The sequence below is a fragment of the Anastrepha obliqua genome, chromosome 1 (genome assembly GCF_027943255.1).
Source record: "Anastrepha obliqua isolate idAnaObli1 chromosome 1, idAnaObli1_1.0, whole genome shotgun sequence".
Classification (NCBI taxonomy): Eukaryota; Metazoa; Arthropoda; class Insecta; order Diptera; family Tephritidae; genus Anastrepha; species Anastrepha obliqua.
In genome coordinates, this window is record NC_072892.1 from 73,333,308 (window position 1) to 73,405,396 (window position 72,089).

The 72,089-nt window shown below is 35.6% G+C and overlaps 2 protein-coding genes across 2 annotated transcripts; both read left to right on the forward strand.

Moving 5' to 3' along the window:
* Positions 1–10,175: 10,175 nt before the first annotated feature.
* On the forward strand, positions 10,176–59,844 carry LOC129236381 (dystrophin-like). The gene is made up of 13 exons (XM_054870738.1): positions 10,176–11,758; positions 41,984–42,243; positions 43,191–43,391; positions 43,990–44,123; positions 44,263–44,492; positions 44,602–44,730; positions 44,826–44,922; positions 45,159–45,289; positions 45,890–46,045; positions 47,005–47,125; positions 47,203–47,639; positions 47,706–47,982; positions 57,860–59,844. The coding sequence occupies exons 1-13, from the start codon at positions 10,529–10,531 to the stop codon at positions 58,099–58,101; spliced, it is 3,645 nt and encodes a 1,214-aa protein (XP_054726713.1). The 5' UTR covers positions 10,176–10,528; the 3' UTR covers positions 58,102–59,844.
* LOC129236382 (uncharacterized) lies at positions 51,146–51,920 on the forward strand. The gene has a single exon (XM_054870739.1). The coding sequence runs from the start codon at positions 51,491–51,493 to the stop codon at positions 51,848–51,850; it is 360 nt and encodes a 119-aa protein (XP_054726714.1). The 5' UTR covers positions 51,146–51,490; the 3' UTR covers positions 51,851–51,920.
* Positions 59,845–72,089: the final 12,245 nt, after the last annotated feature.

Below are 72,089 nucleotides of genomic sequence, written 5' to 3' on the forward strand. Positions count from 1 at the left end.
AATTTTACATTACAATTTTGTAATGCCTCGCTGCGTTCGTTTTGCTGATGTACCAGTTGAACTCATCAGCTCTATCATAGTTCACTTCGACCGAGTGCACTCTTAGTGCTTTGTACTATTTAAATAGGGCTTTGTATTTTTGCTTTTTGTTTGTTCTTTTTACTGACTTTGGCTCTTTGCTACACCTATTACTTCCATCACATTCTGATACATGTATACAACGCCTAAATACAGGGTAAGTTAGGTTGGGTGACTGCTCCAAAAATGGTGAGACGTCCTTGCTGTAAAGTATATTAGTAATACCTCGTCTACTGAGGTATTATTAAACACATAAAGGGAGAAAAATTAAAGAGCGAAAAGGGAAATATTGGAGTGAAGGAAATTAAGAAAGTTTCATAGGCGAATAAGGTCCAATGGATTCACAAGTGCAGATAAAAACGCCATGCATCGTAACGCCATAAAAACATAACAATGACCACAGTGTTGTTCAGCTTATCAGCCTTCACTTCACATATGGGACTTAAAGCTATTTTCAGCCCTGTCAAAGTTCACCTGTAGTCCACCTGTTTAAGAGCAGACCACAGTAAGGCCAAAAAAACACTGCTCAGCAATATTTTCTCTTTTTGGATACTGGCTTCATTAGCGATCTGCTTTTGTTGTTCGCCACACACCCCCAATTTTTTAAATTAAAATGCTTCAATAAATTTCTGACCAACTATTCACCACTCTTTACGACTCTACTAAATATTATTAATTTTCAAATTTATTCAAACCAAAGTGGTAGTCAAACAAAATCGACTTAAAATATAAAAAATGCCCTGTATTTGCATTTACATGTCTGCTATACTTCTTTTGCCTTCAATTTGTCTCTTCCGCTCCGCTGATTGTTGATTGCCACTGTCATTGTTTACTATTTGACTTTTGTTGCACAGTGGCGGCAACAAGCATAGAAATTACAGCTGACGTTAATAACTTACCCCTCCTTATTTGTAGTATTAACATCCACATAAAGGCCGGGTGAGCACTTGAAATGTCAATTTGACATGTGTAAAGCGCGTTACTTCCTTTTGATAGGAGATCTCTGTGAGAGACAATTACTGCTTGCATACTCGTATATGCTTGGCAGCGACAAAATTGAGATGGAAGTATATGAGAAAGCTATTAATGATAGTTGTATAAATGTCAAGATAATAAAAATGGCATCTGGTAGATTGTTGTCTATATGCAGTGGTTTATAAAGATAAGCTTAGTATAAACAAAGGTGAAGGTCGTAGAGTTCAACTTTAACTGTCAGTCATGAAACAAGCAAAAAATAGTGCTCTTAACTAAAACCTGCCGATAAGCAATCTAGTAAAATTTTTCCACTCAAGAAGTAACACAAAATGATCACTGCCTTCCCTTAATAAAGCTTCGTCGCTAATAGCCAGGAATACCAGGCAGATTCTTACGAATTGGACAAGTTCACAATTTTAAAACTATGTATCTTTTTCTCAGCTAGAGACTACAAACCGAATTATTTCTAACTTTAAAGTGGGCTTTTTACCTAACTCGTGTTCTCAAATGCCGGCAAAGAAGAGTTTATTAATTCCAAGATTACGACAAGACTCAGGCACTCGCAATTTTTTTGAATTATTTTCATATATCAGCCGGTCTTTTTTTGCATCGGCTGAATTTATTTCACTGCACTGTAAACCTAACAAAATTTTATAAGGCACTTGAAATAATCTTTGAATATATCAGCTGAAGTATTAAAAAAACGTTTGCGATAAGAAAACAACAGGAACAGGATAAAGGGTGATTTATCTTAAACGGTTGCACTGTGGGCCAGAAGGCCAAAAAATTTGGCCAAAAGTCATTGAAAGGTTTTTCAAAATGCAATATAGTATCATCATATAGATAAGTGAAAGTAGTTATTTTGTAAATGTTATAAGTTTTAATGAAATATTTAAGCTTGTATAATAAGTTAATATAAGTGTAAGGCTTAAATGATCACCATATAGCTATTGTTCTAAACTGTCACTGTTTTACTGAAATGTAGTATTTGTCATTAATTATATTGCATTTTCTCATTAGTTGCAATCATGTAGTATGTGAAAATAGTCAATAGCTGAAAAAATAAATCTGATGTTAGAAATATTGAGAATAATTGTGAAAAATTTTGTTTTTTTTTACTACTTGTTAATACGCCGATTGAGCCTTGCGCAAAACTCCAGAAGCTATTAACAATTTCTTTACATTAACGTCTTCAGTAGTTCATGTGTAACAAGCTAAAGGTGCGGTTTGCTGCGGTTTTTCATTTTCTTTTTCAAAAAAATGAAGTTTTACTGATCTATGCGCGTGTTGACTGTATATCAATCATTTGCCAATAGGGTGTAAAAAGTTAACCAAGTATTAATAGTCACACAATTTTAACTTATTTAATTCATAATGACTTCATTGAAGAAAAAAGAGGTTCTTCAAATTATGTTAGGTAATAATGACATGAATATAACCGTTGATTCAATTTTAACTAAAATTGGTATCAATAAATCAGATGTAGGTTGTAAAGGATTGGAACGCTTGAAAAATGCTTTAAGTATTTAGTTTAAAGTCAAAAAGTATGCAAAATATCAGCATTGCAATAGGAAAATAGCTGTCTTTGAGTCCCAAAACTCAGAGTGGTTAGATTCTGAATTTACTATTCCTGACTTAGACCTCACAGCTAAAATAAGTAAGACTGAAATACTTAAAAGAGGTCGTCCATCGCTCGATTTTGCAGAAAAATCTACTAGATCGAAAAGACGAGAAGTGTCTAAAATCAGTGAAGAACATGATAATGATCGTCAGAAACTATTAATGGCTACTAGTCATGCGGCACGAGTTTCAGGGGAAGCAGATTTGCGATCGGTACTTAACGAACTTTCAAAAAACGAGGAACAGGCTAAGAAAATTAGAAAAATAATGACAACACCTTTTCCTACAATAGAAAAGAAAAGCCCAGAAGTGGCTTTAGCATTTCTTTTCGATAATTCTATGCCTAAACAAGTCTATCAGAATAAGCGATTAGCGACCAAATCTAGTGGAGCAGACATTTGGCCTGCGTATAATAGGATTAGAGAAGCCAAAGAAAAGTTAAGACGGTCGAAAGAGTCAATTAAAATTTCTGAAACGTTAGCTTCACGTCAAGAACTTTTAAACCACACGGTGAATAGAATAATAGAACTACAAAGAGAAGTTTTACACTGCCTTATTCAAAAAAATAAAATTACTGAGCTCAAAACTGTTCTGATGTGTTCTTGGGGATTTGATGGGAGTAGTGGGCATTCGCCTTACAAACAAGGTTATGATAGTGTCAATGAGAAACAGACTCCTACAGATGAAAATCCTCCTCCACTGTAACCTCCTCGTGGTAGATTCCGGAAACTACAACTTATTATGTAGGCTAACTGCAGGCGTGTCTCTTTATCTGACATATTGGATCCACCATTTTCAATTGTTTAAATCTAATTGCAGATTTGTCAACAGCGATACAAAAAAGCCCGAGTAACAAGTTTAAAATTAATCAGATAAAATTTAAAACAAAGGTCCGCATAAGGGATTCGACATTTTTAATTTCTAAAATCTGGCAGCAGATTCGTAATCAGCGCCCCCAAAAACCCCTAAATACTAAGTTTGGTAAAAAATAATTAATTTTAAAAAATTTATGTCTGCCATATTGGATCCGCCATTTTGAATTGTTGAAATCTGACTTCATATTCGTAATCAGAGACCATCAAAACCCCTAAGTACCAAATTTGGTGAAAAAAATCCAATTTTTTAAATTTCATGTCCGCCATATTGGATCCGCCATTTTGAATTGTTGAAATCTGACTTCATATTCGTAATCAGAGACCCCAAAATCTGTACATAGCGGTATTAAAAGTTATAAATTGTGGTGTTTTGGGAATTATGAATTTTGGCCACTTATAAGGGTCTCCTGGCCCATAGTGGGTTGTCAATAATATTATATATCCCTAGGTTTACATCTCCCTATACCCAAGGGAAGTAAACCTAGGAATATAGGTGCACATAACGTTTGTATGGAACAGCATCAGGGAGTCGAGATAAATATAGACTTATATACCAAGATGCTCGCAATGATGAGAAGAGCCGCCGGGCGCACCATAGCTCAAGCAAAAATTAATATACTTTCATGAAACTTGGAACACATTATTCTTTCGGGGCAATTAAGTACTGAAAATTGGCGAAATCGATCAATAACCACACCCACTTCCATATAACGGTAAAATTCAAATAAGCAAAAAGCGTGATGTCTCGGTTATAATGCATTTATGGGTGACTGCGTGTATTCCGTTAATAAAACCCATCCAGACTTGATACACGTTTTGCTCCTCACCTCTGTTAGAAATATTATTTGGACTGGACCAAAACCGTACCTTTTTTGTATATTTTAAGACTAAGTTCTTGCCTGTCCGTCTGATGTTCCAAGCTATAACTCCCGTTGTCCATGAGTTATCTTGATTCCAAAAATTAACAGCCAACCCTATTAAATTAAATTTTGATAAAATATTTACGGGTATATAAAGTGATTCTGCCCAGATCGCACTTGGCACTTCCTCACTGGTTTTTATTTCATCTTTTTTAATTTTTACCACCTTATTTACAATTATTCCTACTTACCTACTTCCTATTTAGCTCACAGCTATTCTCATACGCAATCACTCAAATTAGCGCCAGTGTTTCTAATCTTCATTTTAATCTCCTTTTTAATATCCACATTTTCCCAAGTACGTCTTGAGGGAACGAATAGCTGCAAATACTTTAGAGTTTGCTTAACTTTTTAAAAAGTTATTTGTACATCGTGGCAAAAAATACTTCAGCATCAGATCTAATTCAGGTGATGATACCTACATATATACGTATGTATATATTTATAAGTACGCAGCCACTCCACTTGAGTGGTAAAGTCTGATATGGCTGTATCAGCTAGCTAAGAGACTACACACAATTTATCAAAGCATTATCGGAGTTGAAATGCCTTAAATATTTTAATGAAGAACAACTTACATTTTTAGAAATTTTATTCGAACGGATTCGAGCATATTTTCAATAGCTAAATACTTTGAAATGAAAGCCGTGGTCAGTCAAGCCACGGAGAGCGGTTTTTCAACTCATTATGCTTTAAAAGTTTTTACTTCTCCATCTCAACCCTCGAAAAGTAGTTTGAGCAAGTTTTTACATTTCGATTTTCAGGAAAATATTGTCCAGTAATGAAAATTATAGATTTTTCCGCAGATGTGATGGATACTCACATCAGTTTTGACGATGTATAAGTTTAATTGCGCAAATATGAGCGAACTCTCCAATAGCTTTTTTACGAGTAGAACAGAAAGGGATTACAGAATGCTGAAAGTACGTGATGAGTAGTTTTGTAGAACAAAGTAGTTATATTTAGTATATTCTAACATTTGTCAGTTTGTGTTTTGCAGTGGGTCAACGTTTCCGAATTTGTGTCCCAGAAATATTTACACACAAATATTTTGTGTAAAAAGTGTAAGCTGATTTGTGATAGAAATATTATGGTCTTCAAGCAGGCGTTAATAAAGCTCATTAGCAAAATTAGCTCATATTTAGAAGAACGTGCATTTTTATGACTCTAAAATTCCACAGATTACTTAAACTACTAATCATAGAAACCGCACGTTAATTCATAAAAAAACACAAATCTAAAATTTGCATAAAAGAATTCAAACAAAAAATTAAAAAAGAACTTGCATTTTATATGGATGTCAGACCGGGGTGATGGTCGCTACGCAAAGCGCCTCTCATGAGCACACACAGGCACACCAATCAACTAAATCTATAAGCAAACTTTCACAAAAATTATAAACGTAAAATACTGGAAATAACCAAAATAGAATATTAATTTGTGCAGCTGGCAGTGATATACAATTTTGTTAATTTATGCGAATATACCACACATGCATACGTACGAGTATATATGAATGCACATACACACCTATGAAAAGTTAGTTGGGCAAATAAAAGCGAATGGTTGTGTGTACTCCAGACGACGGCGCTGGCCAAACAAACATCAATTTGATGGTAAAAGACGCACACCCACTCTCATACATTTATATGCATGATAACTAAATACATACATATGTACATATTGAAATATGCATTTAAATTCAAATAACTTCGCTTAGAAGAGCTTTTGCCGCTGCTTTTGCTGCTGTTGCACTTATCCACTACTTTTAGTTGAGTCAAATCAGTTGCGACCGTACGACAGACAATAATTTCAACTCAAGCTGTCAAACAATGAAATTTGCAATTCGCACGTGCGGAAAATCGTCAAACAGCAGCAAGCAATTATGAAACGAACCGAACGAATAAGAGGGGGAGAGAGATAGAGATAGAGAAGCAAAGTTGGTTAAATAAGTTTTGATTCGAAAACAATGCTTTAAGAGTGCAAAGACAGACGCAGCCACTGAGGGGAGAGCTTAGATAGTGAGTGGTGCTGAGAGCTGCCCGTGTCGTCTGCCAAAAGCGTGACACTCAGCAGACAGCAAGTTTTCACTTTTAACGACAAACATGCGTGCCAAGTGCGTTGGCGCGGTGAATGAAGTTACATAGTTGATGGGGGAAAATGATTTGTTGATGAGCTTATGAATTCGCATTGATTTTGTTTTTTTTTTTGGTTTTGCGAAAAGTATGGCATTAGTCGCTGACTTAGGTAAATAGCAAACTGCACGTTTATTGGCATTTAAAAATTAAATTTTATATTTTTCCCAAATTTTTAATTTTGGGCAAATGTGAACGGATAGACGAAGTATGCCAGAAAATTTTGTTCAAGATGCTTTCCATTTCAATTCAACCGGTCTATTCGGGTCATGTTCTTTGATTTCGATGTAACTCAAATATGTTGCTCTCTGGTCAAAATAATGAGACACGTATTTTTTTTTCGCCCGAAACAAATTTTTTTCAAGATTTATCGGCAATTTTGTTTTTTGGCTGAAAATCGATTTTTTTAATTATATAAGAAAATCTTTTTTACATGCTCATAACTTAGTCAAAAATGAACTGAGTTTAATAATTTTGGGTTCAATATGATCGTCATTACTTGCACGAGCGAATTCATGTAGAAACAATTGCAAAAAAGTAGTTGAATATTTTTTATTTTGCAAAAAAACAAAAAATGCGAAACAGGTTTTTTACTCAAAAATTCATTACTCAAAAATTCATTACTCAAAAACAACTCATTTTAGCTACTGCGCATTCAGCAAGTTAAAAAAAAAAAATACACCTTTTGAAATATTGAATTTCGAAAAAATCTCGTATTTTTTTGTTTTTTTGCAAAATACAAAATTTTTAACTACTTCTTTCCAATTGTTTTTATATGAAATCGCTCGTGCAAGTAAGGACGATCATTTTGAATCCAGAATTATTAAAATCGGTTCATTTTTGATTAAGTTATGAGCATTTAAAAAAACAAATTTCTTATTTAATTAAAAAAAATCGATTTTCAGCCGAAAAACAAAATTGAGGATAAATCTTGAAAAAAAATTTTCGGGCGAACAAAAAAATACGTGTCTCATTATTTTGACCAGAGAGTAACATATTTGAGTTACATCGAAATCGAAGAACCTGACTTGAATAGCCCGGTTGAATTGAAATGGAAAGCACCTCAACGGTATACCCTCTATTCCAATTAAACTTCTTTTCTACTAGATAACTATTTGTACCTTTAACATTTGAGTATGACTTCAAGCATGTGCTGGCCGCAAGTCCGTAAAAATACCTAGGGCAAATGTCATAAGCACATGAAACTATAGATTTTGTATAGTAATGCTGCATACTCAGTTGTTAATATTCTCATCAACTCAATTTTCTAAAGAATTTTGAAATTTCAAAGGCTAAGTATTTAAAAAACTGTTTTCAATGGTGACACTAGCTCTATGATATAAACATGGATATCAAACGAGACAGAATCTATGACGCTATTCCGAAAATATTTTGTGCACTTTTCGGCAGGCAAATAGAGTACAAGGATGTCCTTCGGAAAATGTATGCTTAAATAATCTTAAAATAAAAAAAAAATAAATAATTGGCGCGTACACCTCTGTTAGGTGTTTGGCCGAGCTCCTCCTCCTATTTGTGGTGTGCGTCTTGATGTTGTTCCACAAATGGAGGAACCTACAGTTTCAAGCCAACTCCGAACGGCAGATATTTTTATGAGGAGCTTTTTCATGGCAGAAATATACTCGGAGATTTGCTATTGCCTGCCGAGGGGCGACCGCTATTAGAAAAATGTTTTTATTAATTTTGCTTTCACCGAGATTCGAACCAACGATCTCTCTGTGAGTTCCGAATGGTAATCACGCACAACCCATTCGGCTACGGCGGCCGCCAATCTTGAAATAGCTTAGTGAAATAATCTTAAAGAAAAATATGCTTGAAGTTTTATAAAAATGTAGAAATAATAAATAATATATTAAAATCTGTTCCCTTGAAATAAAGTATACGCAATGTACACCTCTTACCGCTTACGATTTCCCTTGCAAAGTCCTTTAGAAACAAATGGGTGAGAAAATGTATAATTTCATCTATATATCAAATTATTCCTGGATAACAAAAAAGTTGGTTTTTTTTGCTCGGAGTAGCATAATAAATAAACTTATCATTATGTCAAAGATAAACATTTGGTAAATATTTTGAGAATTTTTAATTTCGGAAGAACTCAGGATGTATTTATGTGAATTTAGAAAACCAAATTATGTCTATATTTGTTATATATGTATATATATATATATATATATATATCTACTAATCCTGTATTGCTATTAGAAAAAACTTTTTCTATGACTTGGTGTTTCATGAACGGACTTTCGAACCTGTGCACTTCCGAATAGTAGTAACCCACTAAGCCATTCGACTACGGCGATATGACGCAGGAAAATAAAAATATTACAATTGGAGTTTTTGACAGAGTTGTACTATCTTTTCTATAATTTTTACCACGTTTTACCGCACATGCTCCGGGATATACCCTAAAATTCTTTGCGCTTCCTCCTTAAACAACGTCCTTCATCCCGCTTTCGTAATAAGCTTTAGTATGGACCCTAAGTATTGGTTTTTTTAAATTTGTACATCAGGGCACAACAATGGTGAAGTATGTGTATCAGTTTTATTTTCTACTTAACATAATCTCCAGATTTCACAAAATCTCCAGAATGAGATCCCGGTTTAGTCAGTTCAGTCGGGTTCCTTTGATAAGTCCACGCATCTTTCAAAACATTTTCGGCGGTAAGATCTCTTCAAATTGTATCAGTATGGTTCCCCAAATGCTTCCTACTTTCTTTTGTCAGGTTTTACAAGGCCTTTTTGCTCAACCCGCAGAAGTTGTCTGGACTTTTAAAGGGAACTTATGCTCTCTTCTTTGCGAATTTGTCTCAAACTCAATGCAAGTAAAACCGAACTTGATTGGTCACACCAAGTGTGGTTAATCGGCATGTCTTAATTAGGGAAACTTCCCAAGGTTGTATCTTCTAAACTTGTATGCTAATTGACTTAAAGCTGTGGGAGAATCTTTTAGACATATTTTACTACACATTCGATAAGTTAGTCTGAAAAAGTCCCTTTCCGCATATTCAAACTCTTGTAACCAATTAGAGATTACAATACACGAGCGCCCTTCTTAAACTCCAAGCCCATTCGCTGAAGTTTTTTAACGAAGGCGAGTATAAAAAATTGTTTTATTTAGGTATTCTAAGTATATATAGAAGTAATTTATTACAAAATATTTGTATATATTGCTCGAGTTGAGAATCTGAAAGTTCAAAATTGATTTTTGACCACTTTGGGGTGTCTTCGGTTATTTATTCTATATAGCAATTTTCGTCTTTTGTGAAATCGTTAAGTAGAGTTTTTCCATACGGAAAGTTGTAAAAAGTTATATTTTGTAAATATCAATTAAACTTACACAGATACGTCAGAATAAATCTATAGATTCACAAGGTTAGATATATAAGATATTCGATGTTTATTTTTAATCATTCACAAACACATTAAAATAATGAACTTGAAATACACGTGCCCACAGACGTTTTGGTTTTACTCATAAATTAAAGTACAAACACGCAGGAACATTTAAATTAAATCTGCAGAATACCTAGAAACATGTAATTAAATTGTGCCACAAATTATAGGGCAACAAGAAGAAAACCCACTATAAAGTACGTTTTAAATGAAATAAAAAAATATAAAAAAATAACTGCTACAAAAAATTTCAACTACAGCAGTGTAAAAAACAAAAATAAATGTGAAAAAATCGCCAACACCAAAGCGCGCGCACAGCAACATAATTAGAGAGCGGGACCAGCCAGCGGCTCCTGTGAGCTCATTAAAAATTATAGAAAGCATAAAAGGAGAAGAAAAAGTTTTAAGTGAAAAATAGCAAACTGTGCAGCATTCAACTTAAAAAAAAGCATTTAAACCCAAAGGCAAATATAAACAGTCGCGCGCCAAGCAGCCAGCCCACCAGCTAGCAATGCGCCTCTTAAAAGTGCCACTAACGGCAGACAATGCTGCTGTGGCAGGCGCGCAGTTGGCACATGACATCATTATTGCGAATCCAATAGAGCCCTTGCCGCCACAGTCACAGGCGCAGCCACATCACCACCAACAACAGTACTATCAACATATCAGCGCCATGCATGTAGTGAATGTGCAACAACTAAAAATGGCTAAGAGCGCGGCAAGCGACAAAAGCAATGCAGGAACAGCGAGCAGCAATCGCCGGCGCAAACAGCAGAAAACAAAAGCTGCTCAGCAATTGCACATTGGTAGCAGGGAGGTCAACAATTACAACTGCAACAATAATGATCAGCATACACATACCGCGCCAACGGCAGCAGTAAAATCAAGGTCGCTGGAACGCTATGCTAAGCCGCCTCATGCAACACTGCTTGCACTGGAACAAGAAAGCGCGATCACACCTAATCTCGACGCCTCACCACGCCGACGCTTTCTCTCACCATTCAAGGCGCTCAAACGACGCAGCCGTAGCAGCAGCAGCAGCGGTGGTGGCAGTAGTCGCTGTGATTCGCGAGACGTTGCGGTGGCCGCTATGTTGGAAATGCAATGTGAGCAACAACGGCAGCCCAACGAAAAACAAAGGGAGCCGCGTGTGGAGCAACTCACCACAGCACAAACATTGCTGCAGCAACATGTTGCTAAGCGCGCGCAACATTTGCATTCATCAAGTTCACAGAGCGGCGATAGTGGGACTGGTGGCACCGAACTCGAAATGGAGTTGCAAGACTGCAGTCGCACGTCTGCTGCGGCGAGTAGTCAACTCAGTCTTAGTTTCTCTCAGCTGAGTAGTGGTGGTGATGCCGGTGACGGTGACGATGATAGCAGCAGCGATGCAGTAGTTGTGGATGTTGAAAAGGTTCGTCACGAGTGTGTTATCGACAGAAATACAATTGAGAGCCATCCTGTGGAGCGAAATGCTGCTGCATCGTCGCCCCAAGCTGAGCAATATGGTGGTAAGGAGACGACGGCTATTACAGTAGTTGAAAACGATGCGCCGGATGATGATGAGACACACAACTTCTCCGTCAGTGTGGACGATTTGGATGCTCCATTTGCTGAGGAGTCGCTCTACACGATCGGCAATATAACGTTGGTCGACGACACATACTCCAATTATGATCCGAACAATGATGCAGAGCGTATGTTCCTGCAGGTGGTGGGCATATTGCGCGATGAAAATGAGGTGCGTTATTTTGTAAACAATTTATTTTATAAGAATTTATATGTATGTACCTAGTAAGCAAAATTTCAATTGCTTTTTAAATAGACATGGTGTCACTGAGAAAAACAGCTGAAAAATAGCTGCCAGATTTACAGTGAAGCTTACATTGCAGTAGAATTTCATTATTATGCCTTTTATTCATAGCCATTGGTATTCAGTTTATCTTGAAATTATTTCAAACTCATCTACATACATACTATACATGTGCAAATGTACTATATATTTGTAAGTGGTTTTAGTCAAACCTATACAAACGACTGAAACATACACGCGCTTCAATAACTACCCTTTGAGGTCATATGGGGATGAAACACTGCGACATATTCCAGTTGTGATTTATTTTCTCATATTGTGCTTGTCATGCGTAATTAACATCAAACGCGATTAATGACCTCTAGATATGTAGTTAAACGTCCCACTATTATAATATATTAAGCAAACTCTGCAAACACCTTTATTTTATATTTGAGTAAAATCAATTAAACATTTACAATCGGGTAAACCGGTTATGAAAAGGAGTTTGAATGCATGTGCAAAACTCCCCAAACGAAGCGAAATACAAACCAATCCATCTACAATTAAAGAGTGGAAAACTGGAAATTATTTGTTTAAAAATTTCAAATCATTTAGAAAAAAATGTTAGGACCTCTTATGACACCTCGGAGCAGAAAATGAATTTGTATTGAAAGCTTTTTCATGGCAGAAGTACCCTCAGAGGTTTGCCATTGTCTATGTTATTCGAAAATCTTTTTTTATCATTTGGTGATTCATGCCCGGTGATTCGAGTCTGGGCACTACCGAATGGTAGTTTAGTTTACTTAGTATAAGGAAGAAAAAGGGGACATTTTGTGAGGAGCTCCAACCTTGATCCGTTAAAGATAGATTTTACTAAATTAGATTACTCAGATTAGAGAGAAATGAGTTTCTTAGTTAGTAAAAATTTTAATAGTTAAATATTTGATAATAAAAAAATTATTTTCATTAAAAATTTTTTTTTTCTACAAAATCTATTTAACGGTACAAATTAGTCGAAATTGGTAATAAACATTTACTACATTTTAAACTCACTGAAATTTTAAGAGATTTTACGATTTTTCTTAAAATTTCATTAAAAACAAAAAAGTATATATTTAAAATGTTATTAAATGCAATTTAAGGAAAGCCGTTTTGAATCGGTTCGAAGCAGGTAGATTGAAATTCAATGGGAATCGACGTGGCCTACATTGAAACCCGGAAAACCGCTTGGAAATTTTAAAATTTTAAGTATTAGGCAACTTTATTTCTTCTGTTTAATTTATGCCTATGATTAATATATGGTAATGACGAGCGACATAGTGCGGGTAAAAAAAGTAATAAGTTTGTATGTGCTCAGTGGGCATCACAACTAGCATACATCGAGTGGTAGTCACGCACAAACCACTCGACCACCGCGGGGACATCTATGGTTTGTATCCACTAAAATAAATAAAGGGCCTAACCAACACTAGTAGAGTTTACTGAAATGTACGGATTCAATAAAAAATTCCAAAGTGAAAAACTACGCATTTCATACTTATTACTAAAATTACAAATAAAAGCTTAATTGGCTTCTGTAAAACTTTTAAATGTGTTTCAAAAACAAAACTAAAAAATTGCAAGCTTTGTTAATTTCGCCAGGACGAATACTTCATCTTTGCTTTCTCCCAAACGGCCTTGAAATTTTTGCTGTTGTAATATTTAGTAATATCATAAAATATTTTACTTTTCATGCAGAAAAATTTTCGGTCAATTATGAGCTAATTAGAATATTTAACAGAAATCCCAAATACACTTTTTGAATTCAAACCAGTTAAACCACCTAAAATCGGTTGAAACGGCTATGAGGCAAACTGTGTAGTTTTCCATCTCCCATCTCCTGTGAATAATCTAACAATTTAAAAATTATTTTTGCAGTATTTAAAAATGCAAATTGTATTTCAGAATAATATACTCGTGCATACCTACTACAGAATTCAAAGCATCCTCCTTCCCACATTGTCGCCACATAAACTGTCAATTGCAAGCAGAAAGCGTGAGACTGAAAAAAACGATGTCGTAAAAGAATCATAAAGTTGTTTTATAGTTACACCAAATACTCCTCCTCATCCCCTTTAGGTATTTATTAAAGTGCATAAATTTCCCATGTACTCACACACACACAGGGAAAATTACAACAAAAAATTCGCTGCGTGAAAGTTGCCACGTTAAAAATTAAGAAGAATACGCGCATATTTTCTGCAAGCTCTGGCAGTAATTAGAAAAAAGAAAAGAAAAAATTATACTTCCCATTAAATTCTTGCATTAAGTTCTTTTTGCGCGCGAAAGTATGGGCATGTATCTGGTATATACTTACTACAGTATACAGGGCCGTCGAGGTAAATCCGGAAAACATTTCATTTTTCATTTCATTTATTGCCCAAAATCATTTTAACATAGGAGTTTACAAAGTTATGTTAAAATTAGATTATTTAGCATTATCCTAACATACATTTGTATTTATCTAGGAGTTTAAAACGTATTTTTCTTTTGATTATACAATAGGTTATCATTATTATTTGAAATGTCTTTGGCATAATTTTAAAACTTATTTATATTCTCCCAAAAAGGGCTTAAAAAGGAGATAACGTATATTAAACTTCTATAATTTATTTGGCTATAAATTGATGAATGTTATAAACTAAATTTTCATCGTTGAAGTTGTAAGTATTATATCGCCTATGATAATATATTGCTTTACTATTTTTATGTAACATATTATTATTTTTTAGTATTTTTAAATATATTGGTGATAAATGTTTTTCAGTTCATTTTCTATGAATGTCAGTTTATCAACAAATCTTACTGACGATTTCATTAAGAAAAAGTCTATGCGTGATATTTTACATTTTTTATATAAACTTTTATTAGAAACTCTTTTCCGAAAAGTACCACTTCTGTAAGGTTGGCGGTTAAGACCGCTACAAATTCTTAAAACATATCGTTCAAATCGTCTGAGTCTCTCCATTTGGCTCGACGAAATGTTGAACCATATCGGATGAGCATAAGATATGATTGGTCTAATTATTTGTTTGTAAATATTTATTTTAATACAGTTCGATAGTCCACTCTGCCTTCTTAATAAATTACAATAGCTAAAGAACATTTTTTTTGCTTTTGTCAAAATGAAATCTATATGCCTTACAAAGGTGAATTTGCTATCCAAAATTATGCCCAAGTATTTGATTTGTTCTTTGTATTTTATGTTGAATCCATTTATTTTAATTTGAGGCTCATATTTAGGAGCATTTGGATATAAATTTTTACGTATTCCTTTAACAATAGTTGTTTCGCTTTTATTGAAGTTTATTTTTAGCTTCCATTTGTGAAAGTATGTATTTAATTCATTTAGGTATGAGTTAACGGCTTCATTAGCTTTGGTTATGCGTTGGTGAGATCCCAATATAATTATATCATCTGCGTATATGAGCACTTTAATATCGCAATTATTAATTTCGGAACTTAATGGTGGGTCAGGGAAATCAGCTAAGAAGATTTTATAGAGAATTGGCCCCAATAAAGAACCTTGTGGCACACCTGAGCTAACGTCTCTTGTCAAAGAATTAAATATACCTTCATTAACATAAAATGATCGCTCTTTTAAATAACTATACAACATTATGCAAAGATTTTTTTCGAAGTTGAACTTCCTGTACATTTTAAATAAGATTCCTTCCACCCAAGCAGTATCGAATGCTTTTTCCAAATCTAGACTGACTAATATCGTCGCCTGTCGTCGATTTAAATTACTACAAATAAATAGTCAGAGAGTAAAGTTAGTGCGTGGCATGTTGAATGATATGGCCGGAACCCAAATTGATAGTCTTTTAAGACATGTCGCTCTTCAATATGTTGTTTTATTTTTTCAAGCAAAAAATCTTCCAATAATTTACTAATATTTGAAAGAAGAGATATTGGGCAGTAATTAACAAGAGAACTAAGGTCAGTGTTTGGTTTCGGAATGCATTTTATTTTTGGAAATCATTTCGATAGCTCTGGAGCAGTAGCGTTAAGTCTAAAACCGCTGATAAAGAGACATATTTTTAGTGTATTGTTTCCTGATTGACATTGGAATGCCGGAGTAAGTGCTAGTGAAATGATGAGTCGAGATCAGGACAGAAGAGCTGCGATACTAGAGTCACTTCGCGCCGGAAAAAGACCTAAAGGGATAAATGAGTTGCAAAAGTTTTTCGTGAAGCCGACTGCAAGGATGATGTCTTTTCGAGCAAGTCATACAAAGACTCAGGCTTGGCTCCAGAATAACTTACCCTACCACTGGTCACCAGATTTTTGGCCACCTTCAAGCCCAGACTGTAATCCTCTTGATTATTACGTGTGGGGCACAGTTGAAGCAAAAGTTAACGCGAAGCCTCATAACACTAAGGACGCTCTGAAGACAACCATCGAGGAAGTGATGACCACAATGGACAAAGAGGAAAAGAGAAAAAGAAGTAGCTCGCGCATGTGGGCGCTTCAGGTCCCGGCTGGAGCAGGTAATTGCACGAGATGGAGGTTACATTGAATAATTTTCAACTATGATATGTGCACTCACATTATATGTACAAAGTTAAGTGCAAATAAAATTATTTTCGAGTAAATATCCAATAGTTTTGTTTTTAAGTTCAACATTCCGGATTTACCTCGGCGGCCCTGTATATTGTGGAGCCAACCGTCAATGCAAGGCTTCATTCTGCAGTGCCTAAAAAATCTATATCAATTCTCGGCAGTCGCTGCACTGCTTTCATGCTAATCCCTTCTGCGCTTGATGCAACTGACACACTGTCCCTTTCAGATAGTCTTTTCCCGAACTGCCTTTTCGTAACATCATAGCTTTGCTTTTACTTTTGTTCTTCACGAAATTTTTGTCATTTTCAATTTAAGTTAATTATGAAAAATGATTGCAAAGTTTTGCGTTGCCAAGGAGCAGTCAGCCTCCCTCTGCATGAGCCAACCCCCAAGGAATTCGCGCTTTTCATGGCAATGCTTTTCGATACATAGTACCTACATATCTAATATATTTATTTCAGTAAGTATGCACATATTCTTTCAGGGTTGTTTAAACGAGCCCGCAAGTATGCAGTGCCAATGTGGCAGACGCCTTTTTTAGTTTTCACTGTGTCACAATGATGTGATAGTAATGATATTTGCGTTTTTTTTTATTTTTCAGTCAGTCTTTCGTGTAAATGGTGATTATGCTCCAGTATATACTTGTACGAGTATTCACCTGTGCTAATACTTACTCTCAAGTCAATTTGATATCCATTAAGGGGTACGTTTAATTAATTGAATAGTGACATTTTTTAAACTGTGTGGCTCACAAAGTAGTGATTAGCCGCGTTTTGTAGTTTATTTAACTTCAAAATTCTACTCAAAATGATGCAGTAATACCTTTTACTTGAGAAATGGCAATACAAAGTCGTGTTGAAAAAAATTTATAAAATCGAAGCGAAGCCTGACTCAGATGAAACTTCCAACATTTTTTTAGATTACCATGAACCACAATTGAAGTTTTAGCCACTATGGCCACCTGATTTGGCTCAATCGCAATTTACACCCGTGGTCAAAATAATAGATAGGCGACACATTGAACAGTTTTTACTACTTTTCTCTTGTTTTTTTCACACGTTTTTTTATAAAACCTTAGTTCATTTTAAGAAAATTATCATGTATATAAAACAAAGTTTCCTACACCAGATTTAGAAAAATTCTAAAATTTTTATCGAAATTTCAAACTTTTTAATCAAATTGAAAAAAATGATGTAACTAATACTCGAAACTTTCAAAAATCAGCGAGAACTTTAAGCCACTGCAAACTTGCACGAAAATTTACTAAAATTTAATGAGCGTTAAAACTGCGTACCTACATTTTTTTGCATATTGGCTAAACTAATATTTTTATTTCATTTCTTCGTCACGTCGTTGTCCATTTGGTAACTGGGTACAACCCGTTGATATTTTCAAAATTGTATGTTTGTACGTAGAGGTTTCCCTGCGTATTAAGTTTTCTATTCAACTTATTGAAATCTTGTATACAGAATTAAAAATAATTTATTTGTTGCGATTACCGATAACAGCTGAATATGCATAAAAATGTGTGTAAAAGTGTAAACATACTTAAAGTATGTACATACAAAGAAAATCTTCGTGAGAAGTGAGAAGTTTAACTACTCAGAATACATTCTTTGTTCATAAACTGATATTTGAGGTAAGAAGTCAAACTAGTTCGAGAGTAACTAGAATCATACCAATTGCAAAATTACCAATTAGAAGTTTCGCCAATTTTTTAGTGAAGTGAGCAGAGCAGAGAGCTAGCGAGCAGAGTGAAGAATCGATGAGGTCTTATTTCTCATGGGTATATATCGCTTTTTCTAATCTCGTACCGCACCAAAATCAGTAAGTAAGATAGACAATGTTGTTTAATTTTAGTGCCTCTACGATTCTACTTTTGGCTTCCGAAACATATGTAGGTTGGCGTCTCATTAAATTCAGCTGATTTCTGTTGATATGAGTTTTGAAAAGTTTGTAAGAACATTGGATAAATTGATTTATAATGCCTAGAAGAGGACCTTGATTGCTTCGACTGAGCGAAACGTAAAGCGCTAGACGAAATTATACAAACCAGAAAAGGGAAGATTAGTTTGAGCGTATAACTCGAGAAACATGAAGTTCTATTGTAAGTGGAAATTCATTTATCAATAAAAAATGAATAAGCGTTAGCCTCGACTCTAGCTGAGTTTTATTTTGTTGTCATACCACTTCTAACGCTAAGGATGCACGCAAGGCATCGATTGATGGAGACTGCTTTATAAATTAGTTCGTTAACTGGTATAACTCTAATGCAGAAGCTGACTAGTTCTTAAATAGTATGATGCTAATGAGGTGGCGTGGCGGGTATATGTCGAATTCGCAAAAGTGCATGCGTGCGTAGTCTTTTAGACAAATATTTAGTGATCCAGGGTTAAATGAAAATTTTTAATCAATTTTAAAGTACAAGGTGGCACCAAATTAATCATTCCATTTTGTTTTTGAGTAATTTTTTTAGTAAATAAAAGAAATGATTCTTTAATTTCACCTTTACGCGCTTTATTGCCTACAGATGTATGCATACCGCGACTGTTCATTTGCAAAAATTATAAATCTTCCGTTAGGGTGATTAATTTTGTGCCACCTTATACTACATATGCATAACTGACCAACTATATGAAATTTTCTTCGGAACTCAAAAGGACATAAATTCGTAAGAATAATCAAGTTATGATAAAAAGCCATTTCGGCGGTTTTTAAAAGGATCAAAAATTACATTTTCTGGTGCAGAAAGACTCTCTACATAAGCTTTAAATACAGGGTCGGCCATATAGCGTTTGCTTTTTGAACCACCTATTTTTTTGAGAATTTCAAATGTGTTCATAATTTACTTAAAGGTTTGACATTTACGAAATAGGACGCTATACGCTTGAACAAAATTGGGAAATATTGAAAACCTATTTCCAAAGTGGTGAGTCTTCTTCTTCTATTCTGATTTTCACATCGGTGGCTACGTCAATAAGCAAAATTGTCGGGTTTGGGGCTCAGAAAATCCACACGTTACTGTGGAGAAGCAAATGCATCCACAAAAAGTCACTGTTTGGTGCGGTTTTTGGTCTGGCGACATCATCGGGCCATTTTTTTCGAAAATGAATGAGGAGCCGCGGTTACAGTGACATGCTCAACGAGTTTTTTCCAAAAATTGAAGAGGTTGACATGGACGACATTTGGTTTCAACTGGACGGTGCAACTTGTCACACTGCCGAAGTTACACTCGAACTTATGGCTACCGTTTTTGAAAACCGAATAATCAGCCGAAATTCCGATATCAATTGGCCGCCTCGGAGCTGTGACTTAAGCCCGTTGGACTATTTTTTGTGGGGAGCCGTTAAGGACAAATGCCATGCGACCATCCAGAGACGATTGGTGCTTTAAAACACGAAATCGAAGTTGCCATTTGTGAAATTGGAGTCCAAACAATCGAAAATGTGCTTAAAAATTGGGTTGATCGAATGGCCTACTGTAAAGCCAGTCATGGCAGTCATAAATGACAATGTTCAATCTTCAAAATAAAAAAAAGTTTGAAAAAATATTCATTAGTGTTTTTTTTTATAGCCGATTCAAAAAGCAAATTTTAAATGGCCCACCCTGTACAACTTTTGAACTTTCGCAAATGCCTTTTCGACGCACTTTAATATAAAAAGGGTCTTTCAAAAGTGACGCCAAGATGTCAGTGGTGAATAATTCTTAGACGGTAACTTTTTTCGTCTCATCTGTAACATTGGCCAGCTAAACAGATGTATGATAAAATTTTAACCTTGGATACTTGTACGATACAGCGCGTTAAAATTATTCTTATTATGAAAATGGTTAATCCTTAAGAATAACATATCGCAAAGCTGGGGAATTTTTTGGTGGGAATAATCATCCGAATGAGTCGACAATTCAAGCGTTGGTAAAAAATGTTGAAGAATTTGATTATGTTGAAATGTTGAATAGGAAAAAGACCTCTGCAGCCCTAAGACCTTTTGCCATCTTTCAGGCAGCATCATAATCATAAAACTTCTGGTTTTTATTAGCAAATAACTGAATCAGGTAGGATTTGACATCATCATCATTATTGAAATTTTTACCATTGAAGGAGTTTTGTAAAGATCGAAACAAAAAGTAATCAGATGATGCAAGGTCAGGACTATATGGTGGATGTGGCAAAACATCCCAACCAAGCTCCAATAATTTTTGCCGAGTGGCCAAACATTTGTGTGGCCTTGCATTGTCATGATGGAATACAATGCTTTTTCGATTTGTCAATTCGGACCGCTTTACTTCAACCGCATTGTTTAATTTCGTTAGTTGTTCAATATAGACATCAGAATTGATCGTTCGGTTGGGTGGTAAGAGTTCAAAGTAGACAATTCCTTTGTAATCCCACATAACTGATAACATAACCTTATTTTGATGAATATCAGTTGGTAAAAAATGTTGAAGAATTTGATTATGTTGAAATGTTGAATAGGAAAAAGACTGCTGCAGCCCTAAGTGGTGCTGAACATCCTTCAACGAGGTTTACCAACGTTCTCAACAATTAGTATAAGCCGACTGCTTGGCAGACTTTACCTTTACACATAATTGTTAAGCGCCATATTTTGAATAAAAATAGTGAAAACTGAAATAATATAAATTTCTACATACATGGTTTTAAAACAACATCTAGCCACGTATTTTGAAAGCCCTTTTATATGTAAGTAAAATTAAATATAAGTAAAATCGTATAATCAACTAAAGCGCACAACCAAAATAGCAACTGCCAAATGACAGTCAAGTGCTGACAAGGTTATTTAATAACGAAATTTATGAAAATCCCGCGACGCACCCTTCACAGACCACACATATCCACTCGTATAAAGTTATCAAATTAACAATGCACACCCACCCAAGTACAACAAATAGGCACAAAGCACCAGCAGTAGCAGTACTAATAGCAGCAGTGAGCCAGTCTGTCATTTATGCGAAAATGTGCAGCAACGCAAATGACAACTGTCGAGTGGTGTCATTGCCACTGTCACTGTCGCAGTCATGAGCGCAATGTGGCGAATTCTCAAAGTGCGCTTAATTTCTGATTCTTGCCTCCGTCAACGGTAATTATGTGAATTGCAAATTATTCTCCGTGTGCTGTGTTTGTGTTTAATTCGCTCATCGCAATGTAGCGACAAAAGCTCACTCTTGCACGCACAATTTACAAGCAGTTAGTTATACAACCTTATTAAAACTGTAAACAAATGAACCAATTCATTGTCAAATACATGTAAACAGAACTACATACTTGCATAAATCTGTATGCATGCACATGAAATGAAGGCAACATAATGTAATGGTGTATTAACCTAACCAATACCTAACTGGCGCACGTTAAGGGGGGACCCTCATTTAGACGGTCGAAAAATGCATCATTTTTGGGAATTTTTTTCTCAGGTAAAATAACTTCAAACGTTTTGTAATTCATAAAGTACTTTAATAAATGTCTTGACTGTCTACAAAAATTTTCGGAGAAGAAAAAAAAACATTTTAAGTATGGAAATATACACCTCGTCCATGGCACCTCATTCTATCTGTGTACATTCTAGCGCTCTGAATTTTTTTCTGAAATAAAAAAACCAAATTTTTTTTAAAACTTTAGGATAATACCTTCGATGTGACATTTTGATTTAAAAAAAAAATGTCGAAATTGATATTTTTTACCCAGTTTTATGTTAAAAGTGATTTTTCATGCATAAAAATTGACTTTAAAATTACAAAAAAATATGAAAATCTTTTTTTTTTTAAAAAACACTTAATGTCACATTGAAAACAATTTAATTATCTTTAAAATGAGCTATTGTAAAGCCTGATTGGTTCAATACAGCGTTCTCAATTGTGTACACAAAATCGAAAAATGATGTTTCGAGAAAAACGCGTTTAAAGTTTTGGATACAGGCGATCAGGCCATCCGTCGCGTCCTGTTAAAAATTTTGTCACTCCTTCAAAAATACAGATATCGACTTGAAATTTTGAAAGTATATTCTTAAATAGTTGTAGAATAGATTAAAATTATTTCCAAAAAATCGTTTTTTTTTACCCGATAAATGAGGGTCGCCCCTTAAGTGAGTTTAGAGCCAAGGCTGACTAGCACCTCTCCTCTTTTCCGTAAAAGCTGCTCTTCATTTAATACAGCGATGTCGTAAGAAGCACAAATTTTCCCCCGTTAATTCACTTTTGCAATAGCGCTAGAGTAGTACATACGAAATGCGACATATGGAATATACACCTTTTTCGAAAATATTGGGTTGGCAACCAAGTAATTGCGGATTTTTTTTTATAAAATCAAAAATAATTTTTTTATGGAACTAAATAACTTTATTCTGTAACGTATTGCCCATTTTGATCAATGACCTTTCGCCATCTTTCAGGCAGCATCATAATCATAAAACTCCTGGTTTTTATTTGCAAATAACTGAATCAGGTACGATTTGACATCATCATCACTATTGAAATTTTTACCATTCAAGGAGTTTTGTAAAGATCGAAACAAAAAGTAATCAGATGATGCAAGGTCAGGACTATATGGTGGATGTGGCAAAACATCCCAACCAAGCTCCAATAATTTTTGCCGAGTGGCCAAACATTTGTGTGGCCTTGCATTGTCATGATGGAATACAATGCTTCTTCGATTTGTCAATTCGGGCCGCTTTACTTCAACCGCATTGTTTAATTTCGTTAGTTGTTCAATATAGACATCAGAATTGATCGTTCGGTTGGGTGGTAAGAGTTTAAAGTAGACAATTCCTTTTTAATCCCACCAAACTGATAACAAAACCTTATTTTGATGAATATCAGCTTTTGATGTTGTTTGAGTTGGTTCACCAGGCCTGCTCCACGATCTTTTCCGGTTGATATTGTTGTAAACAACCCATTTTTCATCAAAAGTTATCAGTCGCTTTAAAAATGGATAATTTTCACTAAGTTTCTTCAGCAAATCGGAGCTGTTAATGCGTTGCGTTAAATACGTTTCTTTCAGCTCGTGAGAAACGCATGTATCGAGTTTTTGAACATAGCCAAGTTGTTTTAAATGATTTTCAATGCACATGAAGCTGCTCTGCAATCTCACGTGTTGTACTGTGATGATCCGCATCGATTATTGCTTTGATTAGGGCGTCATCAACTTCAACTCGACAACCAGAGCGTTTTTCACCTTTAAGTGAATCACCAGAACGAAATTTGGCAAATCAACTTTGACACTGCCGTTCTTTTAAGGCTTCGTCACCATAAACAGCACATAACCTTTTATGAGCTTGCGATGCGGTTTTCCCTTTGCGGAAATAAAAAAGCAAAAAATACATATGCCCCTTTTGATTTTTCATTATTCATTCATTCAAAACAATCAGATGGTATTTCAAAAAGGATAAAACATTTTTCAAACTATTAAGTATACATCAGAAAGCATTAAATGTACTCCAGAATAATCAATAGTATGTCAGCTTATATACTTCAGATATGTTCCAGTAAGCTATTTGACGCTTGAGATAGAGTGAATTTTACTTTGTGCCTTTGACACACCTTTGAATATAAGGCGTTTTTCAGTAAGAGCGCTTCAACTTTTGAACTTTTTTGAATAAAACACAAACGGTTTGACTTTTTTAACTAATTTTTTTTTTATTATCGAGTTTGAACATATACATTTAAGTATGAAATTCAATTTCTTTTGCATGACCACGGCGTGCACGTTTTACGAAGTGCAATCGTTGAACCCAATTTTCGACCACTCTTTTGCATAAATCGGCCAAAATTCCAGCAATTTCACGTTCAATATTGGCTCTGAGCTCACAAATCGTCGCCGGCTTGTTACTGTAGACCAATGACTTCACATAACCCCAAAGAAAATAGTCTAGAGGCGTCAAATCACACGAGCGCGGCGGCCATTCAACCGGTCCATTTCTGGAAATAATGCGCTCATCGAACTTACTCTTCAACAAATCAATTGTAGCGTGTGCTGTGTGGCTTGTGGCCCCGTCCTGTTGAAACCACATGTCGTCTAAGTCCATACCATTCAATTGCGGCCAAAAATAATCGTTTATCATGTCGCGGTATCGATTTCCATTCACAGTAACGTGGCGATCGTTATCGTCAACGAAAAAATATGGGCCAATTACGCCGCCGGCATGTAAACCGCACCAAACAGTGATTTTTTCGGGATACAACGGTGCCTCATGAATCACGTGTGGATTGCTTTCTGCCCAGTAACGCATATTTTGCTTGTTGACAAAGCCATTGAGCCAAAAGTGAGCTTCATCACTGAATATGATTTTTTGGAAAAAATGCTCTTAAAGTAGCAGCAACAGAACGATTATTTTCATAAAAAATTTGCACGATTTGCAATCGTTGCTCAAGTGTGTAGCGTTCCATGATGAAATGTATACTAATGAAGTTTACAAATGACAAGCGAAAAATAAAAAATATTGCGTCATTCGCCCTCCCTATCGGAAAAAAATTGAAGCGCACCGCTTTATAACGGATTTCGAGATACGATTGACTGTTCTTAAATATATTCAACACTTTTTGAAATACAGTTTATTATTCTGAAACCATTTGACTATTTTCAAATATGTTTAACCAATTTTGAAGTGCAATTGACTGTTCTAGCTAACGTCTGGCATTTCTTAACGCTTTCTCAAAGACGGGTAACTATTCTAAACTAAAAGTTATGCCTTCTGATATACATTGACTGCTTTGATGTACTACTGGAAGCTCTAATATACAACCGTGAAGTAGAAGTAGAACTATAGCTTTCTGAAGTAGACAAGGTATAGCATGCGCTCTGTATACAGTTTTCAAAGTAGAGTTAGTATGTCAGACAAATAATAGCCCCATCGGCATGAGTCTATTGTATCGCCGCTGTTGACTAAGAGCCGAATTGAATATATGTATTTGCATGAATACCTATAGTACCGCACGTCTTACCAGAACACCAATGTAGACAACATACAGTACAAAACAGCTGATTTGTTTGTGTACGGCATTACTTTCAATGTGGCTTCTCTCTGCGTTGAACGCGTTTCCGCAGCGGACGCGTCGGACTCATTCTAATGAAGATATGTTACCATTTAGGAGATCCGATATTTGTTTCTTGTTTTTTTTTTTTACTTTTCTAATTTAGTTAAATTTTTTATTTTGTTATTTCATTTATTTATTTTATACCACAAATTGACATTATTCAAATGCTCATAACATTTAAATGTGACACAATAACTCGCAAATATTGAATTCAAAATGGTATTTCAACCAATCTTTAAATCCAGTACGCACTGCACTTTGTCTACCTAAATGTAAAAATGTTTATCGGAAATAATTGAGTTTAGTGTAACAGAATCTTTATGCAAAACATTAACTTTTGCCTTACTTTTAGCAAAAATATATACTTTCTATGAAAAACGAAGAAAAAAATGTCATTATGCGGGCGTAAGAAAATGCTAAAAAAGCGAGTGAAACCCATAAAACTTGCAACTGGCCCTTTTTTTTATAAAAATACAAGTAAACCTAGTAGCCATCTGTTGTTAACAAGACCCATATGCAAGCAAGCTTGCGGAAGTAACTGGAGTGTAGGGGGTTCCTTAGCATTTTGAAAGCCAACAGAGCTTTTCTGTCAACTACTAGGTTGTTTAATAAGTTTGGAGGTTCGATAAGAATACACTTGTTCCAACGAGATTCCAATATATGGATTCCATCCCTGATGTTATATTATGGAAGGGCTACAAAATACGCTTCCCCAGCTGCTATGACCTCATCATTTGATGAAAAACGTTTCCACGCATGAATTTTTCTTGGCCCGGATGCTCCAAAAACTCGAACTTTAATTCATGGATTTTAGCCATTGTCAAAATGCTCTGCTGAAAACGAACTTCTTTCTTTTGAATACTGGGTACTTTTTCACGAACTTTTTCCTTCAGCTGGACTAAAAGATTACAATAATATTAAAATATATTGTTTTGCCAGTTTGCAAGTAATCCACAAGCAAAATTCCTTTGCATCCCAAAAAACTGATGTTAACCGCTTCTCGCCGATTTCTGGACACAAACTTGTTTTGGACCCGAAGAACCAGGTTCACACCACTCTTTAGCCTCTTGTTTTGATTTAGGATCATAGTCATAGACCCAAATCTCATCCATGGGTATGAATCGACGTACAAAATCCACTTATCCTTTCGAGCACGCTCAAAATATTGCTGAGAAAATCGCATTCGAATATGTTTGTTTTTTCCATTGTAGAAAATACTGTGACACGTTGATACTAAATGGCTTGTAAACAAAGAATGAAATGAAACTTCACATACGTTCATATGAAGAGTGTACCAACACAACAAAAACAAAATTAGGCTAGTAGCAACGCCCTCTCTTATCGAACTGCGAAACTTATTGAACAACCTAGTATTGTTGAGGTTTCGGAGGAAACAGACTACTGACAGACATCACAATGGCGAAAGCGCTTGCGTTTACTTTTCGACTTCGATAATGACAGATGTAGTTACTCGCAACATGCACAGCGAAGTGGTTCGAAAGTGATGAATGTATCCTCGGAGCCAACAAAGTTGTTTAACTCCCTATTATTTCGCGTGAATGGTGCAATGGACGAGCACATTTAAATATGCACTTATTTTAAAGCTAATATTTCAATTAATTTCATAATGAACTTGCAAAAGCCCATTTGGGCAGCAGCGCTGGCATTGGTTAGTTATAGCTTTGACACTGAATTGTAGGATAAGTGGATGCCTGAGATTAGAATATATTCTTACACATCTATGCCTACATCTGTAGTATTCTCATGCGTTTAAGTAAATAATTAATACGAAAAAAGAAACATTGCTTTGCACTTATTCTACATTTGATTTGTCGCTGCTGGTGCTGCTGCTGCAAACCACTTGTCCACTGCTAAATTATGTGCATGACATACTCAACATAATTTCGTCCTCGGTTGTCCTGCCATGCAGTCCTCTTCACCGATGTGTCACATTAATTAGTAACGAATGTTTCATTTGACACTGGCCAAGTGAGATATAATATTACCCGGACGTATGAAAGTTGTTGCCACAGAAATGTGATGCTGTACACAGTGCAACGGCATGTATTCTTGCATATATTCTAGTGTGTATATGTATGTATGTGCACATTTACAAGTGCAGATGTGTGGTGTGTATGTATGTTCTCGAACAATTGCATGCGCATGTATATATAAGAATTTAATTAACCTGTGTGTAAGTGTTAGTGTTTTAAGGTTGTAGCAGAAATTATTAACTGTCATTCTTTCCAACACCTACATACATTCATTCAATGTATAAGTAAATACACATCATACGTGACCCGACAAAAATGACGCAAAATACGCAGCCAAAGTGTCAGAGTTGTCAAAATGCAATATAATTAAATAGGTGTAAATGATGTGAAATGCAAATACGTACATACATACATACATATCAACACAAGTTAACCTGAGTACTGACGAGAATAATTGCTGCAAATGCATTTAAATCGAAGTAAGTACATATATTTGTATTTTTGAATCCATAACAAGCGTAAGTTAGTGTCCCCTATCACCTCACCTCACCTATAAAAAATTTCACGTTTCTTAAGCAATTATTTCAAGTAATTCAAGGAAAATGAAGTTTAAAAGGTTTCAGAATAATTTCCCTAGGAAAGCAACGGTGTTTCCTTTCTTATGTTAAATGTCCGGCTTTTCCTCCGATTTCTGTTCTACGTCTGGTTTTTCTAAGTTAATATCTCAACAAAAGTTGTCAGATCAGGGAAAAAGCTATCCCTAAAGAGCTTCACAGACGGGACGGAGCCCAAAGTAGAATATATACGAGAACATTCAACCAGTTAGTGGAAATGGAGCATATATGTGGTGTACGAGTTGTGGTCAAAATGTAAGATGGCTTTTTGTTTTTCTCTAAAAATATTAATTTATTCATCAATGCTCTTCTTCTGCCTTCTTTTCGCAATATCATACATATCTATATACTACTGTGGGTAAAAAGTAAGGTGAATTTATTTGTCAAACTTCGCGGGAATAAAATTTCGCTCTAGTTATTTTTTTCATGAGTTGGCAGCACTGTTAATAACATCTGGGCCAACTTTCATGTGAATGTCATTATTAGTAATATATTTACGCTTGTGTTTACCAAACGACCAAGAGTGCATTTTTCGATTTTTACAATGTCTGATTTGATTGAGCAGAGAAGTGCCATCAAATTTTGTTTGCGGAATGAAGTTTCGGCTGCGGAAACGTTTAGCATGTTGCAGAAGGCATTTGGTGATTCGACCATGTCGCAGAAAAATGTTTATAAGTGGCACAAATACTTCAAAGAGGGTCGAGAACGTGTTGATGACTTGGAACGCTCCGGACGACCATCGACGTCAACAGATGACCAACAAGTCAATAAAGTGAAGGAGTTAGTACTCAAAAACCGTCGGTTGACTGTTAAAGACCTTACTGATATGATCGGAATATCAGAGGGATCTGTGAAAACCATTTTGAAAGACCATTTGGGCCTACGAAAAGTCAAATCTCGTTTGGTACCGAAAACTCTCAATTTCTTGGAAAAAAGTCGTCGCGTTGATATGTGTGAAACAATGCTTTCAGACTATCAGGACAAGCTCAAATGCATCATTACGGGAGATGGGACTTGGATTTATGCTTACGACCCTGAAACAACCGACCAATCAAGTGAATATCGTGCTAAAGACGAGGCCAGACCGAAAAGAGCACGTCAAAGTCGTTCAAAAATAAAGATCATGATGACAGTTTTTTTCGATTTTCGTGGTGTGGTGCACTATGAATTCCTTCCACCTGGCCAAACTGTTAATAAGGAATATTATTTGAGCGTTATGCGTCGTTTACGTGAAGCAATTCGTCTAAAAAGACCAGAATTATGGGCCAACAACTCTTGGTTTTTGCATCACGATAATGCACCGTCTCACACTGCACTCGTTCTTCGTGACCATTTCGCCAAAAATTCCACGCATATCGTTCCGCAACCACTGTATTCGCCTGATTTGGCTCCGTGTGACTTCTGGCTATTCCCAAAACTCAAGAGACCACTCCAGAGAACGCGTTTCGAGTCGATTGAGGAGATAAAAGCTGAATCGAAGAAGGTGCTGATGGCTTTACCGGAAATGGACTATTTGGCATGTTTCGGGGATTGGAAAAATCGTTGGCATAAGTGTATTTTATCGAGAGGGGATTGTTTTGTAGGGTATGAAATTGATTTACAAGGATAAATAAAGATTTTTCATTTTACAACCAAATTCACCTTACTTTTTGCCCACAGTAGTATGTTCATATGATTCATATGTTTGTGTACAACATTCCATTAAACAGCATTTTAGTTTTTTTTCTGACCCACCACTTCCACTGCTCATGTTTTGCGGCATTATTAACATTTGTGAAACATTTTCATTAAAAGCAAAACTTTTCTACCGACCGCCATTCCTGCTACTGCTGAGAACTGAGTTTTTATGGCCATGGACATTCAGTCATTTATTGTAACCTAAATTTACCCCTCTAACCAATAACACCAAAAGGAAAAAATCAAATAATGTTCAAACCACGCAAAGCAGTTTTCTCGCGATGGTATTTGCCTGGCCGATGGCTGTTGACTGATAACTGGCGTTGGCGCGGTCGTATAAGTGTTAAATATTACATTTAAAATTCAACTGCAAATTAGCGTTATTTTGTTGGTCAAAGCAAAAAGCGCGCTAAAGTATTTAAATATGGTTTCTGCAAAAGTAGTTTACGTTTATAAATAAAAATGAAATGAAATGAGATTTATTTGTAGACTCCTCTTTTTCGTGTAGCCTGTAATAAAGTTTGTCCTTGGAGCTTTTTCATTTCTCCTCTGTTATATTTTGATCTTTATAGTATTTTTGTTTGTGCTTTCCTTTGCACTTTACTGTTTTTGAACTTTTATTCCTCAACCGCAATTTACCCTTCATTTAGTTGCTGCTGCTCCTTTACCACACAAAGCTGTTGAACTTTGCTGCTTTCCTACTGTGCTGACATACATATGTATGTTGGTTTGTAAGCGCTAAATACACAAAACTGACTAATATTTACACATAACGGTTATTTACAGTGCCTAAAAGAATTATGAGGTTTATTTGTATATGTACCAAAAATGATCAGAGTGGCGAAGGGGTTGAGTCTGCCACACGTCTCAAGCTGAAGTTTGAATATTCAAACTGGAAATTAGGTCAAAGGGCATGCACGCATACATTTCTACATCAATATTGTAATTATTTGATAGTAAAATAATATATAAATAATACAGAGAATCCATTGTAATTAAGAACAAAGTTTTGTATGATTCTTTTCCGCCACTCAATAATCTTATCTGAATCTTTCATCAGCCCTTTTAAAGGCGATTATACCAATCTGCAAATTACAGTAAAAGCATATAAATGAGCTTCACAGAGGTGCGAAATGTGGGAAACTTTTTTTGTGTATGAGTAGCACAAAAGCATTTCTATATATTGAAATATACGAGGTAGATAAACAGTAAATAGATACTACTCGGTTTATATAATAAAGCGTTTTTCAATAGGTGCGCTTGAACTTTTTTCCGATAGGGAGGGCGAACGACGCAATATTTTTTATTTTTCGCTTGTCATTTGTAAACTTCATTAATATACATTTCATCATGGAACGCTACACACTTGAGCAACGATTGCAAATCGTGCAAATTTTTTATGAAAATAATCGTTCTGTTGCTGCTACTTTAAGAGCATTACGGCCATTTTACGGTCCATTTAACAAGCCGTCCCGTTTTGGGGTTATGTGAAGTCATTGGTCTACAGTAACAAGCCGGCGACGATTTGTGAGCTCAGAGCCAATATTGAACGCGAAATTGCTGGAATTTCGGCCGATTTATGCAAAAGAGTGGTCGAAAATTGGGTTCAACGATTGGACTTCGTAAAACGTGCACGCGGTGGTCATGCAAAAGAAATCGAATTTCATACTTAAATGTATATGTTCAAACTCGATAATAAAAAAAAAATTAGTTAAAAAAGTCAAACCGTTCGTATTTTATTCAAAAAAAAAGTTGAAGCGCTCTTAGGAGGAGGATTTGCTTTCTCTAGGGGCGAGACCACACTTCGGCGTGAGTTGTTTATTTCTCGATTCTTTTATTGCTGTCAAGATTCAGCAGCAGTTGACATAATATAAATAAAAGGATAGTCAAAGTTGACATACTGGAGAGGTAATTTCGAAATTTTTGAACATATTGAGGTAATCTCGAAATGTCGGGACTCGTAACGTGCTAGAATTTCCCGAATTTAAAAAGAATTCAATAAGCCTAGTGGTTTTATATAAAACTAAGATAGTTTTAATTAATCGCGTAGATAGAACTTGAAACCCCGGGCTCCCGAAACACCGGGATTGGCGGCATCTTCAATACCATTGTTGCACTCTGTATGAACCGCAGCCATCTACCTTACTTCTACTGTGCAGGGTTGCATTTGCTGATGCCTTACAACTGCTTCCACTGAGATTATGTATGCATACTTAATACTACTTTCCTCTCCTTTTGTTTAGCCGATTAACACATATCAATGCTATCTACGTACATATTTATATAATCTTCAAACAAGGGCTTCTACAAGGATTTATGTCAGCGGCGTTTACTGCTATCCAATTACTATTTTACTTCACATCCTATTTCGTATTCCCTATTTACAAACTTTTCATATCAGCTCGCACTCCTCCTTTCCTCTTCTTAATTTTTACACAGTTTTTACATATTTCTTATTGTCTACCTGCCCGCATTCCTTGCTCCTACAGAAAACAACAAAACACTCTACTTAATATCTGCTACTCTCTTTGCTCAGTTCCAAGGTTTTACCATTACATGAGGATATTAAATTGCACAATGTTGCAGTTTCCATTTTTGCAATTTTTACATTTAGCCGTTGAATTTTTTTCTCCTCCCAGCACTCGTGAATTTTCACAACTCAAACATTTTACGCAAAATAGTAAAAAATAGACGGAATATATACTGCTTTCCCGCTTAGTTCGTTATGCCGTTATGCTCATTTATGTTCCTTTCGCTTGTGGGGTCAGTAACACTCCCTTCTCTTAATATTTTATTTTGAATGCCGCCTCCTTTTTTATGTTACAGTTTATCGCTGTAAAGGATGATTAAAATGTTAAAGCCAGAAATTATGTTGAAAAACTACTGAGCTGAATGATGTTCAAATGGGAAAGAAGTCGAAAGTGGGACGAAACATTGTGAACCAGTGTTGTATTCTAAAATCAAGCAAAAACATAAAAAGTTATTTAGGCTGTTGCGAGAACTGCTACAGTTTCATTGACGTGAAAGCCCTACTGCAAGTAATGGAGCAAAAGAGCCGTGGATTGTTGGCCTACGCAAACAATCCTGTACTTGTTGTCCTTAGAATGTTTTTGAACACTGTAAAAGAATTTGCAAAAAGCTCCTCGAGCTCTAATAACCATAAATGGGAAATGCTGTTGAAGTGAGAGTCATTAGTCGGAAATACCACGTTGATCAAAAATTCCCGGAATATATTCGGAAAATTCAAATACAAGTTTATTTCTCAAATGTGATACTGTCGCCATCAAAGTACTGTCCATCAACTACAATGCATTTATACGAGCATTTGATCCAGCTCTCGAAACATTTCTGGAACTCTAGTTTCGGCATAGCCATCAAAATCGTCTTCTATTTTTCCATTACTTCCTTTCGGCTGTTAAAACAAGTTCGCTGTAATGGTTCTAATGGTCAATCCAATTGGATTAAATCGCAGTGGGCCATATCACGGGAAGTCAATGGCTGTTGGATGGTATTCGTTTCGTTCTTGATCAGAAGTTCACTGATAATGATGGCACTAAGCGACGGTGCGTTATTATGGTGGAAAATCCACGAGTTCTTTTCCTTTCTTTTTTAAGTGAATTACGCCACGTAAACGTCGCATAACGCCCAAATAATAGTCCTTATGGGAAAAATATGTGGTGTAAAATATCGTTGTAATCCATGAAAGTCGCGAGCAACACTTTCTTTTTTGATCGAAAACGAAGTGGCGTTTTGGTCTTGATCTATTCTGAGCTCTCCATTGATCGCCTGATATCTGGATTAGGTATCGTACTCCTAAGCCCACTTGTGTTAGATGAATGTGGGGTTCGGGCTAAACTTTACAAATCATGCCTCTGTCGCGGTGTTTTTCTGCATGAAATTCAGGTCACTTGAGACCAACTCAAACAAATTATTAACTACAATGTCCTAAACGGATCCATAAGCAAAGTTTAAGTCCTCTGCCAGCTCTCTGATGGTCTGATGGCTATTGATCAACTTTTCTTTCACTTTATTGATGTTTTTATAAGTTTTTGATGTCGACGGCCTGCCGGTACGGTGGTCATGTACATCTCATGGTCGACGGACTCACGATCTCGTCGGAAGCGTTCATGCCGCTCGTAAACCGCTGTTTTCTTTAAAGTATCAGTAGTGAAACAGTTTTACAATAATTTTAAGGTTTTCACACAGTTAAATTCATTTTTAACACAAAAATTAATTTCTTTGTACTCCTTTTTGTAAATTTAAAAAAACTGATACACTTTTGGTAGGAAAGTTAATCACAGATGTTGCAAACTAAAACAATACAGAACTTAAAACAGTTGTCTTAGAGTGTCATCTGGTGGTTGTTCCTTGTTTTTGACACTGGGGATCAAGCGTCACTTTTCATTAAAATAACAAATAAAAAAATATTTGTCCAACTACCAGTTTTTCCAAAAAATAATTCGTTAAAATAGTTTTGCGAATTTTAATTAGTTGACCAAGTGAAAAGCCAACACCAATAATCCACCTTCCGATAAAGGTTGGAAAAGTTCAAACAGCATGACAGAAAGTGGTTTTATGTTAAAACCTTTTTCTTTGTCTTCTTTTGTGCCTACTTTTGCTCGCTTGTGGCAAGCATTAAAGTTGTGAAAAACGTTTCTTTTCCCACCTTTTATTTTCCCTGAACGCAGTATTCCTGCCTCAAAATGAAGACACAAAGAGAACTGAATGCAAATAATTTTACTGATGTGACAAAGGAAAGCATCTCGTGATGGCTGTGGCTAAAACTTTGCTAATTTTATAACCAACTGCTAACTAATATTCATTCGTTAAACGCGCCGCCGAGTGCTAGTTATCTCAGTTAACGTGGATGCATCAACTTCCTATCCTGTGCTCATTTCATTTCCTAAGTTTTGCCGAAAGGAGTTATTCTCTTTTCTCCGACGACACTTTCCAACTTTTTGACTTCCTGCTGCCGCCTGAGTCACATTTTATACTGCAGCTTACGAACTTCTCCGCTTTTCTCTTAACTACAATATAATTTCATATTTTCCATATCCTTTCCTCCATCATTGGCAGTCTTTTGTTTTGCCATCATCATTTAGGCCCATTATGCTAATGTCACTTTCTTTGCGCTTTTGCACTCCCTACGGCCCGCTCTCGACGAATATCGCAATAAAGAAATTACTTAATTACGTGCAGCATTCATATATACATACCCACATACATACTTAGATACATACGTTTATATATGCACATTTCCATCTTTATAAATGCACATAAAGCGTCAGTCACAGAGACAGCTATACAAATGCAGGCAGGAGGAATGAGGGCGGGAAGTGAGGTAGGCAAATGTGTGCGGCGGCAGCCATAATTACATATCTCCTTTAGTGTGGGTGTGTCTGCCGCATGAGCATGTGCATGTGTTGGCGTAACATGCAGGCATTGCAGAATAGTATTATGCCACACAAAAGCACACCAATAACAATGGTAAAGGCAAAGACCTTCTTGCAGCAGTAACGCCGACGATATGTAGAGCATCGAGTGCCCATCTGTTTGCTTTACGCTAGCATGTGCATGCAAATCACCCTGTAGAAAATTTTAAAATTGCGAAAATAAGCTGGAGCCCCTTACATCTAAAGTGAGAATGGAAGATAGACATTTGAACTGCTCAAAGTATGCATAGTCTACATATATCTCTAGGATATTTATGGAATTTTTGGAGAAAAACCTGCTCGGTATTTTCGTTCAAAATATATATATTTCTCCCACATATGGTGATGGGGTTGATATAAAATATTTCAAAAAGTTATATTTGTGAACCGATTTATTTCATATTGGGAATATATTATAATATATAACATAAGACGAAATAGTTTTGAAGAAAATTGGCCTGATAGATGGAAAAATTGTTTATGTGTAGAAAAAACTGTAGGTATTGCCCTCATAAAATTAGCAGAGTTACTTTCATATGGAAGATATAGAATATCCAAAGGTTAACAAGTCAGCTTATTAACCCAAAATTGGAAAATATGCACATTTAAGCTTCTGACATAAGGAGGACTATATATCCAGTCAAAGATTATCACTTCAACTGTAATTTCAATTATCTATGAGGAATGTCTATGCTGTAACAATTGATTAAACTAAACTGAGAAAAACTTTCCACAACATTTGAATTCGCTACCGATATTTTTTTTTTATTTCCATTATAAATTACGATCTGTTAATATTAACAATAAGTAATTGGTGTTAGGGTTTGGAATTAAAATGCCCCTTCCCTTTGAAAGAGAACATTTCTGTCTTTGGTGGTATTTAGTTACAATTTTACTAATACTTAGTTTTCTATAATTTGATATTATTATATTTTATTTTATATTACAGTACGAGCAAGATCTGTGGGTCTTTTGCGCTTTATTCTTCTTGGTTTAAGTTCCATTTCCGGTATCAGTCTCATCTCATGGTTTTTGTGCTCTAATAGTCGCAAGATGTGCTTACTGCTGCTTCTTTTTACTGCTTCAGTGACAGTGTCTATGCCGAGGTCGCGGTGAATGTCGTCATTTACCGATATAAAACAACAGCTACGAAAACAAACTTCTTGAATCAAAAACTCTGAAAAGTGCATAAAGCAAAATACCTCCAGTATAAAAAAGGAAGTTAGCCCATTAAGAACCAAAAAAATTGGCCTTTTCATGACCATTCAGCATAGATAAAAAAAAATTCAATATATTTACTCTATCGCAATGCGCAACTTTCTGTATTTCCTCAACGTTGAAATAAAACGAAAGGAACTTAAATAAGTGTTCAGTAATTTTTAACTGTAAAAACATCAGTTTTTTTTCGTTATCAATACTGCGAGCACTCTACATATATTTTTAACCACTTAAAGTGGACGATATACAACACTTACGACACCATCGTGAATACACCAATTGTAAACTTAATTTTTTATCGGGTCAAAAGGGGTTGACATTTTGAAACTATAGAGATAGGCACAGTCGCAACCTAAACTTTTTTTGGATTTATTTTTAAATATAGCTACAAAACCATATACGTCAGGTGACTCAGTACGGTGCAGCTTTGCTTTATATTTTAAAAAGACTAGAAATTTGTTTTAAAAGCTAGTCCTTTAATATTTATTCCAATGCATTAAAAGCTCGCCAGTAGATTTTCCTGTAGGCATGTTATTCATTTGCTGGTATGTGTACTTGTAAACACATATACACATACACTTGCACACATATTTATATTTGTATTTGTAGATGTTTGTTCTGGTATCCTGCTGTGTAGGGAAATTAATAGTATACGTGTACATAAATATGCATAGTGAAGCCACACAATTCCCGTTATATCAGATTTTAGTGGTGAAACTAATAGAAACTGATTATTGGAATATGAAAACTAGAAGACGAGTTTGAATACGGTTCACTAGACAGGGGTAGTTGGGGCAGCCCTTGGTCGGGAAAAACCCAAGTCAATCCGTTGACGTAGCACCGGCTATCCACTTTCTTAACCTCCCGACCACCGAATGCCGTAATCGGAGTCTAACCACCACCTACAGCAGATGAAGAGCTCTAGCTTCCCCGTCAGAGCCGCGTAATCTTAACACAAATACGTTCTGGATGTTGTAGCAAGTTAAACTCCTAACCACATTTTCACATGCCAAACTCACTAATTAAACACTCCTCTCCCTCTGGACCCAACCTGTCGAAACAGCAAGTTTCCTGGGCTTACATTTAGATAAGTTGGACGAAGACGAACAGTGATTTACACTACACCGACAGACTTTAGTATTGCTGCTACAACAACAACAACGAGTTTGAATAATAAAGGGAGTATCCATAAAAAGTTTAAGCTTTTTCAAAAGATAGAATTTCTGGCCCTATATTGGTGATAGAATTAACAACCTTCTATTAGATTCAACACTAGCAAAAACATCATTATTTGCTATGCCACAAATTTGATTCACATCGAACACCAGGCCTCACGAAGCAAGGCTCACAAAGAGCCTTCGTCAAATTGAGTTCAGTAATGATGTGCACTTTTTGTTTGGGTTTTTCAATCAGCAAAATTATCGCGTTGGAAGCACATCAACCAAACTTACAGGACGCTTTCATAGACTGATGGTATTCGATTAAGAATGGATGAGCGCAAAGGGAACATAGCCTTTTTATGAATCATTTCACATGGAAGATTCGTAGCTTCTTGAGAGGCATCTCCGAGAGAATACCCTGTATATGTGGCCAGACAACCCAAACACGCTGGTTGCCAAAGCTGCCGCGATCTTTAGATCTTAGATGCCTACAGATGTCGGACCCGATGGCCAACACTTAATGCATTTTTAAAGAAGAACACAAGCTGCATTAGAAGCTTCATCATCGTTTGAGGTCAAATCCTCGCTTGCCCTGAAGTGCATATAGAGATTAAATGACCTAGCAGCGCGTAATAACATTTAGCTTCTACTGGTGTCTTTACGGACTACGAAATAGTCTACAGAGGCTCGGGATACGAGTATACGCGAAAAATACAACGCCAGTTCGGGAAAAGTAGTAAATCACCGTGGGTCAGTATGACCACAGAACGAGCAAATACGTTCACTACAACCCCACTACACTCTAAGAGGTCAGTCATAGTAAGATTATTGGGTTTAGATGAAGTATTTTGAAGAGTAGAGCGTAGCATATGTAGATCAATAATCAAGAGCCTGCCACATAGTGTCATTAAGTCATTTGCTCAAACTCTAAAACTGTTATGGAGTTGAAGCTTTCAACGAAAGCTGTCGTGATCTTGAGCTCAAGTTGTTATTCATGGAAACAACAGTTTAATCTATGTATTTGGCGAGTTCAAGCACACATTTTTTTCATGCAGCGTTTCTTAAACTTGGTCCAAGTCAAAGTGATAAAATAAAAGTGCATATGCATGTACGTACGAGATCAACAATTAAGTTTATAGAATTTGTCAATGAAATACAAGTAAGTAGTTGTGAGCAACATTTAATTATCGACCTCGCTCTAACTGTCTGCAATGATTTGGATAATGTCTCATAAGGGAAACGTATTTGTAATACTCTGAAGTTCAGAGGCCCAGTTACAGATGAATTTCCTTGCGGTACGACTTCATTTTATGATACAAAAATAAATCCCAAAGAGCGGTATTAGGATCCTAGAGTAAATAAGGCAACGTTGGAGTTCCATTTTTTGCAAAAAACTCTTGTACAAAGAATAAGGAACGTTTAATGCATTATCATAGTGGAAGGCTCTGTCGTTCTCGGTGAGTTCGGGCCGCACATAGAAAATGCGGGCCCGCTTTCGCCAACATCGAACTGTTTGTGTGCAACCGGTAAAAACGTATTCAAAGTAAATAGTTCCATGACTTTATAAAAAAAAAAAAAAAAAAAACGATCTACATTGCCTTCAGTCGTGACTTGGAACCTCTTACCTTCGTTGTGAATGTCGTTCGCAAGTTTCAGTACAGAAGTGGCTCCCTCTATGATTTAGACATTCCCTGTTTAAACTATCCTAGGCATGCCCACAACGTCTCACCAGAATATGTTGAACGGCATGGCAATTCTTATGGGACCAAAGCACAAACAAACAACCTTAACCTTTTGTACTCGAGGACTCCGCAGCGGACCCATTTAAAATTTGTCTTCAAGCTCGACGGCTCCTCTATAGAGGCAGCGCAAATAATTTTCGGTTTATAGAAAAAGGACAAAAACAAATCATAATAACTTTATTTATTCGGTTTACAAATTATAAATGCAATTTGTTCAAATCATTTGTATTTATGTAACGGTAAAGGAAACCATTATTTTACGTTTGAGGTAGGAAAGCTGAAGCAATTCAAGTCAGTTCTGTTATTTATTAGTAGAGCGTACGAGTATTACATTCGAATCTATCTGTTGTTTTTATGTAGTTAATTCAAATTATAACCCGATATGGGAAATAGAAAGAAAATCTGTGAAAATTGTAGTGATATTTTTTATATATGTATTATAAAATTTAAATACACTGTAAATTACAAAAACAATAACATACAACAATGACTTTTTTTCAATGCCCATAACATTAACTTATAAATGTTTGAATATTTTTCTATTGAAATTGATTCGAGTTGGTGGTAATATGAATGAAAAAAATCTTTGAGTGCAAAGGGTTAATATTATATTATATTTACACTCGTATATATACCAGTCGAGTCGCCGCTGACCAGTAATTAAATAAAAAATAGTTTAAAAAAACTAAAAAACACGCTTTTATTGCTAATCGAACTAAAAAGTAGAAAATAAATTTTAATATAATTCTGTTCTGAGGTAGTTGACTATGACTGATCGTTCGATTTGATATTACTTCATTATAGGTCCCTTTGTCATTAAAATGGGGTGTGGAAACTAAAAGTTCCCAATTTTTGTTTAAAAAAATACCCAATTCATGTTTCTACCGGTGTGGCAATATTGGCAAATGTTATAAAAAATACACATTTTTCAGCGCTCTCACGAGAAAAAGATTTCCCATCTAGTCATCTATGTTGTGTGTTCCGAGTCGATCAGATTTTTAGAAGCCAGTGAAAATTAAGCTCAAAGATTCCGTTACATTCATTCATACATACAACCCGAGCTAATAAAAGTGTGTTAAAAAAGTATGCACGAAAGAGTAATACTTACACGCACACAATAATAAATCACAAGATACAGAGATCAGAGACCATATATTTTTCATCCTTTCTGTGCCTGCTTATTCCCATCCGGTTGGTGGAGTATGGCACAAACTTCCCTTTTGCCTTAAACTATAATTTGAAATAATTGTGAAATTTGATTAATGCAGAATGGTAGGAAAAATTTCAAAATAGTATAGCAAGAAAACCGTACTTCACTCGGTTGAGTCCTTTTTGATTTTTCGCAGTTCGAGAATTATTCTTATCAACAGATTTTAGCTTACAGTCACGCATATTTTATAAGTTTATGTAATTGATGTCCTTCTAGGAAAAATTAGTTGCAAAACACAAAACTCTATATAGTTATTAGCGTACATAGATATCGTAGGGCATTATTTTAGAAGATGTGGAGATCTGTGCATATATATACATATGTGCAATATATTTAAATAACTCTTTTTTTAATCTAGTCTACACTAGAAGTGAAGACTTGTGTATCGTTGCTAATAAGTTGACCGTAGCTGCAGGTCAACTTTTGACTGTAAATGCTGCACTAAAATACCTGCATTAGGGCGGGTCGATTTAAAAATCGCTCATTGCTCTGTGAAAATCGTATTCTAGGGATCAAAATAAGAAACTTTGCCGAAAGAACCATACTTCTAAAACGAATTCTGATGTTCTCCAATTTGGGTCGAACGAAAAATCCCACTTTGACCCATTTAGAGTGCTCCAATCGAGTCCAAATGTATGACCGACCCCCACTAACTTTGGACGGCCGATCCACCCATGCCAGTGGCACACCCCCTGGAACTCCCCTGGGGGGTACCCCATACAATCATTTCAAAATATCACCATTTTTGGCCTATACATGAAAAAATCAGCTAGATGGCTATGTTTTTTCTTTATTTTTATTTATTTATATAATAATAATAATATCTATTTTTTAAGAAATATTTAAGAAATTTATTTAGTCAGAACATATGTAAATGAAAAAATTAATTTAAGTTAGTTATAGAAAAGAAACTAAAAAGTTCGACCCGAATTGGGGGACATCAGAATTCGTTTTAGAGGTATGGTTCCTTCGGCAAAGTTTCTTATTTTGATCCCTAGAATATGATTTTCACAGAGCAATGGGCGATTTTTTTGCCTCCCCACAAATCGACCCGGCCTAACCTGCATACATACATACCTATACATAAATTTGTACAAAAGAAACAGTCACAAAAATGCGATTTAAATATGCAATTAAAATTAAATGAAAAATAAAAAATATTGAAATGGATGCGAAAGTAAAATGTTTACTCGGCATTTCTTTTGTTGTTAAAAATGAAATAATAGCATAAAATTTATCATAAAGAATACTTTCCCAAATTTGCATTCAGCAGATGTTAAGAAAATGAAAAGTTCTTATTCAACCCACTTTAACTTTTATTAATTTTCAACTTGAGATTAACGAACTTAACAATCGAGAGGATGTGTTTTTCAAAGGATTTCTCCCACTAATGGATTTAGCGACATATATATTTTCTAGTTTTGTTAGTTCACACACGTTATTCAATATCCTTTCTTAAATTTTGTCATTGCAGAAAATGCGCCAATTCCAAAAGACGCTCGAGGACTTGACTTCACGAGTCGCCTCTGCCGAAGTGACAAAGACATCATGGGTGACACCCGCCTCAGCACAGGAAGCCACAGAGCAAATGCAACATTTACAACGTTTACGCGACAAAATGACCACCGCTGGTGCTTTGTTGGACGATTGCAACGAACAGCAGGCATTCTTCACAGCCAATCAAGTTTTGGTGCCTGCTGTGTGTCTATCACGGCTGGAAGATTTAAATACAAGGTGAGTGTGAAGGGAGCTTATGTATGATTGTAGAGTACAGTCTGTCAAAAAGTGGCGGGAACTGAAGAGTTAAAACTCTGATTGAAGGAGGAAACAATGAAATATTATCTAGTCAAAAAGGCCTACTTTATGAGAAAAAAACTCATAAATTTTGCATTTTATGGCAGCTACTCACAGGGCTATCAGTTCTAACGGAACTCAACAAATATCACCAAATAACTACTTTATTTCTCTTTCCAAAATTCAAATTACCACTTCAGGATACCCTTTTGCCGTCAGTATAAGGCACAGAATCGAATTTGTTATCACACTGATGCCGATTTAGGAAAATGTGTGGCTGTTTGTTTTGGTTTGAAAATTGTCTTGATAATTCTAATAAGATTACACTGTGGCGACGGGTTATTATAACAAAAGCCCAAGGCGACTTGTCCCGTGGACTCCAACCTCGTTTTTGGTGCCCTAATTAATTTTTTTTAGTTGTGACCAAATAATTTTTTGAAGATTTTTACCCTCATAGAAAAATTTTCCAAAAATATATTTGCAGAACCTTTAACTTTCTAACTCCTTTTTTAGAGGTCATTCAACGACTTGTTAAATAAAAAATCAAAAACCCCATTCCTTGAGAAAATAGTGGTTTAGAATATTAAATGTAAAAATTGCTCCTAAAATTTCATTTCATTAGCCCGGCCATTATATTTCGCTTCGATTATGTGATTCTTAAAGCGCTAGTTCTAATTATTAAATTAGTTCTAATTATAAATTATTAAAAATTGTTACCTCCTTGGGTTGAACCCTCTGTAAGTTTTGATATACTCGTCCGACGCAGTCATTCTGCAAAGAAATTTCTCACTCTATAAAATGTTGCACAGTTTTACTCCATTAATATGATTTTACTCTTAATCTTCAATGACTTAACCTATCGTCAACGTCTTACCTATTTCTTCCAGAATGAAACTCCTTCAAATTGCAATGGATGAACGACAAAAGGTACTTTGCAATGCTGGCGCAAATCAGGCTTTAGAAAATGGTGAAGATGGACGCACAACATCGAATAGTGGCACAATTGGGCCATTACCTAATCTAGGACAGAGCGTAAAGCCGCCTTGGGAAAGAGCAACGACAGCTGCCAATGTGCCTTACTACATTGAGTGAGTATACAATACCGGAGCATAGAATATTCAAAATAAATTGTCCTACCTTAAGCCATTGAGTACTTTATAGGTTTTTAAAATATTGTCGTATTTATTAACCCTGTCACGGTTCTGAGACATATATCTTCCACCCATAAAATAACCGCAATTCCATCAAATCAGGGTGTTAGATTTATAGTTTTAGAGAAGGTTCTAGAATACAAGGTAGCGCAAAATTAGTCAACCTGTCGGAAGATTTATTGCGGCCGCCGTAGACGAATGGATTTTTGCGTGACTATCATTCGGAAGGACGCAGGTTCGAAACGCCAGGCACGAAACACCAATTTACAGAAAAAGTTCTCTCTAATATCACGGTCGCTTCTCGGCAGACAATGGCAAACCTCCGAGTATATTTCTGCCATTAAAAAGCTCATCAAGGAAAATATTGAAGTAGGATCTCGGCCAAACATCCAAAAAGGGTGTAAGCGCCAATTATATACGTCACACTGTCCCTGAATAACATTTAAAATAGCCGTTTCATTAGCATTTTTTTATACTGGACCATCAAATTGAGTATTTCACATCTTCCTATATTCCTTCGTTTTTTCTTCAATAGTCACGAACGCGAAACCACCCACTGGGATCATCCGGAAATGATCGAATTGATGAAGAGCTTAGCCGATCTAAATGAGATACGTTTTTCAGCCTATCGTACAGCGATGAAATTACGCGCCGTGCAAAAGCGTTTAGGTGAGTAAACAACGGAAACAAGTTGAGTACATAAAATAAACAAATTTACGACACGTGGCCAAGAGCTCCAGCTTAGCAGCTACACAACAATTTACGCAATAATTTTAACAATTTTATAATAATATTTACCAACATACAGCTCTCGATCGCATACCCATGTCCACTGCCATCGAATCATTCGATCGTCATGCGTTGCGCGCACAAAACGACAAACTCATCGATATACCAGATATGACAACCGTCTTGCATTCGCTCTATGTGACAATCGACAAAATTGATTTGACATTAATGTTGGATTTGGCTATAAACTGGATATTAAATGTATATGATTCGCAACGTACTGGACAGATACGCGTTCTGAGCTTTAAGGTGAGTGTCAATTTGGCATATGATTTTTTATGTGCTGTTGTTTGCATTTTTGGTACAATTTTTTATGTTTATTAATTTTTCTCATTTTTCAATTATAATTTGCACGCAGGTTGGTCTGATTTTGCTCTGCAAGGGTCATCTCGAGGAGAAATATCGTTATCTATTTCGTTTGATTGCGGACCCAGAACGAAAGGTTGATCAAAGAAAATTGGGTTTGCTGCTGCACGACTGCATACAGGTGTGTATTAGTGTTGCAAGTGCTACAAGGCAAAACAAATACATAATTGTTTCACATTTTCTTAAATGCTTACAAAACATTTTTTTCTTATGTAGGTGCCACGCCAGCTGGGCGAAGTGGCCGCTTTTGGTGGCTCCAACATAGAGCCTTCGGTGCGCTCTTGCCTCGAACGCGCGGGTATCTCACAAGAAGGTAAACATTTTTAACGAAAAACTTAATTCAATATTAATTTGAATTAATCAATCACCACAAAGCTGATGACACAAAAATTCATCAATATAAAAAACTCAACATTTTAGCGTTAATTAATTACACTTTAACCAAATTTTCTGCCACACATTTTCAAGCCACTCAACTTCAATCAACTACATGATCGTACTTAATATTTTTACACTCCCCTTTCTATCTCGTCCACACCATCATCACAGCTATTGATGCCAATCAGGAAATTGCCATTGAACAATCACACTTCCTCGGCTGGTTGCAACATGAGCCGCAAAGCTTAGTCTGGATGCCGGTGCTCCATCGTCTGGCAGCTGCCGAAACGGCCAAACATCAGGTAAGTACGTAGTGCATAGAGCAAGCATCTACGCGTCCGCAATTGCTGACATGCCGCTGTACAAAACTTCAACTGTAACTATCAACTCTTCCTCAACCTCCTGAATCACATCCTGCACAGACACATACTGATATCGCCGTCAACATTAACATCAACAAAAGTGTTCATTGTAGTGCCATAAAAACCAGTATGGTGCACAATTTTCACCCACTTAACGGCAATTATTGCACAATCAACTGCAACTTATGTACAAATACCAACAGTTACCTGCCAGCTACCACATTCCATAGATTTCACTTTTTCCCTGCTTTCCTTGCGCACTCAAACTTTTTCCTCATTCTGTTTCACACTTGTCTGTAGTTGTCTGTCGTGCATAAGTGTGTGTATATATATGTATATGTGTGTGAATATGTATGTGTGGTTTTGTCACTAGTACTAAATCCAATATTTGCATTTCTCGGTATACCTATACTTTGCTGCGTCGTGGTCGGCCACTCCTTTCACCGCATCTATAACCGCTACCTCAACAACTGTTTTCCGCTACGCAAAATGGCAACATCGCATTGATGCCCACATGGCGCCGAAAATTGGTAACATCAGGCAAAGTGTAACATTTGCAAAGAGTATCCGATAATTGGATTCCGTTATCGCTGCCTCAAGTGCTTCAATTTCGATATGTGCCAAAAATGTTTCTTCTTTGGACGTAACGCCAAAAATCACAAACTGAGCCATCCAATGCACGAGTACTGTACAACGGTAAGTGAAAGAAATTAAAAAAGAAAGTGAAGAGGAAACTCGATAGATAAAAGCACGGGTAGGTACCCTTAATGGTGAGGAGAAATTTAGTCAAGAATATTGAAATATCATCAGCCTCGAAAACTACGCTGTTAGTTTTAACTTTTCTTAAATGGATAAGGCACGAAGCGAATGGATTTAGAGCGAGCGATAACGAAAGGAAATAAGTTTATCCAACAATCAGTGTCTGCCCGCTATAATTTTGAAGTGTTAGGATGTTTCTTTTACTTGAGAACCAGCATTAATCCAATAGGGGATAGCTTTCCCAAACAAGCGCTCCTGTGGGCGGAGGAAGCAATTTAGTAGTAAAAGTCCATTCCGGCGAACACCAACCAGAATTTATAAGACTGTTATCATGCCTCCCAATTGCATGGCTCAAAAGTCTCGACGATGGCAATACCTAAAGATGTGGTCCTTAGGATATTTTAGAGAGAAATTTACGGTATATTAATAAACTTTTGTGCGTTGGCGACCGCAAATTGGAATACGATCAACGCTCTACACATCTAGTTTTAGAGCGACGTAAATGAAGTGTAATGAACTGGCCAGTCATGCCATATGAACGAGAATGAAACTTCAGAACCAGGAGCCTAGCATGATTTGAGGGTTTTATGACTCGTAAAGATAAATGTAAAGATAATGATAAAGATAAAGACAAAAGATAAATACAAAAAGTAATCAAAATATGTTACTTTTTGGGGACTTTTTCGTTGGTGAACTCGATTTTTCCATCATTTTAGTAGTATTAGTATAGCTTAAAAAATAGGGAGAAAGGTATTACTGTAACGGCTTAAGAACAATTAAAAGTTATAATAATCTAGGAAAGCAGCAGTCGTTAAGATTTATATATTATCTGAAAACAAAAGCACTTTTAAGTTAAATACTTCGCGTCTCTGTCAATAGCTTTTCCCCCTTTCCAGACCACCTCAACAGAAGATGTGCGCGACTTCACGCGCGCTTTGAAGAATAAATTCAAGAGTCGCAAGTACTTTAAAAAGCATCCACGTGTCGGCTACTTGCCGGTACAAAGTGTGCTTGAAGGTAAGCTGCAGAAAATGCCATTTTTCTAATAAAGCTCCGTTTCTAAATCTAAAACGCTATCTGCTTACCTGAACCAGGTGATGCATTGGAGAGCCCCGCTCCCAGCCCGCAACACACAACACACACACTCCAGAATGATATGCACTCACGTCTCGAGATGTATGCTTCACGACTGGCTCAGGTCGAATATTGCACCGGTTCTAACTCAACACCAGATAGTGATGACGAGCATCAACTGATCGCCCAATATTGCCAAGCATTACCGACAAACAATGGTAGTGGCCCTAAATCACCGGTACAGGTCATGGCAGCCATGGATGCAGAACAACGCGAAGAGTTGGAAGCGATTATACGCGACTTGGAAGAGGAGAATTCAAATTTACAAGCAGAATATCAACAGCTATGCAGCAAACAAAACAGCACCACACCTGATGCGGATGGGGGCATGCAACATTCAACGTCCGCCATGGGTGGACTAGCGGCAGGTGCAAATGCCGCTGGCGAACATGGACAGGTAGGACTTGTTTTTAATTTTTATTTACAAATACTATTTCGCCAGCTAAGTGCTTCTTTTGCTTAGGATATGATGGCTGAGGCGAAGTTGTTGCGCCAACATAAAGGTCGCCTTGAGGCGCGCATGCAAATATTAGAAGATCACAATCGCCAACTGGAAGCACAATTACAAAGACTACGCCAATTGTTGGATGAACCGAATAGTGGTGCTGTAAGTGTCTCCGGCTCGGCGTTGAATTCGAAACCGAATACGCTGCAAACGCGTTCTGTGACCGCATCACAACTTAACACCGACTCACCGGCGAAAATGAATCAACAGAATGGCCATTATGAGCAAAGCACAAGTGAGTATACAGTTTTTTATAGGAAGCTAAAAATTATAGATGTGTAATAAACTGTGAAATGCATATACAATTTTTTACTAATACTCGTAATTTGTAATGGGTGGACATTTTAAAAATATACTTAATAACGGAAAATAATTATTATGTACGTGCAGCTTGCGTACCAGTATGTATCTATGTGTGTTTAAAAGGCTTAGATATTACTTATCTACATCGCACTTAAATGTCTTTTTACAGTTTTAATCGCGCTTGAATTCAACACATTTGACTGATTAATTACCCTGTACAACAACTCATTTTTGTAATATGTTCTAAGTAACCGACGTAGACCTACGTAATTGTCTTCTATTTTCTCTGAAAGAGACGAAATACCCATATGTGAGAAGGGCCAAGAGTAAATATGTTCCAAAACGCTTTTCCTCTCCGTATTCCACATACAATTCACTATTTTTACTCGAGATTATAGGATTATTGTTATTAAGGGGAGTCCCGCTATATAGTCACCGTTGCAGCTATTGCAGCTTAGACAAAAAGAGATTACATTGCCGCAATTGAACAAGTTTTCATTGATCGGCGATTTGAAGGGACCTTTTTTTATGGGCTAGTGGCTAGTTACCGTGGTTCTTATTTGCCCGTTTTAGCAGTGCCGAGTATACTAACATTCTTCAGTTAACTGCCGATTTTCAATTTCATAGTAGTGGATTAACTCAGGGTTTACTACAGAATATCCGCTGTTTTTATTTGAAAGTTAACTGATCGCTGTGATCTCGAAATTTATTGAGCCGTGGGTTAACTCTTAGGTCAGATGTTAACCTAAATGATTAACCTGGTTAATCAACAATGGTGTCAAATATACTAAAGGGTTTTTCAATAAGGGCGGGTATGCGTGCAGAATGTCAATCGTGGCGTTTGCTGTGTGGCACGTAGCGCCGTCCTGCTGGAACCACATGTCGTCTTGGTCCATATGCTTCAATATGGGCCATAAGAAATCAGAAGGGCCACCACGTCTACCGAAAAATGGGCGCAATGCGCGCAACGTTTGCGTTAATGAACACTCATTTTGATAATAAAGTTTTATCATTTGAACGTGCTGTTCAATCGTGTAACTTGCCATGATGATTTGGCATAAACAAAAGATTTGACAGATGTCACCAAAACAAAATGGCTGCCACAGGGTTCCAAAATCGACCCGCGCCAATTGGAAAACCCTTTATAACGAATCCCCAATGTTGTCAAGAGAGTGATTTTTTGCACTCTCTGATAGCTAACTATAAACTTAAGAGATCTATATTGAAGTTTTTTAGAATTATTTTGATATATTAAAAATATTGCGGGTGTTAAAGATATGTACTTTTAACAAGGCCTATGAATAAAATTTTATGATGCATTTTGAATAACCAGTTTTTTTTTTTTGCGAGACATGCCTGTATTTCGCTGTGTGGAATTTTTGCGTACCCGTAGTTATTAGGGATGTACATTTTTCGATTTTCGCCATCCAAGAATTTTCGTCATCTCGGTAATACAATTCCAGGATTCCGGGATTAGTGCCGGGACTCAGATATTCATTATTTTGCAACAACTTAACTCGAAAAAAACCAACATTATTTGGGAAGCTCTCCCTCCTACGTGAAGCGCGACCATCAAAACTTAGAAACTGTTTGACCAATTCGATTCTAACAAACTGCATTATGTGGATTCATAATATTTATTATACGCATATATTCAATAAAATGTATAGTCATCACCATTAGCTATAATGGCTGCACATCATAATCATAGTCATAAAACAGGCTCCAAAACAGTGGAATTTGCCTTGATAACTGTTTGAGCGTCCATATTTGTTACCTTTGCTTAAGAATTGTCCAAATTTCAACATCCAACATTTTGATCCCAGTTTCTGTTTCCACTCAACACACATTCGGTTTCGATGCTTAAGATAGTTGTCTCTTGTAAACTCCAAGGTTGGCTTGGTAAATTTTATTGATCAAAACTGCATTCAATTTGGCAGTAAACACAAATAAATGGCCAAATCCTTGAAGTTGTCGATTATCAGCAGAAATATGCATACTTGAATATTACGTTTGCCCAATTCGGTTCTGAATTTGCCTTGGTCTTAGCGTATGCAAATCTTTTTTCAACGTGCTCTGGAATTTGGGGTTCTGCACGTGAACGTCCTCGAGTCGTGTATTTTTATGCATTCAGACCACTTTTCCCTAAACTGCTTCAGCTTCGCACAGCGATAAGTTCAGCTTTGCCACAAACAAATCAATGATCTTCTGTCCTTCTTTGAAGAGGGAGTCGTTCAGGGGAATCGCCAACGTTTTTTACTTCGGTTTACCATTGCACCCATTTATTTGTGAACGTCTTCGTTTTCCTCAAATATTTTGCTGCGAATACACTAGACATTTTTAGACCTTTAGGTTGTGTACATAGGAACACTTCAAATTTTTTCTTATATAATATCTAAATTTCTCACAAAACTAACAAATTGCAATACGTGCATTGCGAAAGGATACGCCTATTTAGCAGCATTTAAATTCTGTCGGTCACGCTTCTATTATACAGACTGTAATAATGCATACGTAAATATACTTTTTATTTGAAGTGAAAATATTGTTTGAACTCGAAATGATAAAGTCAGAACTTAATTTTATTTTTCATATAAATGGCTGTTCACTCATATTATTTTAATATTATTGGAAGCAGCACGAATATTAATATTTCAGTTGGAAGGGTTGAACACTGAGCACAGAAAACCCAGGTGATTTCTACCACAAAAGTGTTGTAAACACAAGGTGCCTTTCAACGTTTCTTTTTGCTATATTAGAGAATTTTGCTGACTCTATTTGAGATGCTTCTTAAGAAATTATCTAGCCCAAAAATAACAGTATCACTGGCAATTAATCCCGCATATGGGTATTGGTATCCCTAATAGATATATTTAGGCTTCATATTTTGTATACTGTATACTTAATGTCTTGTTGAACGTACTGCCAGAAACCCAATACTGATAAGGTTTGCCATCAATTTATTACTAAAATGAGCACTCACAAAACGACATCATTTCAAACATACATACATATATACATGCCAATAACATCCATTGCTAATTCATAATTCTGTTTGTATTTCTCCTCTTAACTGCACACTGTGTTCTTTTTTACCACGGAAATATTTGCCTCCCCTCGACCAAATATGTGTGTGTGAATGCGTGTAATGAAAACTGTCAACTTTACATCGCTAATCAAATGCTTGCCAATAAATGCATCGCATACAACCTTCAATGTACAATACACCGCATACGCCACTCCCATGTTTCCCCGCTACTTTACCTAAAACGATAACACAAACACCAAACGGAAACGACAAACTTCGAAAAATGGCAACAATTTTCAATTACTACCTGGTCACTAATACCATCGCAAACGCTGCGCTTGATTATGGCATCACAACTTCCCCGCTTCACTCAACGCATACAACTACATAATTTCAACTGCCATCAGAAGGTATGATGCTACCCGGCATGGGCATGGTCAGTGTTGGCGGTGGCGGTAGTGGAGGCACTGCCGAGCATATGGCTCAAGGCAAACATCCGCTTGGTGCTGGTCTTGCCGTACTACAACAACGAGCTGCCATGAATGCTGGAGGCCCTGGCATGGGAATAATGGGGGGGCATGGTGGTGGCTGCGGTAGCAGCGGTAGCATGGGTCACGGTGGCGGTATCGCTGGCGCAACAGGAAACGGTGGCATCGATATGGTCGGCATTGGCATCGGCGCCGGTCAAGGATTCATGTTGGACGATGGACGCCCACCACCACCGCCTCACTCGAGTCTGTTGCACAACATGCCCGGTAAATGGCTAGCATGAACTGAATGCAGGGCATGGCATGGCTGGCTGGCTCGCTGCTGGCTGGCATGAGAAATTGAATGGGCATGAATTTCAGCAGCAGCGTGCAGCCAATTTGCATGACAACTTCTTTTCATTTCCAATTTTCATTTGCAAAATATTTTAAATATTTTTGATGTGGCGTTTATTTTTTTGTTTGTTTGTTGTTTTTCCAATCATGAGGGATTGTGCGCTTATTCGTTGTTACATTTTTTCCAATGCATTTTGTTGCATTTTGCTTGCGATTCCCCATTTATATTTGTGGGTTTTTTTATTTATTGATTATATTACTTACTTCCTGAGTTTATTTTCGCCTGTTGATTTCCGACCTTTTTATGGTTAATTTGCGGCCACTTGATTGGTGTTTACTTTTTCCTCCACTACTATAAATGGCCTTGATTGATTGCATTTTGTTATCGAAATGTATCTATTTTTATGTAGATATTATGATTTTTTAAATACATGAATTTCATTTCATTTGATTAAGAGTTTATTTAACGGTTTATTTAAAAATCCCAACTAATTGAGCACCATGTGTAATTTAATGACTGCAGTTTTTATAGGCAAATGGATTTTGCTTAATATTGAAAGCAAAAAAGGCAAGAAAGGTTAATAATAATAATAATAATAGCAATGAAAAGCCAGGTATCCTCTCTATAACTCTAAAATAACATAAGTCAACAGTAATAGACGATTTAAAATTGTAATAAGTCTATTACAGATTTTATAAAGTGCTAATTTTTCTTAAAAGTTAAGTCTTATTTAAAAACAAAGCCGCCGTAGCCGAATGGGTTGGTGCGTGACTACCATTCGGAATACACAGAGAGAACGTTGGTTCGAATCTCGGTGAAAACACCAAAATTAAGAAAAACATTTTTCTAATAGCGGTCGTACTTCGGCAGGCAATGGCAAACCTCCGAGTGTATTTATGCCATGAAAAAGCTCCTCATACAAATATCAGCCATTCGGAATCGGCTTGAAACTGTAGGTCCCTCCATTTGTGGAACAACATCACGCACACCATATATATATATATATAGTTAAGTTAAAGTTAAAAGTTATGCATCAATATAAACCGTGGACCAGAGTTTGCATTAACTACTTCGTAGCAGCAATATTACCGAAAGCATTGCTCTGCTCTCGCTACCACTCCAAACTTGAACAATTGAGTAATGGAGTAGGTAGCGCAAACGAGCAATTATTTGTTTTACTCGGCTCCAAGCTGCGGAGATACATTGAAAGCATAACCGACAAATTAGGTATGATACAGGGTGGAACACGAAATCGAAGTTGCCATTCATGAAATTGAAGCCCAAACAATCGAAAAAGTGCTTAAAAATTGGGTTGATCGAATGGGCTACTGTAAAGCCAGTCGTGGCAGTCATTTGAACGATATTATTTTTCATTCATAAATGACAATGTTCAATCTTCAAAATAAAAAAAAAAATTCAAAATATATTGATTATTTTTTTTTATAGCTGATTTAAAAAGCAAATTTTACATGGCCCATCCTATATATCAGTATACTGTAGGTTGCAGGTGTCAATGTATTGCTAGCCTGTGCTTTCAACATTTTCAATCCCTTGTTGTTGTCGCATTATGACTCGCCTACCTGGCAAAAAGGAAACGAAAACCATTGAATAATCGGCGAGGGAAGCCATAACAATAACAATAATAATAATAGATTTCTGTTGTCTGTATGTACTTCGTGTTTTAAAAGAGGACATTTGCTTGTAGTAAATAATTATTAATCACTTGATGTATTCCTGGAAAAATCCAGCTTGTTTGCATCTACACACTGTTGCTGCTTTCTCAATATTACATATGTACATATGTATAATAAATAAAAAAATATTCAAATAAAATTCTGAAGTAGAAACATTCCTTTGTTAGTTAGCGTATAACACATGATTTGACATAGAATCTAATGTAGCGCCATATTTAACATTTTAGACATATATAAATAATAGATCGGGTAAGAAATAGCCAATATCAATATATATTTTACATGTAATGGATTTTTTAACACAAAAAGTTAGAGGGTTCAAGCACTATAAAAAATATATTTTTAGGCTGTATTCAACCATACCTGGAACCTAGAGTATACTGACGAACGTCTACGTACGAACGCATACAAAATTCCTCTAACAAAACAAAAACGAACGCTCCTCAAGTATCATAGCAGCAATTGGAGTAATAGTAGCGGACCAAAAGTGAGCGCTACTCTCCAGCTGGAATACACATGAATAATGTCGCAAGTAGCGCTCCGTCCGATTCTAAGTTTTCTGCTACTACTCCAACTACAGGGAGTACTGAAAATTATTTTTGGCTAGTACTCTGCGCTACTAGCAGTAACAAAACGTACATAGCTTGGAGCGGACTAAAACAATTGATCGCTCGTTTTGCGCTACCTGCTCCACTACTCATCTGTTCAAGTTTAGAGTAGTAGCGAGAGTAAGAATGAATGAATGAGAAGTAGCGGAGGCATTTCAATCCCTGCCATGGACACCCCAAATGGTTTGCAAGATATGCTTTGAACACTTGAGACAGTTGGTCAGCGGCCAAAGAAGCCACTAGATGGGATTCAAAGAAACTATATGGGTATGGGGTTCAATTGAAATAAAAAATAAAAAAACACTTCCATTGCTGTTACATCTGATGTGTAATTTTCAGGCCATTAAAGTTATTGTAAAAAATTTTTTTTGGTTCAAAGATTTGGTAATGGCTATCTAAAGATTAATGGTTCCTATATTAAGAGGAACAGAAACTTTTCACAATAAGTTTCGGTAGTGGCACTCTATCGGAAATGAGAACAACCTAGTTTTCATTCATTCTAAGTAATACCTTCTAATCAAATATGAACGAGACGTTATCAATAAAACGGTCCGCGGATGACATATGGCAAAAATAAATTTTTTGTTTTTTGGTAGGACTGTTATAAGCTCACATGGCAAATTTCAGCGTGATATGTCACATAGTTTGTTTTCTGTGCTACTGTAAACAAGTCAAGCTCGAATGTGTTCTTCGAATTTAACGATGGAAATTCAAGTTGAAAAAAGAATTTGTTTGAAATTTTGTTATTCCAACAAAATTTCGACTTCAGATGCCTTAAAAAAAATGTTGCAGACAACCTATGGGGACTCTACTCTATCGCGTGCACGTGTTTTCCAGTGGTACAAATCGTTCAAAGAGGGCCGTACATCAACCCAAAACAACACGCCAAAGTCGCTCAAAAATTAAGGTTATGCTGACTGTTTTTTTCTATTACGAAGGTGTGGTGCACTCGGAGTTCCTTCCGCAAGTTAACGCTGAATATTATTTAGACGTTTTAAAGCGTTTGCGCGAGAACATTCGTCTTAAAAGGAAGGAATTGTGGGACAACAAGTCATGGTTCTTGCATCACGATAATGCACCAGCTCACACATCACGTCTTGTTCGCGATTATTTGAACCAAAATAATGTTAATATCGTTCCGCAAGCACCGTATTCGCCTGATATGGCTCCATGTGACTTTTTCCTGTTTCCCAAGCTCAAGTTGCCGCTCCGTCGAAAACATTTTGAGACAATTGAAGTCATAAAAGAGAATTCGAAGAACACACTCGAGCTTGACTTGTTTACAGTAGCACAGAAAACAAACTATGTGACATATCACGCTGAAATTTGCCATGTAAGCTTATAAGTCGTACCAAAAAACAAAAAATTTATTTTTGTCATATGTCATCCGCGGACCGTTTTATTGATAACGTCTCAGCCTGAAGTGTGTAGTCTGAATGATGTCCACAAAGGCAGTTCACTTTCTACGAGTATTCCATTTTTATCACTTAGCAAAACAAAAGAAAAAAATATCGGCATATTTAATTTGTGCTAGGAAAATAAAATATAGGAATAATTCTCATAAAAAACCATTTGCAGTTCGCAACAGTAAAAGATGTAAAAGCCAATTGTATATATACTTTAATATAAACACCAATAAAACATATAAATATATCGGCCTATTCTTCTGCAAGACAGTCACGTTATCACCAAGAATGAAAGAACCGCCAACACCCATTGTCTAAGTTGGTTTTTACAATTTCATTAATTATTTTTATTTATTTCTTATATCTACCCTTCCAAGGACCTTTCTCATTTGTCATTTGTCTTTGTTTTTGTATTTGCTTGATAATTAAGTTTTAATTTTTATAGATAAGTAAGTGCTAAAACTATTCGACTTCAGTTGTGTAAAAACTTCAAATCTGACAAAATACTAATGATTACATTTTCTATCTCTCTCTCTATCTCTGTTTCTGTCCATTAATTGCCAACACGGGAAATGTGGATAATACTCAACTACATACATAGATCATGCGTAAAATGCTGATTATCAAAATATCTGAATATTTAAAAAAAATAATTTCATGGGTAATTTCACGATTATTTTATCGAGCATCAATAATAAATTTCGCGTTTGACTCATGAATAATTACTATGAAAGTTCGAGATGCATATCTTAGCAATTTGTATTGCTGGATTTCGAGGTAATTTAGACTGCAGCAAAATTCAGGTGCTGGAAAAGATGTAGAGCAGGCTATTTAACCTTGAAATACGAAAACTAAGTTTAGGAAAAATTAAAATCAACTCTGTAGTTTAACAGCTTAGAGGCGTACGAATACATATAAGAAGAATAAAAACAAAGATGTTCTCTTCCAATTTTTACACTTCGCACTGGTTCTAGTTTTGCCGTATGAGTTGATGCAAGATAGCAAATTTATAAGTGGAAAGTACTTGTAAATAATCGACGTCAGTTAAATCAGATTAAGACTCAGTGTTAGGCTCAAGTATACTTAGATTCAGCAAATAATACCCGGTAAAAAACTATGTTAACCTATGTGATTATTGTTGTTGTAAGTTAAAAAGTAATATAGTTTTTGCATTGCGCGACCGAATCATGCTAAAATACGAGATTTCTGATTGTTGAGTGGTTGACTATCCAATACTTTTAATAATCAGGTGTTTAAACATTCATCATTACCCAAAAAAAATGGATATTCTCTTTCAATTAGTCCTATCTGTGCACAGTCGATTATGGCGGGTAAGTAGTCAGTGATGAGCCGTGAATAAAGTGTACCGAAACAGCGGGTACAATGAATTTTTTCCTGATCGCTATTCGCTATCCGACGAATTCCAGGAAGGAGTATCGATGCATCTTAGGTATTAGTATGACGCGCATCAATAAGATTTTGCATGATCACCCTGTGGTAAAACAGAAGTGTTCGCTTTAGATCCCATAAAGTTAAAAAATGCTCTAGAAACGCGACTGGACAAAATGCTTCGAAAATTGGTTCAAACGAGTACAAGAGTATATTGATCATCATGGAGAATATAATTTTCAAAACCAATAAAAAAATGATCAACCACTAATGATAATTATTTCATTGTTAGGCAAGCAATCCTCGTAAAGCTTCGTTTATCTGCAACTCCCATCGCATGGCAGTATCTACTCTTCTCTGAGTTGATCCTGCAGTGGTTGATCATTTGGCTGGTTACCAAGTAAGGCCACAGAACAGTTCCAACCGCATTAGGCCGGTTTTTGAACCAGATTACCTTCGTCCTCATTACCCTCAACGCTATAGTATTTAGTTTCCCCACACCTAATATGTTTGGACTTTAATAGTGGGATGAGAGAAATCTCCGTTAGCTAGCCTTCCCGTCATGCGATAGAATAAAAATACCCGAAAATAGAGACTACCAGAGCCTCAGTCCGAAACACGGCGGGTCATTTGCCCAGTTCTTTAATATAAAAAAATGATTTCCTCAGTTTTTGTTTTTTTTTTGTTTTTTGTCTGAGAAGAGTCATTACTTGGGAATATTATTGATGCTCTAGCAACTTAGTCTCACCTTCCGTTTGAGAATAAGTTTTGTATAATTTTCACATTTATTGGATTTAAGTTTTGATATTCATTTATCCTAATCGCTGCATTATCGTCTTAAACTAATTTCTTAATTTCTTAGCCGCTGAAATTGGACGCGCCGTTGAGGAGCTGGTGACCGTTATTACCGAACAGGAGATCGAACAAACGCAACGTCAACAAAACGATAACGACGAGCGGGACGACGATGAAGAGGATGGTGTGAGTGTGGCGACAGCGATTATTGCTAAAACAATCATAAAACCTTTAAAGGCAACATCAAATACAAAAACCAAGGCAACAACCACCACCAACGCTAATGCAACTTCAACGATATTAAGCTAAGAAAATTTTGCAATGCTATTGGAAATAAGAGCGTAACATTTGGAAAATGGATAGTAAAAGTGAAAAAGTATCGACAAAAGGCAGCAGAGTATGCAGGAAAGAAATGAAATAATTTAAAAAAGAAAAGGAATTGCATAGAAATGGAGCGAATATTGCGGAAGATCGGAAATTCTATCACAACAAAGAGATACACACATCTGCATGAATGAATAAGATAAGCTAATTATGAGATAAAGCCAATAAATATCTCTGCGTGCAGCAAATAAAATATAGTAAAGATTAAAATATCATTGCAATACAGCTAACTTTTTGTTTAGTGCAATATTGAAAAAATTGAAAAAGTTAAAAATATTAACAAATTATAAGAAATTAAAAGTAATACATTTCAGAACATGCATACATATAATTAAAATTGTTTACCAATATATATGAAGCAATTAAATATGCTTAATAAAAAATTTCAAAAAAAATATACACAAATCGCATACAAGCATACTCACATTCACGTTCACCTACTTATTAACATACAACAACAAAAATGGAATATGTACATACATATATACATACATATGTTTACGAAATAATAAATATTATTAACCACAAAGCTCGAAAATTTGAAGAAAAAAATCCGATTTCGATTAAAAGTTCAAATGACTTCATTGAATTGAGTTGAGAGTTGATTAAAAGCTTATTGTAAAAGCAAACGAAAGGCATGAAACGATGATTGTTTGCTGATAGGGCTTAGCAATGTTAATGAGTTGCAAAAAAGGGCATGAAAAAAATAAAATCAAAGAAAAGAAAATTGAAGTATAAAAATGTATTCAAAAAAAAGTTGAGCAGAAAAAAAACATGCGGCAAATGTCAGCATATGACTGGCATGCAACTGAAATAGCTTTTAGTGCGTGACAATGCTTTCATTAATTCTCTGTTAAATAATTACAAAAACAAGTGTATGTATGTATATTTTATCATTACGTTTGGTTTAAAATAAAAATGCTTACTTAATTTGTTTAACATTTTGCAATAAGTTCGGAAAAACAAGCAAATAAATATTTTTTTGTAGAAATAGTAAAATATGAACATATCACGAAAAAAAAAACGAAAAGCGCTCCTCAGATAATTACAACAACAGAGAAGTATAGTAGCAAAACTTTATTTTCAATTAAAATAAAATACAATAAAAAACGCAAAAATAACTTAAAAATTAAGAAAAGCAAATGAAATGAAAATAAAATGTTTAATATTAAGTAAACGCACCTTATAATGCTTTGTAATTTTATATGTATAAAAAATTATTAAACTTTTATAAAGTACTCATGTACGCGAAAAAATTGTAAATTTAAATTTAAAGCTTTCCAATGAAAATAGCAGCAGAGTAGTTGCAGAAAATGCAGAAAATGCAGAAAACAGCAATATTTAGTGACTTAAGTTTTTCAGTTCCAAAAAATTAAATATCAAGAATTTTTTTAAATTTTGTTTTGATTTCTAGTATTTCTCAAAGTCTTTCATTGAAAAAGAATTCAACTTTCACACTTAATTTTCGAGAAATAAAAATACTCATAATTTTCAAATTTTCAAAAAAATAGACTTCAAACGTCTATCATAATCTTCTATTTCAATTAAAGAATTCCAACATCTTCCACTTAAAAATATTTATTTCCCAGCAACTCTCAAAATCTTCCACTTGGAAAATATTAAGAATTCAAACATTTTTCAAATTTTCAACTTAAAAAAAAAATTTACTTAAAAAATGTCCCAAATAGTTTCTACTTAAAAAATATACCTACTTTCAACATTTTTAATAATCTTTACTTAATTAAAAATTAAACTGTAAATTTTTCAAAATTTTCCATTTAAAATGTAATTTCAAACGTGTTTCAAAATGTGCTACTTAAAAAGTTAAATTTTTAATATTTTCATCCTGTAAACTTTGTTCTTTTAAATAGTTTATAAAGTTTGTATGCAAAGCAATAATTCTCTAAGTTTCAAGTTATGATTTAGTTTGTAAGTTTTATTTCTTTTCTGTGCTTTTAAAAGTTTTCAAATAAATAATTTGTATTTTCATATAATGATTTTACGAAAACGTGATTTTTTTCTTATTTATCTTATTTTTTGTTGCCGTACATATTATTATGTGGCTTGAGCATGACGCGCCTAAAAGTATGCCAGACGAATAAGAGTACTTACAAAAAGTCTAAAATTTTCAAAAAATAGATAGTCGCAGCGGTTCCGTATACCTGTACTTCATTAGGCCTTTATTTGATACTGAACGCATTTAATGTTTAGTGTATATACTTACATATATAAGTACAGTATATACAGGGTGGCTGATGAATTTTGCTACATTAAGAAACTCAAATAACTTTTTTTTTAGTGTTTTGAATTCATTTATTTTTTTTTCAAGTTGAAGGTCATTAAATTTTATTAAATGTAGCTTAACTAGTTTTAAAAATAATTGAATTTAAATGCCCCCCATGCTCGTTGACACAAGTGCGGCATCTTAGTAAAAAGTTGTTCATTGCTACTTTGAGAGTTGCGACAGGAATAGCCGCAATTGTTGCCCGAATGGATTGTTTTAGTTCATCCAAATTTGTTGGCTTTGTTTTATAAACTTCTTGTTTACATAAACCCCACAAGAAAAAGTCAGGTGCAGTATGGTCAGGCGACCTGGGGGGCCAACGAAATTCGGAGTTTCTTGAAATCAGTTTATTGGGAAATTTTCGTCGCAACTCTGTCATAACAGTCTGGGCTATGTGAGACGTTGCCCCATCTTGTTGAAACCACACAGAGTTGAAAGGAATTCTCTTTCGGCGTAGTTCTGGATAGAAAAATTCTTTCAGCATTTTCAAATAACGGTCTCCAGTAACCGTAACGGTGTGACCATTTTCTTCAAAAAAATAAGGCCCGACAATACAGCGTGAAGAAACCGCACACCACACTGTCACGCGAAGAGGATGCAATTCCGTCTCGTGGAGTATCTGTGGGTTAGAAGTACTCCATATTCGACAATTTTGTTTGTTCACATTGCCGTTTAAATCGAAATGGGCCTCATCAGACATGAAAAGGCAGTTTAACATGTTTTGGTCCTCTTCCACCATTTGCAGGATCTTCTGGCAAAATTCCAAGCGAATCGGCAAGTCTGCTGCATTCAGTTTGTTAACCATTTGAATTTTGTAGGGAAATAAGTCTAAATCTTTATGCATTATTGTTTGCAAAGACTGTCGGCTGACACCAAGTTGAGCAGATAAGCTTCTTGTTGAAACCCTTGGATTGCTTTGTATAGCTGCAGCTACAGCAGCGATCGTTTCCTCCGTCCGAACTGGTGGGTTTCGATGATAAGGCCTTCTTGCGACTGTTCCTTGCTCAGCAAAATTATTCACCAGTCTCATTATGGTCCATCTGCTCGGGGGATCGCCGCCAAACATCCGCCTGTACTCTCTCTGTACCAAAACTACGGACTCCAGTGCGTGATAGCGGCGGACTATCCAAATTCTTGTTTGCGTGTCCCAGTTATCCATTTTAATAAATTTTAAAGATCAATCTGCAAATTAAAACAAAAATGGAACAGATAACTTAAAAAGAAAAAAAGTTATTCAATTTTTTTTTTGGTAGCGGCTTTCATCAGCCACCCTGTACTTACTTACATACTTATGTACTCAAACACAACTATATTTGCACCCATCTTTGCAAAACTCTTAGTTGCGCTTTGTGATCATCACTTCCATGCTCGTTGTCTTTAGTAATATGAGACTTTTCATTAGCTTTTAATTGAACCTTTGATTGGTGCTACATAATGTTCAAGCTGATTACTGTTCAAGCTCTAGTCTTCTAATATGACCACAAATCCGGAAATCAGTCATAGGGAAGGTTGGCTAGCCTGAGTCTTTCGTGGCTTGTGAACAGACATGGAGTACTGCTAAGACACTCATTCTGTTCCAGTGATTTTGCCAATGTCGTAAAACTGTGTTTATTTCTTGTAAAAATATATGAAAAATATATCACTTATCGGCAATTTTAAGCCTAACGCCACAGATCACTCACTGAATTGAATGAAAGAAGAGTTTTTTAATGGCATTTTCACGCCGACAGACTCCGTACGCTGTCAGGAAGCTTCTCGTCAAGATATCATCTCCCATTTGGAGGCAGCGGAGGACTATAGAGCCTTTCAAGATACACCAACACGGAATGTACAATAGAAACGGCATATACTGCAATGCTCTAGCAATATGCCGAAAAACAATCCATGAAGTATGTGCTTAGAGTAACAAGAAACCCAACTACGAAGTAGCTCGCATGTCTAGCATTCCCTTTAACCAAATTAAATATATGTGAATGAAAGCAAATGGGTCACCAATCATCTCTATCTGTATAAATTATTTTATATTTCAATGCGCCGTCGTGTCTGTACATTGCAAATGTTATTAACAAATTATTATAGGAAGTGTAACAGAATGTGAAATACGATTTTTAAAAAATTGTGTCTGTTTACACGCACTCATTTTCGGAATGGTTGAACTGAATTCGACAGGACTTTCATTAATAAATAGAGGAATATTCTACGTGCTATTTTTTCTTTGTATTTCACTCAAGAAACAAAAAACTTGTGGCGCTAAGTGGCGCTCGCTCAAGGGATTTGGAAAAATGCTATAAACTAATAAAAAATAAACTCCTTATAAAGAAGCAACTTTTCAAAAATTTCGACTTAGTTTCTTACGTAATTTGTTTTGCTTTTTTTGTACCTTAATTTATTGAATGTAGCATAGCATTTCAAAAGCAAACATCCAATCGGAACAGAAACTGAAACCGAAACTGAAACTGAAAAAACCATACAAATTCAAAAATAAAAGCTATCAAAAAGTACTGCATCAGAGCAACAAAAACGATCATAAATGTACCACCTTTTCTATTCAGACTTACGATAAGATAAAACATAGAACGACTAAAATATAAATAGCCAACTAACACGAAATTCATATACACTCTATGAATGAATAAATGTAGATCTCATAATAAATATAATATTTAGTAAATAGTCGAAAATCAACAAGTCTTAATTGAATTCACGTTCGCACTCCAAACCCAATCAGTAAAACTATCGAACTTCTTTTATTGCTTTCGAAATAATCTTTATATGTATTTACAATAAAAAATCTATCCTTGTAAGAAAGGAAAGAAATACAACTTTAAGCTCAGCAATCAAACCTCCAAAACTGCTTTAAAAATACCAACTTCAAGTCTTTATATTTAGAAAAACCAAAACTTATTTTTAGAGTAAAACGAAAACTATAAAATTAAAAGTGTAACTGACTAAACGAAACGGAAAACAAAAAACAAAAAAAAACTACAATGAAAATTTTTAAGAGACTTCAATAATTTTCCAGAAACATAAGCAGAAGAGAACTGAAGAGGCATGAAATATATTTTGAAATGGAAGTGAAAGCTTATTAAATGCTAAAATACCCATTAAAGCTCTTGTTATACTTTTTTTTATTTCCTACATTAATCATACATCTGTCATACTGACATCTAGTACATTTACAATTAGTTAGGAAAATTATTAAATATATTTCATCATGGCCAGTGCCAAGACCAATACAGCGATTACCTTTTAGGAAAACAATTACATTTTTCATTGAACAGTTATTTTCGCATACGGGAATTAATATTTAATTTAATAGGTCAATTGGTCGGTTTCTCTTCAGACGTCGTAAAGTTCTTCTGTCAAGTTGTGAGAGTGCATTGACTTCTCTATTTTTGTGCTGGTTTATTTTGTTAAAATACCTTGTTGATATCGCGTTTATTTCTTCGTTGATTAATGGTATATTGAACGTAGTATGGATGTCATCATTTTTTATGTACCTGTCGGACATTGTTATTATACGTAAGATTTTTGATTGTTGTCGCTGTACTTTGTTTATGTGAGTTCTTTTTGCAGTTCCCCACACTTGAAGTCCGTACGTCCACATTGGTTTAATGACCGCCTTGTACACTAAAAGTTTGTTGGAAATATTGAGCTACTTTAAGAGCATTACGGCCATTTTACGGTCCATTTAACAAGCCGTCCCGTTTTGGGATTATGTGAAGTCATTGGTCTACAGTAACAAGCCGGCGACGATTTGTGAGCTCAGAGCCAATATTGAACGCGAAATTGCTGGAATTTCGGCCGATTTATGCAAAAGAGTGGTCGAAAATTGGGTTCAACGATTGGACTTCGTAAAACGTGCACGCCAGATAAAAATTTTTGCGTTATTACTTTCGTCCATTCGAGTTATTTACCAACATTGTAATTATGTTCATCATATTAGTCATTTGGGTGATTAAAGTTTTTATCATGTCCTTGAGTTCATCAATATCTTTGTTATTTTGAGGTTTGATAGTTAGTTCTGGTTCTATTACGTGGATTTAATGAGGCTATTGCATCAGCATAACTTATACCTGGTATTACTGTTGATATTGTGATGTTTGTGTTTTGGTTTGTTATGACTTCCTTTTTGCGTAAAGGTGGGAATCGTTGAATTTTTATGGCTTTATATATTTCGCAGCCTTTGTAATTGGCGGTATGATTACCTCCACATAGTGCGCATTTCAATTGAATGGTCGGATTGTAGCATTCGCTTGTTAAATGCTTTCCTGCACATTTTACACATACTGAGTATCTTGTGCAATAATTCTTTGTATGTCGGTACTTCTGGCATTTCGTGCATTGTGCAGTTATCCGTTTATGATGTGGCGCCTCAAACGATACGATGCAGTGCATTAATTTGTCTATGTTGTAAATGTCTTTGTTATTACAATAGTATTTGTTTCCAGTTCAATAAAAAATAGTGGCAATGGTTTCTTTGTTGTTCTTTGTGTTATATTAAATATATTTGTGACTTTACGACCTTTTTCTCTTAATTCACTCTTTATTTCTTCGTGGTCCACAGAAGGATGCATGTTGCGTAATACTACTTTGAACCCCCTCTCATTGTTTGGTTTGAAAGTATGCAGTTTTGTTCCTTTTTGTTTTAGCATCTGATGTATTTGAGTGTACGTTCCTAAGTCATTTGCTTGAACTCGTACTTCATTATTTCTTAGGATATTTAGGACAAAATTGCTATTTGCTATTGCACTTAAAGCATTTTTTAGTGTATTGATGCATTCCACACCTTGCACATATATTGGTGGTGGTTTATTATTATTATTTTTATTCTTTTCGCTATTTAAATTTTGAGCATTAGTAACAGTGTTCTGCCCACTGTTCGCTTGTGTATTTGTTTCGTTGTTTTCATTTTCGTCATCAATAGCAAGAGATACAAATTTGTTTGTGGACTTTGTATCGCCGCTTAGCCAGTAGTTTGGAAATTCGCTTTGGCTCAAGTTCGTTGTTATTTTTTGTTTTTTTGGTGAATGACAAAGTTGAGAAATTTCTTAGGTGAGTTTCGTGATCTCTTTATGGGAGGCTGCTCATAATTTGGCAATAATTGCACTTGAGAACTTTTTTTGGAAGCTTCAAATAAAGGGTGATTTTTTAATAGCTATAGGAAAGTTTTTCAGAAAAACACAGATTATTTCATGCAAATGTTGATCGCGACTGCGCTTCAAATGGTCCATCCGCTTAGTCTAATTTTTGGCATACTCTTTCAATGTTTGGGCCGGTATCTCACATATAAATGCTCTAATGTTGCCTTCCAAAGCGTTAATTGAAGCAGGCTTGTTTGAATAGACATGAGCTTTAACATAGCCCCACAACAAATAATCTAAAGACGTAATATCACACGATCTGGGTGGCCAATTGACAGGTCCCGAACGTGAAATAAAATGTTCACCGAACTCGCCTCTCAACAAGCCCATTGTTACGCGTGCTGTTTGGCATGTGGCACCGTCTTGCTGAAACCACATGTCATGCAAGTCAAGCTCTTGCATTTTGCGCAAAAAAAGTAGGATATCATTTCAAGGTAGCGCTCACCATTCACAGTTACGTTACGATTCGCAGCATCTTTGAAGAAGTACGGTCCAATGATAGCTCCAGCCCATAAACCGCACCAAACTGTGACCTTTTCTGGATACATTGGTAGCTCTTGCAATTCTTCTGGCTGATCTTCACTCCAAAATCGACAATTCTGCTTATTTACGTACCCATTGATCCAAAAATGAGCTGCGTTGCTGAACACCATTTTTCGATAAATAAGTGGATCTTAAACTTTCTTAACAGAACATGCATTTTTATAATAAAATTCAATGATTTGCAAGCCCTGTTCGTTTGTAAGACGATTCATGGTTAAATTATAGACCAAACTGAGGATGTTTGACAATGAAACAAAGCACGAAACGTGTGTCAGCTGCTTAAACCAACTGTTTAAAAAGATTATATCTAAAAAATCACCCGTTATTACAAGCAACGATGAAAAAGCTCTTTATATTAACTTAAAGCTTCACTTAGCAAATAAGTGTTTGCTTGCCCATAAACACTTTTAGAATGAATTATTGTATGTAGAAGCAAACGATAAAATGCAACTGAAGTGAAAAACAGGATTTGTCACCGAATCAGCTTTAATCTACTTTTGCTATAAAAATCATCGGATGTTTTGTGCAAGCTTTAAAGCCTCAAACTAAATGAAAAATACAGGTCCGGATGGCTTTAATGCACATGCCAATGGTTGATATTAAAGTGGTGCACAAGTCGACATATATGTGCTTTCAAGTCATTTGCTAAATTCACACAACAATGCAGTGTTTTGTTCTCAACTAACAGTAACAGGCAATAGCAGCTAGAGAGAAAACCAAATCATGCTTTTGTATGACTTGTTTCTCTCTCAGCATTATCACAACACACATATTTCGGCAAGATAGCAAGAAAAGCAATGACACTGAAAGGCAATGAAAAACAATTCAATTCAAACAAGTGAATTGTGTCAAATGTGGATTATTTACTTACATGAATTCCTGATATTTTAAAATCAAATAGACAGTTAATGTTTGGTATGATGGTTTTGTAGAATAAAAATTAAATTCTGATTAATATTTGAATGTAACTTACACTTTGCCTGCTAATATACACTACGTACATACATACATATGACACCAATTCACACATTGTACTTGATGTCTTTCGGCAAGGCTTGTATGAGAATGTTTTTCTACCATTGCCATGCAAGCATATAAGCAGCGTCGTGCAATTCGTGCACTGTCGATAGAGCCGAAGTAGTATTGCTTGTTGAAGACAGTTTTTCTTCGTTGCTGTTCAAGTTGTGTGCCTACATTGCTTTTTGTCTTCACAAACAGTGTCACATGCAATGTGTGACTTGTTGCTTTGTAATAAGCAAGTCATTTGTGCACCACTTTAGTTGATATCATTGACGCCATACTGCCAGATTGAACAGATCGAATGGATCTTGTAACTCGTAGACGCGTCGAACATATGCCGGGTATCGTATTCAAAAAATGAATGACATGGAATTATCCACTATATTATAATAAAAAAATTCATTCCAACAAAATTTCTGTTTTGCTTTGTCATTTGAAGTTTTCAAGCTCTTAAAAAACACCCGATACAACTTAACCGCAGGAATTGGCCTAAACACGCTTCTTCACAAGCCCGCGGTGGGCAGAAAGCGACGAAAGGTTGTATATGGGATGTATCTGTTACTGTCTCAAGGAGAAGAGAGGACTTAGAGTGAAATCCTATATTCCTGATAGGTTTGCGAAACAGGAAAGGTGCCATTCTCGATCATTAGAGCATCATGCATCAAATATTTAAATGCTTCAAAAATGGATATGTGTAAACATATGAGTGGAGTAAGTAAATTTTTTAGCCGATTTGAATCGTTGCACCTCTTTTTTTTTTTTTTGGTGTTAATTTTTTTTATAATATCTCATATATGTATTTTAAACGTATCCCAGAATCTCATGAATTCTCTATGAGCCGACTCCCGGCCTGCTCGAGCCATAATCCTAACCATCATTATTCAAGAACGTAGCTTCTGCTCAAATATGAACGAGACGGTATCAATAAAACGGTCCGCGGATGACATATGGCAAAAATAAATTTTTTGTTTTTTGGTAGGACTGTTATAAGCTTACATGGCAAATTTCAGCGTGATATCATAGCGTGTCACATAGTTTGTTTTCTGTGCTACTGTAAACAAGTCAAGCTCGAATGTGTTCTTCGAATTTAACGATGGAAATTCAAGTTGAACAAAGAATTTGTTTGAAATTTTGTTATTCCAACAAAATTTCGGCTTCAGACGCCTTAAAAATGTTGCAGACAACCTATGGGGACTCTGCTCTATCGCGTGCACGTGTTTTCCAGTGGTACAAATCGTTCAAAGAGGGCCGTACATCAACCCAAAAAACCACGCCAAAGTCGCTCAAAAATTAAGGTTATGCTGATTGTTTTTTTCGATTACGAAGGTGTGGTGCACTCGGAGTTCCTTCCGCAAGTTAACGCTGAATATTATTTAGACGTTTTAAAGCGTTTGCGCGAGAACATTCGTCTTAAAAGGAAGGAATTGTGGGACAACAAGTCATGGTTCTTGCATCACGATAATGCACCAGCTCACACATCACGTCTTGTTCGCGATTATTTGAACAAAAATAATGTTAATGGCGTTCCGCAAGCACCGTATTCGCCTGATATGGCTCCATGTGACTTTTTCCTGTTTCCCAAGCTCATGTTACCGCTCCGTGGAAAACATTTTGAGACAATTGAAGTCATAAAAGAGAATTCGAGGAACACACTCGAGCTTGACTTGTTTACATTAGCACAGAAAGCAAACTATGTGACATATCACGCTGAAATTTGCCATGTAAGCTTATAACAGTCCTACCAAAAAACAAAAAATTTATTTTTGCCATATGTCATCCGCGGACCGTTTTGTTGATATGATATTTGAGCAGAAGTATGGGCTTGCTTTAAATGTTTAATAATAATTTGGATTTTGACTATTTGGGAAATCCCAGTACTTTTTCAAAGATTTAAAGAGGTTGCTTAGATTTTTATTAAAATCGGTTTATTCTGCACGGAAGCGTGTATTTACGATTTTATTCAATACTTTGAATGATAAAGCTGCAATCGAAATGTCCTACAGCCACATAAATTTGGCAACTATTTCCCTCTAAATATCTGCTATTTATGTAGCTTTTATGAACAATAAGTAATTTATTTATCTTTCCTATACATCAATTTTAACTATACCATCTAAAAATAGAGGTTTAATAAGAGCTTCTGAAGTGTTCATTCTCTTCAATACAAAAGGCGATGAATTGTGATGTGATGTTACAGGTAGTTTTATTCTTGAAATTTTGTTTTTTCCCCACACAAAGCGAATACTTTAGCAACCCTTTTTATTTTATCTTTTAATAGAGAAATTATCCGCCGAGGAAATACTCAAAACACTACATTCATTAAGGAACACTATTTCGGGCGAAGTTAAATACAAATAAATATATATATCAATATGTATTTGGTTGCATGCATGAATTGGTTTTTGTACCAGTATTTTATTTTCGGTTCGTATGGATTAAGTGATTAATTAAATATTGAAAAATAAATCAAAAGTAAATACGTACATGTGTACTCAATGTTTCCATTTTTTCCATTCACTGTAATCAATTTCTCAGCAGCCAGAAGGAACCAGTTCGCAAAAGTGAAAGCTCTTCCAGCACTTTCTTGCAATCCTCGATGTTATATTTACTCGTAGTGGTATTTTTAGCCGAATCAGTTCTCGTATTCTTTTCGAGAAATTCATGCCTCTTTATGACTCTATGAAGGCTACATGAAGGCATAGAAAGGAAGCCTAATATAATGCCCGTGCACATTTTTGACATTTTGATGTCTCATGTGTGTCTATGTACATAAGTATAAAAGTATATTAAAAACAAAAACTATTTAAAAAAACTCTCTGACAATATTAAAGTATTAATGATGTTTTCATGTATACAAACCAAAATGTATAAAAAATTAAACAATTAAACAAAATATATCATAACAAAAGGAAGGAAAATTCATTGTAAGATCAATACAAATTAATGCGGGAAGAAAATATTTTTTTTTTGTTTTTAACCAATCTTACGGCATATCCAATATCCTAAAGGTACATTTCCTATAGCTTATATATACATACATATATATATATATAAATCGGAGATATAAATACTAAAATAATAGATGAATTTTATATTAATAGTGAGCCAAAAATATTCAAATAAAATAACGAATTTAAACGAATTATGAAAAAGTAAAACAGCAATTGCAAGATACACACACATATTCATATAAACAAAACGTATCAAATAGAAATTCATAATACAGAATTGGAAGAAGCAACTGAAAAAACATTTAACGATTTAGAATTCACATATCCAAAAATCTGAGCAGCGTTATAAGCCAAATTTAAAATTTAAAATAACTGGTTAAGTAAAAACAAAAATATAAGTAAATAAAAAACGAGTTTGATATTTAAAAATTTATAAATTAATAACCCACGCGTGGTTATTGTTTCTTAAACTTAAAATATACCGTTAGCTTAAGTTTCAAAAAAGGATTCGCCCGGGAGCGTCAACCTATCTCAAAATGATGACCCGCATTCTTATTTTCAAGCCTCCGCATGTTTACATCGCGTGTTCAACTCAACTTTTAAAGTTTTAAAAGCAAAGAAATGGTATGAGTTACCTTTAATTTTGGTTAAAAATGGCGTTAGGGTACTCAAAATAAATATAACGCTCAAGAAATTAAATGGTTTTACATATACCTATATAATACTGACTAAACAGAGCAACGACAAACCTGGTAGATAGCTAGCACTTGCATATAAAAACAGTTCAAAAATCATTTAATCGAATCCCTTTCATGCTACAAGTAAATCTTTTTTCATCAAAAAACTCTAGATGAAATCCGTACTACCAACCAAGGCATTGCCATAATTCCATAAATAATCAAACTTTGCTTATAAAAAATGCGAAATACTGCTTAATTTCTTTTTTCTCATTTTCTCTATTTTATCAAGCTTTTCATTTATTAGCTATTTTCTTCTCTTAAATAGTATACGAGTAATTTTAAAGCTTCTCTAAAACACTACTTTTAGTTGTGCAGATATTTCGATGAGCTAAAACAAAAACTTGTAGGGAAAGCTTTGAGATTCCTGAATTTGAGTACACATACATTTTTAAGGCAAAAATTAAATTATTTCCATTTTTTAAAGTCTCTATTTTGAATGTACTTTAGCGAAAGTATAGTTAGTAGCATCTCTTGGGAAAACACCATTTTTTAGCCAGATCGGTTTATTTCTTTGTTTTGGCATTCGTTTCAATCGAGGAAGCCGAGTGATTTTACTTTTCCATCACGACAACGCACCAACTCACGCCTCACCAGCTGTGGTCGCAAAATTAATGGCAAGAGGGTTCCAGCTTGTTTCACATAAACTCCATACTTGGCTCCCTTGAATCCCTCGTACTACTATTTGCTCCGCAATTTCAAAAAATTACTGTGGGGGAAAAGATTTTTCTCAAATGAGGAGGTGATTGCGAAACGAATAATGGCAACGTATTTTTGTGGCTATTTGGGCAAATCATATAGTATTACTCGGACGCTATCAAGAAACTAGAACAGGGTTGGACGAAGTGTATAAGCCTGAAGGGAGACTAGTCGAAAAATAAATAATCCTGGCAATCCTAATAAGGATAATGGAAAACGTTTATCAAATTACTGCATTGTCATCGGTCCTTGATAGGTGTGCAAAATTTCAAGTCGATCAGATTTTTAGAAGCCAGTGAAAATTAAGCTCAAGGATTCCGTTACATACATACATACATACAACCTGAGCTAATAAAAGTGTGTTAAAAAAGGGTTACTCCAAACAATTAAGTAGTTCTATTTTTGCACGAACTTTTCAAACGTCCTTCGTACTTACATATTTGTATAGTCACAGTAATGTATATTTGCTAATATATTTGTATTCATTATTATTTTAATATGTTCTAAATACAAGACGGCGCAAATTAATCCCTCT

Coding starts and splice junctions, on each gene's coding strand:
- LOC129236381 (XM_054870738.1), top strand. CDS start 10,529: ATGCGCCTCTTAAAAGTGCCACTAACGGCAGACAATGCTGCTGTGGCA. Junction 46,046..47,004: donor TGCACGAGTACTGTACAACG/GTAAGTGAAAGA, acceptor CCCCCTTTCCAG/ACCACCTCAACAGAAGATGT. Junction 47,640..47,705: donor CCGCTGGCGAACATGGACAG/GTAGGACTTGTT, acceptor TCTTTTGCTTAG/GATATGATGGCTGAGGCGAA.
- LOC129236382 (XM_054870739.1), top strand. CDS start 51,491: ATGATGCTACCCGGCATGGGCATGGTCAGTGTTGGCGGTGGCGGTAGT.